Below are 72,089 nucleotides of genomic sequence, written 5' to 3'. Positions count from 1 at the left end.
TCCAGTCAGAGCTTTAGGAGGGACCCCATTCCAAACACCTTTGGCTAGGGTTCACCTTGACTAGGAGGGTGGAAAAGGAAGCCAGCAAGTAGGTGTGTTTTAGGATATCCCTGCAGATGTCCTGACATGGAATGATTTTGATAATGCAGCATTGTCTGTGCATGCAGTTACATGCAGTCAGGCTTGGAGACAAGCATGTGGGTCTGGTAGCCTGGGGGAGACCCAGACAGACTGCACACTTGCAGCCAGGACTGGTGAGGTGGTTACATCAGGGAGGGGGCTTCCCTGTAGCAGTGAGACTGAAGGTGAGCTACAGCTGCTTGTGGGTACTGATGTTCCCTTGGACAGAGTGACTGCAAGGGCAGAGGTGAGTAGTAGTACCCAGGCTGACAGTGAGGACCCCACAGTCAGAGAATACCAGACTTCTTGTGGAAGATGAGCTGAGGAGGGTTATTAAGAGAGAGTTGAGGCAGGCTCAGTTCTCAGACTCTACATTACAAGGCCTGAGGGAGGTAGCTAGTGAGGCACCTGATTCTCAAGTGAAGGGGGAATCTGGGTAAGACGGGCATACAATTCATAGAATGCTACAGAACCCCAAACATGTCCCTACACTCTCACTCCAAGTTCCTAAACACCCTATAATCTATCAAGGTCTAACCCAATACTCTCATACGGGTTGACTTTAACTACTCTTCCATCAACTGGGAACATTTTTCAAGTACCAATGCACAGGCCCAATGCTTTCTGGAATTTATCAATTCCAATGCACTGGACCAGCTCATTCTGACCCCCACTAGAGAAAGCAACATCCTCGACCTGGTGTTCACCAACATGGGAGACCATTGCTCCACACCTGTAGTCAATTCTTCCCTGGTTAAATCTGACCACAAACTGATCATCATGGAAATCTCTATCTCACCTACACCCCCCGCTAAGGTGATCACCCTGAAAAGCTTCTCTAAAGCCGACTTTGGGCTCCTAAAAGCAGAGGTGGCTAACTTCTTGGCACCTATGCCAAATGGAAAATAGCTGCATGACTGCCAATTCATAAACCAATGCACTGTATGACTATGTACACAAATGCATGGACCTTGCCATACCGAATAGAACTAAGACACTCTCCTCCAAAAAAAGGAAGCCAAACTGGTGGCCCCCAGCCATCAATAAACTCTACAACAGAAGGAAGAAACGGTTGCAGAAAAAAATGAAATCACAAGACTAGAAAACTTCCCTTATCAGTCTCATCAAAAAGCTGAGATCCCTTATCAAATCCTCTAAAGCCAGATATGAAGGCAGAATTGTGGCTGACACCAAAAACAACCACAAAGCCTTCTATAGCTATATCAAAAACCTCAAAGGCAGTACCCAGATTTGCTTTGAGTTATTGCACAGTGGCACCTCCTATACTGAGCCAACAGATAGAGCCGACATACTGGCCGACAGATTCAGTGCCAACTTTAGCCCCCCCCCCCCCCAAGGCCCTAATACAATACTAGAAGAAAGCCTGGAACCCACCATCTCTGTGACACAGGTAAAAGCTGCATTGTCTAAAGCCAAGAATACAGTGTCCACAGGACCTGATAATATCCTGGCTGCATCCTACATGAGCTACAAAATGAACTGGCACCACATCTGTGTGCCCTGTTCAATCACAGCCTTACCTCATGCTATGGCCCTAATGAATAGCACACTGCTACAGTCATCGAGCTCCATAAAGGGGGAGCAACTACAGACCCTGGGAACTACTGCCCCATTAGCCTGATGAGTCTGGTATGCAAAGCTATGGAGTGCATCATCATGGACCTGCTTAACAAAGATATAGGCAATCTCCAAACTCTTGACCCCACACAGTTTAGCTTTGTCAAGGGGAGATCCTGCCTGCTGAACCTGGTTGACTTCTTTGAGGCAGTCACCAAGGCTGTGGATGAGGGTAAGGCAGTGCATACGGCCTATCTTGATCTGGCCAAGGCCTTTGATACCATTCCCCAGTCAGGTATCAATGATAAACTCTCCAAACTAGGCACCAATCCTTACGTCACGAGGTGGGTTGCAAACTGGCTCACAGACAGGATCCACAGAGTGAAAGTTGTAGATTCCAAGTCAGATTGTCAGACAGTCATGAGTGGAGTCCCACAGGGCTCAGTCCTGGGCCCTCTCCTGTTTGGCATCTACATCTCCAAATTCCAGGCCAACACAGAAGGACTTTGGCTGACCAAGTTCACTGATGACTGCAAGCTAGGAGTCATTATCAATTCCCCAAGTGATGCAGACATCCCACAAAAGGTCCTCTCTGAGACCAATGACTGGTGTCAGAACAATGGCCTGAAGCTTAACGCCAAAAAATGCGTTATCATCCCCTTTGGAATAAACTCAATTTGCTTGAATTGCCATGTTGATGGGAGCCCACTGAACACTGTAGGGGCCATAAGAGATCTGGGCACACAGGTCGACAGCCACCTCACCTTCGACCACCTCATTACCACTACGGTCAGAAAGTCCTTCTATGTGGTACATCTTATAACCAAATGTTTTGCATCTAGGAAGAAAGAGGTCATCATCCCTCTCTACTCATCCTTCATTAGACAAATCATCGAATATAATGCCCTGTTTGGTATGTACCTGACCAGACACCTACAGCAGCTGGAGAGGCCACAAAAGTACCTCACAAAAAGGATCCTAGGCCTTAAACACATGTTCCACATGGACAGACTCAAGAAACTTCAGCTGTTCTCACTCTCTTATCATCTACTTAGAGGTGATCTCTGCTTGACTTATTAAGCCATGTCCAACCCAGCCGTACTTGAAATGCTACACCTAAAGAAATCCCAATCCTCCCGTGCCACATGCTCCAGAGATCACAACCTTATTACCACAATTAACAGAACATGCTGGAGGGACAAGTTTATCTCCCAAAGATTGCACATACTCTGGAATAAGCTTCCCATTCATGTCAGGCAGAGCACCTTGCTGACCCTCTTCAAGACAAATCTTGATGAGTCGATGGGTAGCAGAAAATTCACTCCAGGGATCATTCCAGTTGCCCTTTTGGATAAGGGCACTGTAAACTAACATTGGGTGGCACAACCCCTGGGCAATTTCTTTTGAGTTAGGTTTGTAAAGGCTCCAGGGCCATTAGCCTAGTACACACCTATGAGCCTATGAACCTATGGATACTGGAGCAAAGGGTTACTGTATAGAGAGTGGACCACTGGTGGAGGGCTAGAAGGTGACAGAATACAGCAGTTGGTAGTGCCCAGAGGCTACAGTCTGGCACTTCTAGCCATAGCCCATGATATTCCTTTTGCAGGTCATATGGGCATAAAATGTGCAAAGAACCATATTATGCAGAACTTTTATTGTTCTGGGATTTCCAGAGATGTAACAGGGTACTGCGGGACCTGTGAGCAGTGCCAAAAGGAAGGCAAGGCAGGAATCAAGGTGAAAGCTCCTTTGATGCCTTTGCCTGTGATTGAGAAGCCATTTCAGAGGGTAGCTATGGATATTGTGGTGCCTCTGAGTACCCAAGTTCCACAGGGAAAAGTATATCCTAGTGGTAGTAGATTATGCTACCAGATACCCTGAGGCAGTGGCTCTGTCCTCCATTGAGGCAGAAAAGGTGACAAATGCTTTCTTAGAAATTTTCACAGGGTAGATTTACAAAAGAAATACTGACTGACAGAGGTGCCAATTTCATGTCAGACCTGCTGGCTTCTCTGTGGAAACACTGTGGGGTGAAGCACCTAAAGACTACCCCCTACCATCTCCAGACTAATGGTCTTGTTGAGAGGTTAAACTCTACACTCAAGACAATGCTTCGGGCATTTGCAGACCAATTTAAGAGGTACTGGGATAAATATTTACCCCATCTATTGCTTGCTTACAGAGAGGTTCCCCAGGAATCCACAGGTTTTTCACCCTTTGAGTTGCTGTATGGGCATAGGGTGAGGGGACCTCTAGATTTGAATCGAGATGAGTGGGAGAGTGAGTGTAAATTCCACAAGGAGTCCGTTGTGGCATATGTCCTAAACCTCACGACAAGGCTCAGAGAGCTCATGGGCTTGGCCCAGGAGAACCTAGCATAAGCCCAACAGCAGAAAAAGGTTTGGTATGACATGAATGTTCAAGCTAGACAGTATGCTCTAGGGCAGCAGGTAACGGTTCTCATTCCTGTCAGACACAACAAGCTGCAGGCAGCTTGGGAGGGACTCTACAATATGGTAAGGAAGATCAGTGATGTTAACTACATGCTAGAACTGCTATGTAGGAGGCAGGGGCATAAATTGTACCATTTTAACACAATGAAACCTTACCATGATAGGAAGGCCATTGTGCTGAGTATTTGCAGTGGATGGCAGGAGGAGTCTGAGGGGGATCTGGTGAATGATCTCCTCAGTGAGGCTCAGACTGACAGCTCAGGAAGGGGTAGCAATATCTCAGCAGTTATCCTACCCAGGTTTGAGAAATCCAAGCAGTGTTACAGTTGTTTGGGGACATGTTCAATGGGAAACCAGGGTGCACCCACCTGGTGCAGCACCATGTGGATACAGGATGCCAAAGGCCTATTAAGAAGTCCCCTTATAGGGTGTCTGAGAGAGTCAAACAGACCCTGAGGGAGGAGATACAGGACACTAGGGGTAATTCAGGTGTCCAGCAGTCCTGGGCCTCCCCAGTGGTGCTGGTACCAAAGAAGGATGGCAGCACCGGGTTCTGTGTGGACTACAAGAAATTAAATAGTCCCACAGAGTCAGATGCTTACCCCCATGCCTAGGACAGATGAAGCCCTAGAGCAGCTGGTGAGGCTAAGTGTCTTATCACCATTGATCTTACCAAGGGTTTCTGACAGGTACCCTTGACTCCCAGTGCTAGAGAGAGGTCAGGTTTTGTGAGTCCTTTTGGCTTGTATGAGTTCACAAATATGCCCTTTGGGATGAAAAGTGCCCCAGCGACTTTCCAAAGGCTGGTAGATCATATCCTAGCAGGAGCAGGAGATTTTGTCCTTGCTTACCTAGATGATATTGCCATCTACAGCCATTCCTGACAAGAGCACCTTCAGCATGTCAGGGAGCTGCTGGGCAAACTACAGTGGCCAGGGTTGACCATTAAGCCCAGCAAATGGCAGGTGGGTATGGCAGAGGTCTCCTACCTGGGATATTGAGTGGGGAGTGGTAAGATCAGGCCAAAACCTGACAAAGTGGAAGCCATTCAGGCATGACCTGACCCTGTTATCAAAAAGCAGGTGAGGGCATTCTTAGGGACAGCAGGGTACTAGGAAAGTTTGTCCCCAGTTATAGTACCATAGCTGCTCCCCTCATAGACCTGACAAGGAAAAACAGGCCAGATAAGGTAGTGTGGACCTCATCATTTGAGCAGGAATTCCAGAAGCTTAAAGGAGCTTTGGGAGGACCGCCTGTGTTAGCCAGTCCAGATTCAGCAAAGAATGTGTTGTGCATTAGCCAGGTTTCTTCAGAGGGAGAAGAGCACCCAGTGGTATATCTCAGTCATAGGCTCCAACCCAGGGAGGAATGCTATGCAGCTGTAGAAATGAATGCCTAGCCATAGTGTGGGCACTGCAGAAACTTCAGCCTTATCTGGTATGGAAGGAAATTCACTGTAGTTACAGACCACAATCCTTTAACATGGCTATATCGAGCCAGCCAGCAAAATGTCAAGTTACTAAGGTGGAGCTTTTGGTTGCAAGCATATGATATGACAGTGCAGCACCACAGTGGGGTTAGCAATGCAACGCAGATGGGCTCTCAAGACAGGGAATGGGGTAAGGTATTCCCAGAGGGGATCAACCCTCTCAAAAGCAATGTTTCTCAAGGGGCACTTGAAAAACTAGCTTTAGTTTTCCGGAGGGGGGTATGAATTGTGATGCTGTCAGCCCAGCTGGAATTTTGTAAATAATTCTATGTCATCTGTGACTATTGCTATGATTTATACAGAACTGTATGTTATGCACTGAACTTCAAGAATGTAACCACAGTGTACCCTACGGGAAAAGAACAGAAATGTATATATAAACTATATACTTATGCAAATGTATGTTTTAATAGTAGAAGCTTGAGTTAAACTGCAAAACTTCAAAAAAATAAGTTGGAATCAAAATGTTTAATGATTGTGTTATCTCTCAGTTTCAGTGCAGAAAGCAGACACAATGTCTAAAGAAAGAACAGGCTATTAAGTACGGTTGGTGCACGGATAAACCAAACATGTACAAAAGAAAAGAAATCCAGCACTGAAGAAAGCTGATTGCTGAAACCGGTCTGGTTTAATAAAAGAACTTTAAGCTACTACTGCTCGGGGTGCTGGATTTCTTTTCTTTTGTACAATGTCTAAAGCTAGAAGCTTTTCTATTGTCTTGAAAGTAATTTTAATTACTAGGTTTAACATGTAAAGTGTTTTATTGCTTCCTAGCAGCTGCACATCTGAGAGATATGTACTTCTCACACAGAGATGATAAAATTCTGTTGGTATCTGTTAGCCTGAGAACTGAAGGCATGTGTTAAAGAGTGATATTATCCAAGTTGACTCAGCTGTAATGTTTGATAGTAATTTAAGAACTCTCTCAGAGACAGACTGAGCATTTTGTATCTTGTCTTGGACCAAGAAACATCCATCATCTGCATTTGCCTTGCTCTGTAAGTAAGTAAGTTATTTAGTTCATAATAATCGATATAGATAGGAATATAGTAAAGATTAGTTTAGATGTTTTCTGTATTTATTTGAGACTGTCCTTCAATGTTGTTTTAAAATATTTCATGTGATTTTGAACTCTGCAGTTTCTATGTTGATTGAGTATTGTCTTGTTTGTTTATTATTTATTATTAAATATATTTAAACCTATATTTGTGGCTGATATTTATGAGACATATTTAAGCTGTTAGAGTACTTGCATATGTATTTGGTGACACTGTACAGGCCACTCCAATAGACTTGCTCTTGGTCACACTTACCATTTGGATAATAGTAACATTACACAGTAGGATTGGTCACCCTTTGTAATGGCCTTTAAGTAGCTGATAAGTAGGGGTTGGTGGCAGTGATAACTGCCTTATAGTCAGGGCAGAAGGGGGCATAGCTAGTAAACCTGTGCCAGCCTTCCCCAAGAGTGTCTGTGTGTTTGTAAATAAATCAAATCTCAAAGTGAGTGTGTGTGTGTGTGTGTGTGTGTGTGTGTGTGTGTGTGTGTGTGTGTGTGTGTGTGTGTGTCAGATACTTGGGCAGGGACACAAAGCACTGGTTGGGCAGAGAGGGTGATGGAGGTTTTGGCTTGACCCTCAGCTGAGATCTTAACCTTACTGGAAGACTGAGTCAGTAAATGAATGAGGCATAAAGACAAGAAAAAAGTTGTTTTGGGGAGTGCAGTTCTGAGACTAACCTTCTGGATTTGTGGTTAATTCTGCATTATTCGTAAGAGAAGATGGATGCTGTATAGTAGTGGAAGACAGTGTGTTATTGGTATGAGCAAGACTATGTAGACTTCTAATTAGAGCTGTTGTGGCTTATACTGTGGATGTGATGCATCCAGGATTCCTTCAATAACAGCATGCGGAACTGGTAATGCTGTATTTTTTTTAAGCAGAAGAACTGGATGATTACAAGGAGGCAGATGTCCTTCCCTTTCACAAAAAGGAGGACAAAGCAGATGTTTAGAACTTTTGATCTATCAGTGTGACCTCAGATGTAGGGAAATGCTGGTTCAGAAAATAATGCAGGAACTGTGAGTCTTCCCCATCACTCCACAATTGCTCCATTTCTGAATTTAATAGTATTACTGTTTCTTCTTCTTTTTTTCATAAACTAGGAGGTTGCAGCCCAGCAGCTATTACCACAAGCTACCCCTGATTTGGTAAAGATGTAGGTGAGTATAAAATAAGTTGAATAACACAGCCGCTGTGTGACAAAGAGCTAAATCACAAATAGCTACATTGCAACGAAATAATATGCACAATTATAAGCTAAAAAAGTACTAGAAAAGTAAATCATAATAATACTGGATAAAGAACTACTGTAAAAAATGGAGAACGTATTTTTTGCAGCTAATAAGATACACAGAAAATTGTAAATGTATTTGTATAGATGGTACCAAACATTGAGCCGGGCTGTAAAACCCATGCAGAGAAGAAAAGTAAAGGTTCAGGTAGAAGGTAAGTTGTATAGGGGATGAATTTAAATGGTTTAGAGACAGCATTAGTGATGCTGTATTATGCAAACCATGGATGATGTAATGAAAATAAAAGAGGAACTTGGAGATTTCTAGGAAATTAAACCGATAAGTTGTAAAACTCTGTTGAAGGCCTTGCTGGTGTCTAAAGCAAAAAAAAAACAAAAATGAAAAAAAAAAATGTTTGTGAGTAGAGATTTGAATTTTTGTGATAAAATATAGATTTTCATATCAAGTTATCATCTAGAGTTTGCTAATCTTGTATAAAACCAACCTGAAAAGCTGAAAAAAATAAAATTTGCTACAGAGTAGCATTTTTAAATATGATTATAGTAATTAATTTTACAACAATACTAATTAATAAAATAGGTCTATAGTTAATAATTAAATATAGGTCTGAGTTGGGTTTCAATGTAAATATTGTTCTTGATAGGTTCAAATAAGGATTTATGATATGATAATCTTGGTTATGATTAAACAAGTCAAGCAATATTAGGGTGATTACCTAACTTGAATATTTTATAAAAGAGTAAATTATATCCACCTAGGCTTGGAACACTAGATAGTTTTAGGCTATCTGTGGTTTCATAAACTTGTTTTAAATTAAATTGTTGGTTTAGTATATCTCGATGAAGATGTTTTAAAAGATTATTGAAAAAATCTGCCATTATGACCTATATTCATTAGTAGAAAAATAGAATTTTAAAAGTTGCAACAAAAGAGGGAGTGGAAGGCTAGCAGGTGAAGTGGAAAGTTAGCACAGTGGTTAAGGTATTTGCCTTACAGACACAAGGTGCAGGGTTTGATTCTCACATGGGGTAATTGGCTAGACTTAAAATGGTCCACAAGGGCAGTTAGCCTAGCACTAATCTATGAACCTATGAATTATTTCAGAATGTTCTGTGACATAGTTAAAAGTAGTCCTTTTGAATTATTTTTTAAAATATTACTGCTTAGGATGCTTAGTTTTTTAAGATGAATGCTAGTAACTTTGAAGGGATACGTTCCTTTTCAGAATATCTTGCAAATTATTGGTCTCATTGTAACATTGATTGCCTGCACGAAAGATATTACATTTTCTCTGTAGTTCTGTTAAGTGCAGGAACTTTTCCTGCTAAAAATTATCTTGAAGCACTCTATCTGCTATACTTGTTTATCAAAAGGCACTGTAATCTGAACATGTTTCTTCTTAATATAAGAAGGTACACTGACTCAGAAATCTCTGACAACTGATTTTATCAAGGCCCCCCATCCAATATCATGAGAAATGTCATTATCATTTTGTGATTTTGTAAAATATTTTCATTTAGCGTTTACTTTACTTAGACCCTCCTCGTTTTTAAATAAATGAGGGGTCCATCTCCAGTTGAAAGGGCAAAACTGTGAATTTGAAGCAATAAATTCAAAGATATTAATAACTGGCCAGAGGACGTCCAGTTGGAAAAAAATGCTGAATGTAGCCAATATAGAATTCAAGAGAAAATCTAGTATTATCCATGATTCATATGAGTGTGAGTAAAACGAGAAATAACTTCCTTCAAGGTGATAGACCCATTGCTTTTCATTCACATCAAAAGTTGCCAGTATGTTTTCTATTACTCAGATCACACTTAAATTATGATTTATATTTCAACATTTTTATCTAAAATGTGACCTAAAGTTGCATTTCATTCTCTTGCCAGTATAATATTATAATTTAAATGTTTACCAAGAGTAAATGCTGAATAATGGAAGAAGTAGTATATATTATCACAAACTGCATGCCCTGAGGGAAAGAATATGGATTTAGAACCATTCTTTATGGATATAATTTATAAAAGTATATAATTTATAAAAGTATACCCTCCTTATACACATTTTCTCATTAAATGAACTTACAGACCTTAGTTTTCTTGAAATTTATAGTGATAAAAATCTATGGGAAAGTGCAAATAGAATACATTTAGGGAAGGAAGTGTTTACTGTCGGCAAATTTCACTCAACACCTATTAAACATGATACTGCTGATGGCAACTTTGGAATTCATGATACAAGTATTCATCAATATGAGGACTCAGGCATGTAGAAGAAAATAAAAAGAAAGGAAAGAAGAAATTAACAGCACATAACTAGGAAGAAAAATAAATTGATTAATGTATACAATGCAAAACGAATGTGTGTACTAAACAGGACAGGGTTTTATGTAACACACAGATTACAGGGAATGATAACATTGTTCAATCAGAAAATATTCGTTCTATAGAAAATGGTATCATTTTCCAACAGAAAAGTTAGGAAAAAAAGAGGCAAGGGGAAGTCTAAAAGTAAGAACTCAAAACTGAACTTGGAAGGACTAAAGAACATTACTGTAAGAAAAAGAGGAACAAGATGAAAGCTGACAATATGGCTCAAGCTGTGGATCTTCAAAAACTCCTGGATGATAATTATGTGCTTGCAAATGAAATAAACAATGAAAACAGTGAGACTATTAAAGCCAATAATGATGATCATTCCTTGATAACAAAGACATTTCCAAATTAGAAATCAAAGATTCCTCAGACCTGGTCAGAAATTATTTACTAGTAATTGGAGATTCAATTATCAGAGGAACTGATACATAACATTTGCAGAGAGGGCAACAAACATTGAATAGTGTTTGCTTGCCAGCAGCAACAATAGGAGATGTAAATACAATCTCAGAATGCCTTAATGTAAAGAAATATGGAGCTGTTTTTATTCATGTTGGTACAAATGATCACTTATCGCTAAAAACCTGAGCTTTGGCCAGCTAAGATCTAGCTGTATTCAACTGGACGTGTAAGAGAATTTAAGTTCCTTTTAGCTACACTTTTTTCAAATAATACAGCATTTTAATTTATTTATTTATGTTGCATTGAATATTAACTGAACTGGAAGTTTTGACTCTGTTTTTTTCAGTTAGTGTTTGCTAGATTTTATTGCCTATTAGAATTCCTGCATAGACAGTAATTGCAGTCGGGGGTAGTCTCATTCATTGATATCCTGTTACTGCCTATTTAAGTGGTACATTTTGGAATATATTTTCTGCTTAAAACCTGAGCTTTGGCTGGCTAAGATCAACTGGACGTATAAGAGAATTTAAGTACCTTTTATCTGTACGTTTTTTCAAATAATACAGCATTTTAATTGATTTATTTGTGTTGCATTGAATATTAACTGAAGTGAAAATTTTGACTCTGTTTTTTCATTTAGTTCCCCACCCACCGTCCCTGGTTTTGTTTTGGTGTTAATCTTGGTGGCTTTAAAACTGCCCGCCCTTCTTGTAAATTTGTGTTTGGATACTCCTTCTGAGCCCATCTCATTTTCTCACTCAACTGAGTGCAATGAGATCATATTCTGATTTCAGGCACTCCTACTATGTACAAAGTGAGCATCTGAGAAAGAAAAAAAAATTAAGTTTGTTTTCTGCCTTTCCTGTAAGTGGCCTAGACTGTTTGTAGGCTTCTTAGCCCCCAAGCCTTTCTGTGTTGGAGGGAAGCCTTCTACCTTAATTTTGTTTCTTAGAACGAGCCAGTTTTCTAGTTTCAGCACTCAAATCTGTTTCTTTGAAGTCAGCACTTGTTCAGAACTCGTTGTAAGCACTAAGTAAGCTGCAAATTACTACAGCACTCAACTTTCCTCACTTGTCTAGAGGAAAGCAGTTTTTAGTACTTAATAAATAAGCACCTATCCAGGCATGTATAAAGGTCAGCTCCCAGTGATTACTCCTATCTACCTGATGAATCTGGGCATCTTGGGGTAATGCAGCAATTGCCTCATGTACACAGACAACCCTCTCCTCCTACCACCCAACACTTCAACCTGTGAGAGATGCACTTATATAGTCAAACTGGAAGCAAAGCTCTCTTTACCCAAGACTGGACTAGACAGTCAAGAGGAGAAGGTAAACACTTGCACCACACCACACTCATCACATAGTCCCTCAAAACCTACACCACCAAAACACACACATATAAACATAAAACACACACCTACATTCACTGAGGCTCTCAATAAAAACTTGTCCAAGCATCAGGGACCTCCAAAGCAGAAATGCAAACAAACTCCACCCCCCCCAACACAATCCAAATGACACATAGCCCACATACTCAGTGTGCCACTCAACCCCCACCCATAAGGCATAACGTACCCAACACTCTAGTCATAGGTGACTCTATAGTCAGGCACACTGATGTTCCACTCACCAGGCTAAATAAGGAGAAAGTTACTGTCAGCTGCCTGTCAGGTGCCAGGATCTGCCACATAACGCATGCACTCAGGTCACTCCACAACAAATACAAATATGACACTGTCATTGTCCATGTTGGTGTGAATGACCTGAGACGTACCTCCCTGGACTACATGAAAAGAGACAAGGAGGAGCTGTCCGATCTTGTAGCCCAGGCAGGTATGACCCTAGCCCTGAGTAGCATCCTGCCATCACCCAGAATGATACCACAGTACAAGGACAAAATGATTGACTTCAACGATTGGCTAAGCTTCTGGTGTCATTCTAAGGGGATCCAGTATTTGTCTGCCTGGGACGACATGATCAACAGACCACCATGCTTTGCCAGAGATGGCCTGCACCTGTCACCTTTGAGATTCCAGATACTGGCTAAGGCTCTTGCCACCCCTATAGTGCCTTTTTTAGGCAAGGTTCAAATGACAAATTCACCACCGTAACAGGTACAAGCAAGCAAAATCTGAGGGTAATGCTATTCAATGCTAGAAGTCTAAACCTCAAAATGCACTCACTAGAGGCACTCCTTAAAATGGAGAACATCGACAACTGTGCAGTGACAGAGACCTGGTTCAAAGCTCCAGAGAGCACCCCTGTGTTACCAGACTATAATTCATACCACTCCTTTCGGCCACCTAACCCGGAATGAAGCACTAAAGGTGGAGGCATGTCCATATTCATTAAGGATATCCACACCTCCAGGCTAGTTGCACAGCATAATGCATCCGAGGTTATCCAAGTACAAATAACTCTGGGCAAGACCGCAATCCAAATTGTAGCTTGCTACAGATCCCCCACCATGCCCCAGGATTCCCACTCCTCATTTCTTGATACACTGTAAAGTATTAGGGTACAACCCAACACCCTAATAATTGGCAATTTCAACTACCCCACCATTAACTGGGAAAACTACTCATGTACCAACTCTTTTGCTCAATGTTTTCTGGAATTCATAAATTCCAACACCTTGGATCAACTTATTCACACACCCACCAGGGGCAGCAATATCCTAGACCTGGTCATTACCAACATGGGCAACAGGTGTTCCACACCAGAGGTCAGTTCCTTGTTGGTCAGGTCCAACCACAAGCTAATCACCCTAGACATCCACATCCATCCCCCACCCCCGATTAGGAAAACCACTGTAAAAAACTTCTCCAAAGCCAATTTCACACTTCTTAAGACAGAACTGGCAAACTTCATGACACCCATGCAGACAGATAATAGAGGTACAACTGCTGAATCCTACACAAATGCACTTTATAAGCACTTACACGAGTGCATGGATCATGCTATCCCTAACAGAACCAAGATGCTATCCTCCAAAAAAAGGAAGCCAATCTGGTGGTCCTCTGCCATAAACAAACTCTACAACAGAAGAAAGAAACTGTTGCAGAAAAGAGTAAAATCCCATGACTGAAGGAACTCCCTGGTCAACCTCAGCAAGAAGCTGAGATCCCTCGTAAAATCCTCCAAAGCTAGTTACGAAAACAAAATTGCCACTGACTCTAAAGACAACCACAAAGCATTCTATAGCTATGTCAATAATCTCAATGGCAACACTCAGATCTGCTCTGAGTTACAGCACAATGGCACTAAATATACAGAACCAACTGATATTGCCAACATCCTGGCAGACAGGTTTAGTGCTAACGTTACCCCCCTCTCATCCCCTAGAGAGCTTATCTCTATACTGGAAGAATGCAAAGTTCCTGTAATCACGGCTGCACAGGTAAAAACACACTCTCCAAAGCCAAGAACACAGCATCCATGGGACCTGACAATATCCCAGGCTGTGTTCTACATGAACTACAGAATAAACTGGCACCCTACCTAAGTACCATGTTCAATCATAGCCTCACCTCAGGCTTTGTGCCCACTGAATGGCGCACCACGACAGTTATCCCACTCCACAAAGGGGGAGCCACGACAGACCCTGGGACCTACCATCCCATTAGCCTGATGAGCCTGGTCTGAAAGGCCATGGAATGTATCATCATGGAACTCATAAACAAAGACATTGGTAGACTCCAAACTCTGGACCCTACCCAGTTTGGGTTTGTAAAAGGCAGATCATGTCTCCTAACCCTGATTGACTTTTTTGAAGCAGTCACCAAAGCCATAGATGAGGGTAAGGTGGTTCACACAGCTTATCTAGATCTCGCCAAGGCTTTCGACACCATCCCTCACTCTGGAATTATAGATAAGCTCACTAAACTAGATATAAATCCCTATGTCACAAGATGGGTTGCCAACTGGCTCACGGACATAACCCACACTGTGAAAGTAGCAGATTCCAAATCCAACTTCAGACCAGTGACAAGTGGAGTACCACAGGGTTCAGTCCTGGTCCTCTCCTGTTTGGTATCTACTTCTCTGAATTACAGGCTAACACAGAAGGTCTTTGTCTAACAAAGTTTGCAGATGACTGCAAACTAGGAGTCATAATCGAAACTCCTAACGATGTGAACATACTACAAAATGGCAGTAGTCTCTCCTTTGATAATCACATTGCCACAGTGGTCAGGAAATCCTTCTATGTGGCTCACCTCATCACAAAAGGTTTTTCATCCAGAAAAAAAGACGTCATTGTTCCCCTCTACTCATCACTCATTAGACCCATTATAGAGTACAACGCCCCTTTTGGTATGTACCTCACAAGACATCTACAACAACTGGAAAGGCCACAGAAATACCTCACAAGAGGATTACTGACCTCAAACAGATGCCCTACGCAGACCGTCTCAAAAAACTCCAGCTTTACTCCGTCGCATATCGCCTACTCAGAGGTGATCTCTGCCTAACATACAAAGCTATGTCAAACCCAGAGCTGTTGGACATGCTCCACTTAAAGAAATCCCAATCCCATGAGCTACACACTCTAGGGACCTAAAACCTTGTTACCACAATAAACAGAACATGCTGGAGGGATAGATTCCTGTCCCAGTGACTTCCCATACTCTGGAATAAACTACCTATCTATATCAAACAAACCTCCTCATTAGCACTCTTCAAGAAAAATCTTGATGATTGGATGGGAAATAGGAAATTCACCCCGGGGATCACTTCTGTGGCTCTGCTCGACAGGGGCACAGGAAAATTATTTTCTTGGGTGGTGAAAGCCAGGGTACCTTTTTGGCTAGGCTTATATAGGCCCTAGGGCTAATAGCCTAGTACCTACCTATGAACCTATGAACTTCTTCAAAGACTCTCTGACTGTTAGTAGGGAACTTACAGCCCTCTTAGCATAGCTTATGCAGGTTTTAGGACATATTTTTCACAAATCCCAAACAGAAAGCAGAGTCTGGTCAGTGTGAATGAAAACATTTTTTTTTTGTTAGTAAATACCTGCATGAAAGCATGGCCCATTTAAAAAAAAGTAGAAATGTGTAGAGCAAGCCTAATTTGGAGCACATGTGTATTTAGACAGGATGGAGTGCACTTTTTCCAGATAAGGGATGATAATTTTTACACCAGATATATTGCAATATTTGACTAACACAGGATTTTTGCTAGGTCAGAAATTTAACAGTTCAAGGATAACAACATGTGATGTATATGTGCTGGTTGTAAATGCTAGAAGCCTTAATAATGTATTTTTTTTTTTTTTACTGGTAATTTGCTACACTTTCACAAGACTAATGTTGCTATTATAAGTGAAACATTGTTAAAGAACAGTGACTAGAAATCAGTTCTGCCAAGAGTATAAATGTAACAGACAGTCTAACAAAAAATTAGGTTGAGATGTTATGCTAGGGATTAAAGAGTTTGATGAGCTCTGTGATTATTACATGCTCAATAATAACACCAATACTGTAGATTGTGTAACTCTGACAGTAAAGATAATCCTTGACCATATAACACTTGGAGTGTATTGGCCACCAAAATCAAGTGTTGATGACTTAGTGGAATTCTTACATGTCTTTCAGGAAATATTGAAGGAAAAATAATAGTGTCTGGAGACTTACACTTATAGAAAAAGATTGGAATAATATTGATTCAACAACATTAGTAAGGAAATTATTTACAACATATGTTCAGGAGCAACAATTGCTTCAGATTGTTAAAAAAAAACAAGCATATTAGGGAGTGGAACATACTGTGTATCATTTGTGTGCCTAAGGGAATGACATTTACTTCATGGCAGGTTTTATTTAGGGAGTGGAACATACTGTGTGCCATTTGTGTGCCTCAGGGAATGATGGTTATTTCATGGCAGGCTTTATTTAGGGACTGGCACATACTGCGCATCAATCGTGTGCTTAAGGGAATGATGGTGACTTCATGGCAGGTTTTATTTAGGGAGTGGAACATACTGTGTGGCATTTGTGTGCCTAAGGGAATGATGGTTATTTCATGGCAGGCTTTATTTAGGGACTGGCACATATTGCGCATCAATCGTGTGCTTAAGGGAATGACAGTTACTTCATGGCAAGTTTTATTTAGGGAGTGGAACATACTGTGTGGCATTTGTGTGCCTAAGGGAATGATGGTTATTTCATGGCAGGCTTTACTTAGGGACTGGCACATACTGCGCATCAATCGTGTGCTTAAGGTAATGACGGTTACTTCATGGCAGGTTTTATTTAGGGATGGAACATACTGCAAGTTGTTTGTCTGCCTAAGGGAATGACGGTTACTTCATGGCAGGTTTTATTTAGGGGAGTGGAACATATTGTGTGTCATTTGTGTGCCTAAGGGAATGACAGTTACTTCATGGCAGGTTTTATGTAGGGATGGAACATACTGCAACTCGTTTGTGTGCCTAAGGGAATGACGGTTACTTCATGGCAGGTTTTATTTATGGAATGGAACATACTTCACGTTATTTGTGTGCCTAAGGGAATGACGGTTACTTCATGGCAGGTTTTATTTAGGGAGTGGAACATACTGCAAGTCGTTTGTGTGCCTAAGGGAATGACAGTTACATCATGGCAGGCTTTATTTAGGGAGTGGAACATATTGCGCATCGTTTGTGTGGCTAAGGGAATGATGGTTACTTCATGGCAGGTTTTATTTAGGGAGTGAAACATACTGCTCATGTATGCCTAAGGAAATGACAGTTGCTTCATGACTATTTTTGTCCCTCAACCCCTTTGTGCAAGAAATCTGGATGAAGCTTAAAATAGCGGAGACAAAGATCCAAAAATACTAACAGATTGCAAATATTGCTGTTTAATAGAATAACAGGATTTTTGTAAGCATGCAGTTTCTGAAGGATATGAAATGTGAATCTCAAATATGTGTCATTATTTATTGACTTAAGCCTCATTAATTTGACAGAAAAAAATCAAATTTTATGAGGAACAGACTATAAATATGAGGCAAAAATCTGGACATTTGAGCAATATGCCACCACTGAGATCATGGCGTTATTCAGGATAAAGTATTGCTATTTAATTCTGCCAAACTGAAATCTAAGCCAATATACAGAATATTGATAACAGACTATATGGAAGTAAAACCGACACCATGTAAACCAGGGAAAGAATTGCAGTGTGCACTTGTTAAACCAAGACTCAAGTCACAAAAGTGGACAGATGGTTGAAAATCCAATCGAAGAACACAGGAAGACTCAAACCAAATGATGTCTTGTGAACAAAATTTATTCCAACAATTGACCACAAAATTATGATTAATATATAAAAATACACTCTTTTGTCCTACAAACATCCAACTAGGACTTCATCATGACTAAGTTAATTAAGCTTCACATCCCTATTCTAAGTTACATGATCACATAATGTTAGGCAATTTACCATATAAGGGTATAATTATGTACCACTGAATGCATAGAATTTGAATAGTTAAAATTAATTATCAGAAGACATGTATACTTTATTTATCCTTTGTTGACCAGATTAGTCCCACTAGGCTAGTAGCCTCTTTTCAGGGGAGACCTGAGGTGGTATTTATACTATTAAGGGAAATTTGGCCAGGGCATCAGGGAACTTCCCCTATTAATCATCATTATGAGTGGGACCCATTTTGCAGGAGGACTTCCTGTTTCCATTCCAGCTGCTGAGTAGGCCCAGGGAAGCAGGAAGGCAGATGGAGAAAAAAGGAGATAGTGGAAAGGTGAGAGAAATGGAGGAGAAATCAGATATCAAGACAGGAGAATATGTACAGGATTCTGAGGAGATGTTTCAAAGAAATATGTTTGATGGAGATGATTCGGCAAATTATGGATCTATAACTACAGCTCACTAGTCAGGAGGGATGTGGGATGGTTTACTTAATGAAATGGTGATGCAGAGTGAGCCAGAAAAAGTGAAGTAGACATTTCCTGGTTGGGGGGAGGGATTATGGAGAAAATAGAAAAGGAGGATGGAGAGACAGTCCTGAAGAACAGTGATGAGATGGAAAAGAAAATGTGTAGAGAAAGTAAAAGAAGGCAAAGGGGGAGCAGAAGAAAAGAAGACAGAAGAAAATGAAAAACATAAATGTGTGTTAAAGATTCAAAGTAAAAAAGACAAACAAATGGACAGGTATGAAGTGTGGGACAATTTAATAGCTCCATTGGGTGCAAAAGCATATGAGGTAAGTGCATTTAATCTTATTAGAAAAGAATAATTTTGTGACATTATATTTGAGACTTTTTCAAATGGAAATTTTTCTTGGAGAATATGAAAAAAGAAAAACTGTAACCCATGGAATATTTATGCGATAAAATCATTTAAGAAGGAAACAAAAAAGAAAATTAATGTACAGTTTTGAACAGAGGTGGAAAGAGAGACCCTGAAAGGACATTTGAAAACTTTATGTAAAGAAGTACTGGACATTGCAAAGGTTTATGACAAAATAGATTTGTGGTCTGGTGAATATTGTGTTAAAAATGAAAAGAGAAAAAATATACATATACCAAGCATGGGAAATGTGGTGGGGAATAGGGGTGTTGTAAAATACTTGGGACAACCCAAAACATGTTTTTTTTTATGGTAAAGAAGGACATTTGATAAGTATCTGTGATAAAATAAAATGTTATATTTGTGGGTAAATGGGACATGATGCAAAAATGTGAATTGAAATGTTATAAATGTAACAACGTTGGATATTTATGGGTGCACTGCAAAAATGAAAATAATAGTAAGGAAAAAAGAAAGAGAAGAAATGAACAAGCAGAAGACATTCAGAAGTAGAAAAAGAAGAAAAAATAGATGAGGAATAAATAATAAAGAGGACATAGAAGAAGGTTCTGAAATGAGTGATGAAGAAGACATAAATTGGGAAGTAGTAAAAGAAAAAAAGAATTTGATTGGAAAAAAAGGATGAAATACAGAAAAATAAAATTCAGAGTGATAAGTATAAAAAAACATAAAGGAATGGATGAAACAGAATATGTACAGCTAATGATTGATATTGGTAGAATGGCTAAGTTGTTTGACTGGCATACACAGGGTACACTATTTAATTCTTACTTTTGGAAAGGGCATTTATTTTAAAATAGCCTATGAAGAAAGTTAGCCTAGTAATTAACTATAAGCTTATAAATCCACGAATCTAAGGAAAAGGGAACATGAAAAATGTTGAGTGCTTTCTGTAAATGTGGATAGTATTAAGAATATTGTAAGAAGAATAGGAATTTTGGAGTGGTGTAATACATGTGATATAGATGTAATTATATTAGTAGACAAGATTTTTAGCAAATGAAAAAGATTTCAAACAGACAAACTATGGAGAGGAAAGATAATCTGGAATTTAGGAAATGAGAGATGTTCTTTAATAGCAGTATTGTGTAGAAATACAGTAAAGATATTAGATGCAACTTTAGCAATATTAGGAAGATAAACCATTGTAGTTTTAAAATGGAAAGAACAAGTATATAGAATTATAACATTATATGGTTATACTCAATGTAAAGAAAGAGAAAGCTTGTTTTATCGGATTTTATACTATGTACTAATAAATATGGATATCCTAATAACAGGAGACTTTAATTGTGATTTAAGAGGCAAGCGCAAAAAGAAAGGAAATTTTATTAGAAAAATGGTAGAAGTTATAAGGTGTAAGTTAAAATTTTTTGACAAAAAACCATGAACTCATAAAAGGGGTATATATAGAACTGAAATAGATTATTTTATAATATCAGAAGGTTTAGTTATAGGAGAAGGACGGGTAGTTGAAACATGATTTTCTGATAATCTTACAATATGGCTACAGATAAAGGAAACAAAGAATATATAAAAATAGGCAAATGAATAAAAAGGATAAATGAGAAAACATGGAAAGAAGAAGGAAAGAGAGAAGTAATATAGTTATGAAGGCTCATATTACTATGAGACCATTTTATAAAATTAGTTTGAATGGTGGATGATATTTAAGGAAAAATATAAAAAAATGTTTTTCACTGGCAATATTATGTGAGGAAAGGTAGAGAAAGAAAAATTTAAAAAGACATATAACAATGCATTTGAAGATTTAGAACATAATGATAGAAAGTACTTTGACAAGGAAAAAGAATTATATGAAGGAAATCAAGAAAAAATGCAATACTTGTTATATAAGCAAATATGTTTTTTACAAGGAAAAAATGAGGTATCAAGTTACTTAAGCAGATTAGTAAAAAGTAGTGTAATGAGAAAAATAAAAAATGTCAAACAAGAAATAGAAACAATTCAGGAAAATATTATAAATAGTGCAGTACAATATGTATAAGAAATGTTTACAGAAATCAAGAAGGTAGTGAAAAAAATGTGGAAAGTAAAAAGTTTACAGAAAAAGAGAGTAAAGAGTTGGAAAAGGAGATTCCTTTAAATGAGCTAGATAAATTATTAGGACAAGTAAATATAGATTCAGCTGCTGGACCTAATTGAATAAGGTATGAAATGTATAAAAATGTAAGACATTGGTAAAAAATGTTTTTAAAGATTTTGAAAGAATGGTTAAATGAAGGTTTTATGCATGAAGAATTAGATAATGGAACATTTAATTTCATATGGAAGAAGGAACATAGAAGAGAGACCAATAGTTCTGAATACTAATAAGATCTTTATATAAAATAGATTTGAAGCTAAAATGGATATCATGGAAGACGGCATATATATATATATATATATATATATATATATATATATATATATATATATACACATACATACATACATACATACAAATGTTTCAAGAATGGGCATTAAAGCCCTTCTAGCTTACCAATATGCCAAAACACTTGTTCCCATAATAAATGTCCAGGCTGTTCTTAAAAATATTTAAACTAGTACTTGCTTTAATGTAATTTGGTAGTCTGTTCCAAGCATCAGCTACTTTGTCAGAGAACCAATTAGTACACTTCTCATGCCTATAGAATCTTCTACATAGGTTATCTGACGATTCTCTAGTACTTTTTGATAACCCCAAACATTCCCAGATGTAGTTGTCCCTAAATGCCCTATATACCTGAATAAGATCTCCTCTTAAATATCTGTAAGAGACACTGTACAAGTTTGGATATTTTAGTCTTTCATAATAACTTAGATTTTCACATCCATGGATGCCCTTAGTATATTTGTGCTGTACTCTTTTCAGTTTATTCATGCTTGTTTTCCTATAGGGTTTCCATATTGTTGTTCCATACTCAAGTTTGGGTCTAATGTAACTAACAAACAATGACTTCATTATGTTTGATTTCCTAGACTTTATAAATCTTTTTATACAACCTATAGTTCTATAACTATCACTAGCCAATTGGTTGATATGATTAGAAAAACTCATAGCTGAACCTACCCATATACCCAGATCCTTAAATGAGTCTACAGTTTCAATCACTGTGTGCTGTATTAAATATTCATCTTTCAGTTTATGTCTTCCAAATCTCATATGGTTAGTTTTTGATGTATTTATCAACATATTATTCTCCTGTGCCCAAATGGTCAATTTAGTCAAATTATTTTGTAGACTGTAACACTTGTAATCAGTTTACCCAATTTCAGGTTGTCAGCATATAGACTGTAGAACACCTCAGATGAAAAAGTAAGGTCTGAAAGATATAATCTAAACAAGTAAGGGCCTAGTACAGAGCCCTGTGGGACACCTTGACTGTAACCAAGGATTTCACCTGTACAGTTAGTGTGTGATATTTGCCATGTTCTATTTGTAAGCCATGCAGCTATCCATCTTATCAACAGTACATCAATACCTAGTTGTACAAATTTATTGATCAGTGTTTTGTGCATGACCCTGTCAAATGCTGAAGTTAAATCTATATAAATCACATCACAGCACAATTTTTCATTCATAGCTGTTATTGTATTGTTATAGAACATCATATTACAGGTGGTAATAGATCTGTTGTCAACATATGCATGCTGATATATGGTTTCAAGTCCCAACCTATCCAGTTCTGACAATAACTTATCCGGTATTACCTTCTCCATTATTTTTCCACAACATGAAAGTAGACTTAAGGGTCTATATGATTCTGGGTTTGTCCTACTCCCCTTTCCCTTAAAGACAGGTTTAATACGTGCATGTCTCCAGTCTTGAGGAACCTCCCCATATTTATATGACCTAGTGAATGATAGATGTAATGGCAGTGTAAGTTCTTGCTTAAGTGTTCTCAGGTCATTGTTACTTATTCCGTCTCCTTCCTGCACTTTGTTTGAATCCAGTTTGCACAGTTCTTTTTCGATATAATCTAATTTGATTCCAGTGTCTGGGGTTACCTGGATGTCACTAGGACAACTTATCACCCCTTTTGTGGAGCCAAACTGTTTTGCATAAGATTTTGTAAATATATCTATAATCTGTTGTGTCTGAGAATAAATTTTAGAATCTGCACACAGCTTATCAGTTTGTGTATCTTTATTCCTTCCACATCTTATGTATCTATAAAAGGTTTCCTATTATGCTCAATATCTTTATATAAATTTTCTTCAAATTTTTCTTGATCTTGTCTAACACTATGATTAATCTGTTTGTCCAGCTCATTTATTTCAGTTTTCAAAGTTGTAGTTTGACCTCTCTTCCATTTCTTATATTTTTTGTCTCGCACCTTAATCAGGTATCTTATTCTTATGGAGATATACCCCCCTTATGTTGCGTGCCTAGATCCTGATGTTAAACATTTTTTGAGTTTTTGCACTCAAACAATTTCTCTTTCAAAACTTTCCACATTCCATCTGCAGTTTTTCCGCTGAACACCTCACTCCAGTTAGTTTTATATAGTAACTTTTGATTCCCTATAATCTGTAATTAACCTTCTGTGCATTTGCTTAGATTTCAGTTTCACAGAATTATCTAGCAACAAATTAACCTTTATGACCCCATGATCACTGCACATCAGTGGTGGTAAAACTTGACTTGAAGGTACAAAAATTTATTTGGGAACACAAACAATATCTAGTACATTCTGTCCCCTGGTAGTTTTTTTTTACAATCTGAAGAATTTGTTGTTCCTGAATATACTCTGTGAATAATTTCTTTACTAATGTTGTTGAATCAATATTATTCCAGTCTGTTTCTGGTAAATTTAAGTCCCCAGCTAATATTTTTCTTCCCTCCTGTGTTTCATATAAGAAATGTATGAATTCCTCTAGGTCATCTGCACTTGACTTTGGTGGTCTGTACACTCCAACAATTGTTATATGCTCCAGGATTGTCTTTATTGTCACAGTTGCACAGTCTATAGTATTGGTGTTATCATTGAACATGTAATAATCACAAGTCTCATAGCTATCTTTAATCCTATCATAACACCTCCACCTGATTTTTTGTTAGCATGTCTGTTACAGTAAAAACATTTATATCCTGACAGAACTGGTTTCCAGTCATTATTCTTTAACCATGTTTCACAAACTATAACAACATCAATCTTGTGGGAATATAGCAAATTTTGTAATAAAAAAAACTTTATTATTAATGCTCCTAGCATTAACAACCATCAGAGATGCATCAAATATTGCTATCTGTGAACTGTTACATTTTTGACCTGGCAAAAATCCTGGGTAGTGATTATCAAATATTGCAAAATATCTGCTGCAAAAATTCTCTTCCCTGATCTAGACAAATGCACACCATCCTGTCTGAACACGTGTGCCCAAAAGAAGGCTTGTATGCTCTACACATTTCCATTTTTTTAAAAACAGGTAATTTTTTCCATGTAGGTGTTTATCCAAAAAATCTTTTCATTCACCGTGACCTGACTATCCTTTCTATAGGTGATTTGTGAAAAATATGTCCTAACACCAGTACAAGCTATACTATCTAGGAGGGCTGTCAGTTCCCATCTAACAGTCTGAGAATATTTGTTGGTGACATCATTTGTACCTACATGAATAAAAACAGATCCATACTTCCTTACATTAAGGTGTTCCAAGGCTTGTTTCACATCTTTTATTTTTGCTCCTGGCAAGCATAACACTACTCGATGTTCATTATCATCTCTGCAAATATAAGTATCAGTTCCTCTAATAACTGAATATCCAATTACAAGAATATCTTTGGTGACATATATATAAAGGAGAAGGTTTGTCAAGAATTATTAACAATAGAGAAATTGTTGATGATATTATGAATAGAAAGGAAGAAGAGAAAGCATGATAGGACACTTCAATAAGGCATTTGATACAAGTGCATATGAAGTCATATGGATAAGAATGAAAGAATAATATGAGTGAAAAAATTATGTATGCCAGCGTATATTGATAATAAAATAAAATACTTGTAAATGGCTGGTTAAGCCAAGAGGCATATATGAAGAGTTGTGTGAGACAGGGGAGTCCATCATACTCTTTGCTTTAGTTATGAATGTGAGAGTATGTAAAATAAATTACAAAATGAAGGACTTGGGGTATATAACACCTGAAGGGTTAAGGATTCCAGTTCTGTTAACATATGCTGATGACGTTATAATAATTGCAAAAAATGGATAAAAGAAGTAATAATTTGTACAAATGTGTGTCTAGGGGTGATAGGGATGGTGTTAAATAAAGAGAAAAGTAAAGGTTTAGGTGACATAGTAAAGATAGGGGGTATATGTTTTACAGTGAATTCAATTTCTGTGTTAGGTATAAAATTTGGGAATAAAAATGTAAGTAAAATTCAATGGGATAAAACAATAGAAGGAATAAAACAAACATCTTTTCTGGAGAACATATACATTATCATTCAGAAAAAAGGCATTTTTGATATATTCAGTGCTGATGGGAAACATAGTATACTTAGCAAGTGTATTCATATCACCAACATATTTGAAAATGAATTATTGCAAATATTTTTTTTCATTTACATGGGGTTCTAGATTAAACCCCGTAAAAGGAAGAGTTTTATATGTATATAAAGACAAAGGAATTTTAGGCTTATTAACCCAATGGTATATGCTGTTTCATTAAATTTATACAAATTGCAAAAATGGATAAATGAAAAAGATGAGAGATTAGTAGTAAAATTGTATAAATGTAAGTATGATAAATTTTGGGGTATGGTAAAAAGGAGTGAAAACAAAAAGTGTGTATAGATGATGAAATAAATTGTTACCAAGAAAAAAATAATTTTGTGAAAATAAAAATTGATTATATAGAACAAGAAAAGTATGCTATAACAATGTAATGGTATAACATTGCTATGTAAAATTGTGGGTAAATCTAACAGATCAAAAAATGAAATCTTTAAAAATAAAAATAATGAAGCCATTAGTATTAAACCTGAGTTAAGATATAGGGCTAACAAAATGAAATAAAACAAAAACAAAATATTTTTTGTATATTAATTCAGAACTTCTTCTCAAGCTTTTTAATACATAATACCTGATTAATGTTTTTTGACTTGTGGCAATACATTTTAGTGATTTTGTAATTTTGTGTTTTTTAAATGTCTAGCACTTTAAATATTCAGCATGTGTTTCTTAATTGTGATCAATTAAGGGTATATAAGTTATGGTTTGATTATCTTAAACTGTTCTGATGAAGTCATTTTGATGAAAGCGCTTGGCGACTGTTTTTTGAGTGGATTTTAATAAAGTGTGGATACCGGCCGTATTTGTGGATTTTTTACACTGCATTTCCCTTGTCCATTGGACTTTTGGGGGCTAGTTATTGGCTTGGAAGCAGTCTTTTATTCATTCTAGGTGTTTTACTGCTTCTCCACCTTGTTTTTTCTTACTAGTGACTTCGGTGGTTTTCTGGTGCCAACTAGACCTGTATACATTGTGACGGAAGACAACGGACTATCCCCAGTGTTCGAGGAGGACTCGGAGTCCCCTTCTTTTCCTTGTGGACAGCCAACGAGAGGTACTAACAACAGTTTATTCCAGTTAATTTTGGAATTAACTGAAAAAGTTTCCGATCTTCAAAAAAATGTTAGAACTATGCAAAATTCCCACTCTAACGGTAACAATACCATAGAAACTGTTTGTAGTGGGAACGAGAGAGACATTACACCACCGGTAGTCAGCAGGTCATTTCCTGTGGTGTCTCGGAGTACGGTGAATGTCAACAAGGGAGCGTGTTGTTCTGAAGGTGGCGAAATTAGGTTGGAACATGAAGGAATACATCCAGAACATGACCGTCTGAAGGATTGATGGAGTAAGGAACACGTCTTTTTCGGAGGTAACCATAATGGTCACAAGAGTAGTACGGATAACCAGTTAGCAATTTTAGAGACTAAAATGCATAAGGTTTGGGCGTTACAGTGCGACAACTGCTATTTGAAGGAGAGTATAGAAAGGAGACGTGTTCCGAAAGGTTTACGGACTTATAAATATCCAAACGGTATAAAAAAGGGGGAACCTGAATGTGATGAACTGGTTAAAATGTTTGACAGACATGGTATTGAGTTAATGGAATTTATTATTGGAATCAATAACAAAAGGATTAACGAATTGTTTAAGGACATTGAAAGTATTAACAATGTTATATTAAGTGATAGTTGTTTTAACCAATATTCCCACCGATACAATGTAATTTTTGAAAGAGTGGAAAATTAAATTAATATTAATGTCAATAGAAAAAAGAAAAAATTAAATAGAGATGAATTTGAATACAATAAAGGCCTAGCATACCCTTTCCTAAAGGGTACATAGACGGGGGTTCACCTGGGTACAATACACAAACTCCATATGTAGATCCTAAAGGGAGTACGCAAGCCCAATATATGAACAAGGGCGAAAGTGATTATGAAAAGGAGTACCCTCCTTTGAGGAGATCCGAAAGGATTTACAACAGAAATCAACCTAGGCAGGAGAATGATTTTTTAGAATCCCGGGTAGAGGGAGGAAGACAGAGATAGAGGAACACCTCCTTCAGGGGGAGGAAAAACAGTTACAATTAAACACAGTTAGAATAGTTGGGAACCCTGAAGATAACAACATCATCAATCACGATGGTTTTGTGTACTCTTACAAAGGGTTTAAAATTTATAATTACGCACAATTTCCACTTAGTAAGGAAGTTTTTAATTTGTTTACGAAGGGTATGAAATTTGTCCCCTCTGTCAAAGAAGATGTCAGTCAAACCTTACTAGATTTCAATATTTTCACAAGGAAACTAAATTTAAAATTTTTACATTAGGAAAAATCTAGTCAGGTGTACAATAAAAAACCTCTCATTTACAAGAGAAGTTGTGTTAACCCCCCTCTTATACCTATTCTGAACTCTTTTGAAAACGTGTGTTGTCAGGAGATTTATAAACTCCTACAGACTCACAAGAACATTAAACACAACCTCACATGCACGGAGAGAAAATTAATGTACGAACTACGGGACAACAACAATTTTCGGTTCATGAAACCAGATAAGGGTGGGGGTATGGTCATTACCAATGTGGTAGACTACAACAACAAAATAACCAACCTGTTGAATGACAGTTCTAAATACAAAATAGCTTCTAGAAATGAAATTAATTTAAGTTTTAGAAAAATAAAATTACTGCTGGAAGATTCCCTACTGCAAGGGGTAATTAATGAAGAAGAGTACAATTTTCTTCATAGTGAACACCCTGTTATACCTGTAGTGTTCAGAATTCCCAAAACGCATAAGGACATCCAAGATCCCCCTTATAGGCTTATTATATCAGCCCACAATAGTATCACCTACACTATTGGTATCTATATTGATCGTATAGTCCGACAGGCCTTGTCACCCATCTCACATTTACTTATTGACTCCTGGGACTTCCTTAAGAAAGTGAAGAATGATTTTTTTAGTCAAGAGGCTTACTTTTCTACTATTGACGTAGTTGACCTTTTTACTTCCATTCCGCATGACACAGGTTTGGAATTTTTTAATGATATATTAGTGGCACAGTCTAGTTTAAAAGGAAGTTCAATCAATTTTTTAGTAGAACTCATGGAGGTTGTACTAAAGAACAATTTTTTCACATTCCAAGGGGAGTTCTACAGACAAACTAAAGGAGTAGCCATGGGTAGCAGTTGTGCTCCCATGTTTGCCAATTTAGTTATGTATCAGTGGGAACAACTATATATTTTTAATTCCATTTACGAAAAACATTGGCAACTGTACTTCAGGTACCTGGATGATTTATTTATTTTATGGGAAGATGGAAATTCATTCGAACACTTCTTAAAGTACATTAATCAAGTATGTGATTATTTTAAATTTACAGGGAAAGGTAACCCTAGTGAAATTAACTACTTGGATGTCAAACTTATCAAAGATCATCAAAACAACATGTTCCACTCTAGGATTTATAGAAAGTCCACTTTTTCCAACGATTATTTAGTATATTCCAGTAACCACCCTTTATATATCAAACGTAATATAGTTAAAGGGCAGATGGTCAGGGTGGTAAGGATGTGCTCTAAGAAAGAATATGTGGAAGTGGAAACTAAACTAGTGATGGACATGTTTCTTGATAGGGGATACCCTTTAGAGTTTTTGGAGGGTATCCGTAACCAAGTGAAGGTTGAGTAGAATCGTAGATACAAACCCTTGTTAGGATTCAGTGAGGAGGTAACAAATATAGTTAACAGTGGAGAGCAAGATTACACCCAGGCTATGGTTTTGACCTATGGAGAAACATCGGAAGATATCAAGAAAATAATTAGAAATAACTGGGTCATGTTTAAAGGGAACCAAGAAGTTCTGGCAGTCCTAGGTCCAGAACCACTTTTTACTTACAGAGTTAACCAAAATTTGAAGAATATTTTGGAAAATGGTACTACAGGTAGAAGAAGGAAAGAGGGTACACACAAATGTAGGGCCTGTGAATACTGTCATTACATCTTGGAGAACCCCAAGGTGAAATTAGGTCCCTATGGGTTAGAGGTTTCTATGGTCACAGGTTCTTGTGTTACTACTGGCATTGTTTACTTAGCCCTTTGTGTGGAATGCCAATCTTTCTATATTGGAAAAACAGAGAGGAGGTTAAATCGTAGAATTTACGAGCATCATTACAGCATTTCCAGGAGGGATGAAAAAAATGCCTTATGCAAACACATCAAGAGTAACCCCACCCACAGTTTCAAATTTGGTATCCTGGAAGTTGTAAATAAGGATTTCAGAGGGGGGGACTGGACAAACAAATTGCTCAGGGCAGAAACTCGATGGCAACTTAAGTTAAACACCTGTGAGTTTCCTGGCATAAATTAAGCCATTAGTATTAAACCTGAGTTAAGATATAGGGCTATCAAAATGAAATAAAACAAAAACAAAATATTTTTTGTATATTAATTCAGAACTTCTTCTCAAGCTTTTTAATACATAATACCTGATTAATGTTTTTTTACTTGTGGCAATACATTTTAGTGATTTTGTAATTTTGTGTTTTTTAAATGTCTAGCACTTTAAATATTCAGCATGTGTGTCTTAATTGTGATCAATTAAGGGTATATAAGTTATGGTTTGATTATCTTAAACTATTGTGATGAAGTCATTTTGACGAAAGCGCTTGACGACTGTTTTTTTAGTGGATTTTAATAAAGTGTGGATACCGGCTGTATTTGTGGATTTCTTACACTGCATTTCCCTTGTCCATTGGACTTTTGGGGGCTAGTTATTGGCTTGGAAGCTGTCTTTTATTCATTCTAGGTGTTTTACTGCTTCTCCACCTTGTTTTTTCTTACCTTTAAAAATAAGAAGCAAATGGTGTAATCAGAAAGTAGAAAGTATATTTTTCATATAAAAAGAAAAGTGATACAATATGCTTACATTGTGAAGAAGAAAAAACTACGGAACATGTGTTTTTGAAATGTAAAAGAGTAAAAAAGTTACTGGAAAAACTATGCAAAGATTTTTTGAAGATATAAAGCAAGTGAATAAAGTAAACATGGATATGATTAAATATGGGTATTATAAAACAGAAGTAAATAATGGTATACATTCATTTGTGCGAAGGCACATTTCCGAATGGTCATATACGTGAAACGTTTGGCCTATGCCGACGTCCAAAATGTCATACGAATATTGAACTTCAACATTCCCAATCACTCCACCACCGAAATGAGTGCTACCATGGGTCAAAAAGGGGGTGAGGTTTTGTAAATCGTTGCTTCGGTTTTTGTGGTTTTTGAATTGTGCAGTTCACAGTTCGCGGAAGCAGCATTGAAGATGTGGCCGTCGAACTTATGAAGCTAAACCGTAAAGAATATGTTAAAAGAATAGATAAAAACTTGTTTTATGTCATATGGGTTACATGGAATGAAAGAATAAATTAAATTATGTTTAATGATAAATGGATTTTAGCAACAATATTAAATAAAATTAGCTATTGATTATGGAAAAAGGAGTTGGGGTTTAATAGGGACACAAATGTATGTATAAATAGATTTGTATAAATGTATATATGTTGTAAATAAGAGTTTTTTTGTATATAAATAAAGGACCCCTACTCTTTTTGATAGGTGCCATGCGAGCTTTTATATCCACCCGAGCTACAACCAGCTCAAGCAGATGAGGCCTCAGTTTAACATCTCATCTAAAGTATGAAACACTCAAAAGTGCAACACCCACCTGAGGCTGCATTAGTAATTGACTTACCTGGTGTGGGAATAGAACCTGCAGTCCACTGCCCCAAAGGTGAGTGTGCTACCATTTGCACCACTGACACTGATATTCATAAATCAAATAAGCTTTTTCACATAAAAATATTACTACGTAACAAGTTTTAAAATTAATGCATGGTAATAATATAATAGATAAACAACAAGCCCTAGTACATGTCTCACTGTGGATCTACTTTGAAACATTGAGTCCCAGGTAACCGAACAACATTTTCCTGAAATAAAAATCGCGAAAGCTGACATACCCAAATGGCAAAGTATTTTATACATGTAGGGGATACAGGTTAAGTACTAGAGCCTTGGCTCCTGACACCAGTGAGAAACCCACACAACCCCACTAAACAAGGTTACAATAATTCACATACTTAAACTAGAATTATAAAGCACATATTTGACTTGCTCAAATTACAATTACAATATCTAGGTACACCTGGAGGTACCCTGCAGTATGATCCAGCCACCTCATTAAAAATAATGTCAGTCTGTGCCTTGTTACATAATATAATTGTTAGGAAACAGTTGCAACAGGGACTACAAGGCCAAGGACTGCAGTTCCCAGCACCACAGGCAGGACCAGCAGGGCCATCAGAAACAAATGAGGAGTCTGAAGAAGGACCAGCAGCTATGAATGATCCTGGGAGAGGTGGGCATGCAAAATATGGAATGGTCCTGGCTAACAGGCAGAGAATACTGCACATACTCACTACCTAAGTCAAAACTTAAGAAGCTAAGCACATGCAAACATTAACAGTAGTGATGCTTGCAAAATTATCAGTCATTACTTACCCATGTAATAGTTGTGTTCTGTGAGCATCAGACATATTAATCCCCAGAAGAAACAGCTTGTAGTAGCATCATTAAGGAAGGTAAGTGACAAACCTATAAAGAGATAAAAATGATTACCTTTATATGCAAGTATTGTATGTCAATAATAAAAAAAATGTCTGAAAAATGCAAGAATGTCAGCAGTAACTCATGAGTGATATACGCAACATAAATAATAATCTACCCAGTCCTGTGCATCGTGCATTAAAGTTGCCCAACTTGGGCACCTCCAACAGTGACCAGGGAAAGCTTAGCATCATTGGCATAAGGTGCTGAACAAGCAATAAATCTTAGCTATTAGGACAGCATTGCTAAGAATGCTACTACAGATACAACGAGAGTCGCACAATCTACATAAAATTGTTTCAACTTGAGCAGAAAAAGAAAATAAGTGCAAATCAGTACACTACGTTTGACTAAAGTAACCATCTGACTAAGCAAGCATTAACATCTACTCTGTGTATCAGACATGGGCAAGGCAACCTTAAGTCACAAAGAAATGTGCAAAGGGTAGGGCACAGTCACCATCATTTGCATATGGTGGGGGTTTTACACAAGGATATGTCTGACACTAAAGAAACATGTGTGAGTGAGAAGTCAGGTTAACAGCAAGTAAGCATTATCAAGACAGGTTGCGACAGATGTAAATTATTCAATATTATAGAAATAACTGATGACATGGATGTGGCATATTGAAGATTTACCCATGGTTAGTGTGGTTTAATCATGAGGGCAAAGCCCAAGGGATTAAACAAAGCCAACTGTGGGTAAATCTTCAATATATCACACCCAGGAGTCAGTTATTGCTATTATACAATGATATCATTTAAGAAAAACATTACTTTTCTTAAATAATGTCTTTGTATAATGGCAGCGTGGTGTTTTTCCATGTTATTTCCTGATTCTGCTGCTTTGTTTATGTACTGCGCATGCATATGGGACTTCTGTTCCCATGTTTACGCAGTACATCAGTGCTTTGGAAAGCAAGCAATGGAGATAGGAAGATCTCTGTTGCTTATTTTTTTTTGGAAAGTAAAAGAAAGCTGTAACCTCCGGACAGTTTAGAGGTATGAGAGATGGGGAAAATACAAGGAAAATCAGGTATGTTTCTTTAGTTTTGCAGAATGTACCTGCTTTTTCTTGTATTTTCTCTGAGCTTGTAAATACCTCTCCAAACTCTTATTTTTTGAGAAAGGTTTTACAGTATAAATCTTGGCTCTAGATGATTGTCATTGTTGTAGTGACACTCCGACCCCATATTCAAAAATGGGAAAAGGGGATGAGGATGGATGGATTTGCATTGTCTGAAGGAAAGAAAATCTGAAACTGAAATGCATGTCATTATTTAGTGACTTTGTTCTTCAGTGATTTGTCTGAAAACCACAAATTTTATGAGGGAAGAAGTCACTAAATAGTGGCATACATTCCAGTTTTAGACTTTCTTTCCTTCAGACTAATGCACTTCTACACAAACCAATAGATAAAAGTCTGGCCACTCAATGTTAGTTTAGCAGCTGGACTTTTATCATCGGTATATTCTTGATATGCAATGGGCACGCTGGTTGGACTGACTGATCAGCGAACTTGTTTCTGAATGTTAATGGCCAGTCATTGCATAATAATGATTTATATGTGTGTGTGCGTGCGTGTGTGTGTGTGTGTGTGTGTGTGTGTGTGTGTGTGTGTGTGTGTGTGTGTGTGTGTGTGTGTGTGTGTGTGTGTGTGTGTGTGTGTGTGTGTGTGTGTGTGTGAGATGGTATGGTCACGGTGAGAACACCCCTTGGGTGGGTCTGCAGGAACACAATTGAAGTACTTTACCTAGTGATACGCAATCCTGGACAGGTGTGGCCAGTGCATGGGAGGGGATTCAGGTCACAGTTACTTTTCCTGGTTACATGATCTACTTCTGCCAGGAGTTGCACTGTTAATTCTATGACCCTGGATTGAAGTTGGGGTTCTACCTGAATGTGAACAATGGCTGCTGGATGAGCTCTCATCACGCCTCCTTACACAACCATGACCATGTGATCTACCACATTTGGATGTGGGCACCTCAGTCACTAATGGAGCAGCAGTGGAAGTAGTGCCACTACATGAGCATGGTCTGTCATGGTGACACTGGCTAACATCTGATGATGTAGCAAGACTCTGGCCACATGGATGCTGCCCCTCCCTCAGCAGACATTGCATTACAGACACTTTGTGATTCAGTGTGCGATTCATCCAGTGCAATGAGTCACCCACACAGTTTAGGCAGTCTCAAACGTCAGAAGGCACAACATGCTTTATTCTGACTATCTATTTTGAGGACCTGGTTAAACTTGTCTGTGCCTCCATGATGGCCTTACACATAAGTTGTGTGGCACCTACTGGCACAACAACATCACTGGGGAGGATACAAAGCATGCATACTCTGAGCACCTTTACTGACACCCCTGTGTGGTGCTTCATCCTCAAAATGGCTTGGAGGAGACTGTCAGCTCTGCAACTGGAGTAAGTGTACTAACCTGATCAACTATGTCACCCTTAGCCTGTCCTGTCACAGATGGCTCTGTGTCATGGGTATGTTTTGGCATACTGATTGTGCCTAAATTCTGGGTAGGGGGTAGAGGAGCCACAGTCTCAGTGTCAGACTAGCATTCTCCACTCCCAGACTGCACCTGTTCATCACTGCCACCATCAGCAGAGGCTACCAATAATCCAACATCTGACAGTAGGTGCTCCACAGTGCCAGTGGCAGGCCATCTTGTGATTATAGCATTTAAACACAACAAAAAGAGAAATACACAAAAACCTGATCAGATGTATGCTATGTAATCCTGAGTTAAGCAATAACAACGGCAGGTGCAATTAAACATGTAATTAAGGAAGATTTCAATATACAATCATATAAAGTAATACAAATAAAAAGGTATGTGCATACCATTTGCAGGTGGTCATAGAACCTCAGTACAAACAGAAGGACAAAATTGAGATGGATACAGGTGTGATATGCATTAAACAGAAAATGACACATGAAGAACAACCTTATTATTACTCTAAATAAGATTTTATACAAGATATATTTCTATTGTCTTTTTTCTGCCAAAAAAAATTATATGTGTGTGTGTGTGTGTGTGTGTGTGTGTGTGTACAAGTATGCGATGTGTATCTATCTCTATATATATATATATATATATATATATATATATATATATATATATATAATATATATATATATATATATATATATATATATATGGTCTACTATCGTTAGTGCAAAAGGAAAAACACATTCTGTTCGCACTATCAAAAGAAACCACTGAACCCGGAATTCTGACGGCTTTACAATGTCGACCCAAATGATTGACTCATTTGGGTCGACATTGTCATCGAAATAATAACATGATATCCATATAGGAGCTGATGTACATCAAGCATGCATGCCGTCAGATTGTCTTTCACACTAACAATAGTAAATATATATATATATATATATATATATATATATATATATATATATATATACACACACACACACACACACACACACACACACACACACACACACACACACACAAAAGGCATAATACCTGGAGCATCAGCAGTAGACTCCCTTTAGTCATCTTCCGCTTCCACACCCATGTCCAGTATGACACTAGGAAACCCCAGTACCCCAGTGAGTTGCTTGGATCCCTTGCAGTGGAATGGTACTCCTCTGTCTCATTGAATGGTGGTTCTGTAGCTGAACTGCCACCAGTAGCCCTCTGTTCTCATGCTATAGCACTGGCTCTTTTTCGCCCTTGGTGATCATGTCATTGGCTCGATATCTGATGGCGCCATAGTCATGGTCATGATTAATCACAGAATTCACATCATCAATAACCAGCCAGCAGATGTGGTCACAAAGGGGCTTATCAGTTATGGTTTTCTGTAAAAGATATGGTCTATGTTGATGGAGGGCCTGCAGCATAATCTCATTCTCGGCATCTGAGAATGCTGATTTATGTGACCCAGATTTCATATCTCTGTTTGGGAATAAAAAACTATGTATCAGAAAAAGAAGCAGGGATTGGGAAAAAAATATTAATTTATGCAGACACTGTTAAATATGTGCAGATGGCTGATCTATTTGAATACGCACATCGAATAGATAAGTGTATCTCTGCCCTCCTCCCCAACTGACAGACCTGAATAAGGATGAAGAAATGTGTTACTCCAGTATATATACAGCAGTATTAACAATGAATCAAGTTTAATGAAATGACAATTTCAACAAATCATTTGTTTTCTTTATTCAGACTTTTGTTAATTTACTAAGGAGATGAGGGCAGAACAAAAATTGTGTATGTAATAGATGTCACTGAACCTTTTCTTATAGAAACCATTAAAACCCCCTGTCATAGGTTCGTAGGTTCATAGGTGTGCACTAGGCTAATGGCCCTGGAGCCTTTACAAGCCTAGCCCATAAGATTACCCTGGCATCGTGCCACTCGACCTTAGTTCGTAAAGCCACTGGTGTGATTCCTGGGATGAATTTTCTATTTCCCATCCACTCATCAAGATTACTCTTGAAGAAGGCCAGTGAGGTGCTGTGCTTGACATGTATGGGAAGTCTATTCCATAGCATGGACAGTCTGTGGATTATCAACCAGTCCCTCCAGCATGTTCTGTTGATTGTGGTGTGGAGGGATTGGGTTTTCTTTAGATTTAGAATTTCTTACACAGGTCATTCAGACATGGCTTTGTAAGTCAAGCAGAGATTGCCTCTTAAGTAGGCGATATGAGACAGAGAATAGTTGGAGTTTTTTTAGTCTGTCCATATAGGACAAATGTTTAAGGCCTAGGATCCTCTTTGTGAGGTACTTTTGCAGCCTCTCCAGTTGTTTCAGGTGTTTAGTGAGGTATATGCCAAATGGGGCATTGTACTCAATGATTGGCCTAATGAGGGAAGACTAGAAGGAGACAATGAACTCATTCTTCCTGTATGCAAAACTCTTAGTAATGAGATGTGCCACATAGAAGGACTTTCTGACCACAGTGGTAATGTGGTGGTCAAAACTGCTGTCAACCTGTGTTCCCAGATCTCTTATAACACCTTCTGTGTTCAGTGGACTACCATCGATGTGGTAATTCAAGGAACCTGGTTTTTCCCAAAGTGGATGATGACACATTTTTTGGCATTGAGCTTAAGGCCATGGGTCTGACACCAGTTGTTGGTCTAAATGAGGCCTTTCTGTAGGATGTCAACATCACTCGGGGAGTTAATAATAGCTCCAAACTTGCAATTGTATGTGAACTTTGTCAGCCAGAGTCCCTTCATGTTGGCCTGGACTTCAGAGAAGTAGATACCAAACAGTAGAGGACCCAGGACCAAACCCTGTGGGGCTCCACTCATGACTGGTTGGCAGTCTGACTTAGAGCCAGCTACTTTCACACTGTCGGTTCTACCTGTGAGCCAGTTTGCAACCCATCTAGTGATATAGGGGTTGATGCCTAGCTTAGTGAGTTTTTCTATGATTTCTGAGTGGGGAATGGTATCAAAAGCCTTGGCCAGATCAAGGTAGGCTGTATGAACCACCTTGCCTTCATTCACAGCTCTGGTGACTGACTCAAAGAAGTTGACCAAGTTGAGCAAGCATGATCTACCCTTCACAAAACCAAACTGTGTGGGATCAAGAGTTTGGAGATTCCCTATTTCCTTGTTTATTAGGTCCAGTATGATGCATTCCATAGCTTTGCATATCAGACTCGTTAGGCTAATGGGGTGATAGTTCCCAGGGTCTGTAGTCACTCCTCCTTTATGGAGAGGGATGACTGTAGCATTGCGCCATTTGGTAGGGACAAAGCCTGACTTGGGCTGTGAATGAACAGGGCACACAGGTGAGGTGTCAGTTCACTCTGTAGTTCATGTAGAACACAGCCAGGGATATTGTCAGGTCCCATAGAAGCTGCATTCTTGGCCTTGGACAGTGCTGTTTTAACCTGTGCAGCAGTAATACTGGGTGCCTGGCAATCTACTGGTACTCTGACTGGTCCCTTGGTGGGGAGAGAGGGGTAAAGTTGGCACTGAATCTGTCAGCCAGTATATTGACAATATCTGTTGGCTTGGTATAGGAGGTACTATTGTGCAGTAGCTCAGAACAAATCTGGGTATTGCCATGGAGATTCTTTACATAACTACAGAAGGCCTTGTGGTTGTCTTTACTATCTGTTGCAATTCTGTTTTCATAGCTAGCGTTAGAGGATTTGATGAGGGATCTCAACTTTTTGTTGAGGCTGATAAGGGAGTTTTTCCAGTCTTGGGACTTCGCCTCATTCCACACCAGTTTCCTCCTTCTGCTTCAAAAAGGAATTTGCAAACTGTAAACAGCACTCATTTAAGAGATGAAAATAAAAGGTCACCTGTGAAACAACTATTCCCTCAAACCTACAACAGCAAACACATATGTAAAGGACACAACCTTCTAGTGGGATAATACCTGTTTATGTCAGACATATATAATAGGCTTAACTCAGATTTTTGTCTAAAATGTAAATTTCACATTACTACTTCTAACGTAATTTCTAAAATATGTTCACATCTGCAGGCAAATGTTGCTGCAAAGGTATATAACATTAAATGAGGATCATTCCAATAACAACTGTTATATCTTTTATAACAGCACAAATTGGCAAAGTGCAGACATCACTCAATTTTATTTGAAAAAATAATAACATCATAATTGTGTAACTATTACTTGTAAAGACATATTACAGACCTTGGTGCATTGTTTAGTAAGGTTCACCAAAAGTAATATAACAGCAGCAGTCAAAGAACAGTATCCATAGCTGATGAATCTAAGCAGTCTTCCTTACTATGATACAACTATCTTAGCCCCAGATTGTACTTATATAGTGCAAATTAACCCCTCTGGACATGGTGAATATGTAAATTAGGTGTCCACTCATTATCATTCATGAATCACTCAGTCTGCTTGAAGTGCTAGGCAGGTAAACATGTTGTGAGGACCTGCACAATGCAGTGCACATGGTGCGAAGACCTTCACAGTGCTGTGTACTTACCTTAGCAGTACAAGAATAAGCATTGAGTAATGGGTCTTGCTATGGGCTTATAAATGTGACTCATTAACAGTAGTGCATAATTAAGTGTTTAACACTCCTGCCACTTTGATGTACACTTACAGAGGGTATGTCAGGGAGAATAAACTTACAAAAGAAGTTTGAGATTACATTGGCTTACTTAGGAGATAACCTTTATACCACATTTATGAATATTTGCTTAAGAGATAAATGTGCCTTTAAGTACAAAGGGTGTGTATGTTATATCAAGGCCATAACACTTAAACATGCAAACACTACATTTCTAAATAAATGCAAATTACAATGCAATCATTTTACAAACACATCAGAAGGGATTACTGCTCAGAAAAGAAAGGAAATAACTTACTCTTGTATTGCATACATTCTTTAACTGTGACAAGAATTCTTAGGTTAAGTGGTGCATGTATCACATACATCCATGCATTTACTGTAACAAGTGTGATATACAAAAGGTCAATGTTGAGAAAATGTTTATATTGCTTATAAATGTAACATGTTACAATGTCAAAGCTTGATTATATGTAGTCAACTTTGTCTCATAAATACCTCTTGTGTGTGTGGCACATACTGTTAATCTTCTCAGAGTTTTATGTTAATGACATATTTTCAACATTCAAATCTAGACAGGGTGATGTCTGTGTGACAACAGGAATCCACAATGTCCAGAATTTCATGATAGAAGACCACAGAGTTGAGAAATCATCACACTCAGACATTTTATCCTTTTGTTGGCTTCATTTTGGATACATTGCACATCAGCAACCACCAGCAGTCAGCAGTAATGAACAACAGTTCAGTTTGCAAGGTAAAACTTCAGAAATTAAATTTAGAATGCCATCAGCAGCACACATGAGACTGACACTGTTGCACTTCCATCAGAAATATTAACAGTACTGAGTATAGAAGATGCACTTGTTATGAAACTTTTTCTGTGGCTCAATGTGTTAATGCATAGACTTGTGAACAGCAGCAGAGATCTGAATTGGGCAGCAGTTCACTGCCATATTTCTAGGTATATTTTGGAAGACATAACAGGTAAGGATGAGGGTGCTGCAGATTCAGCAGCCGTGACATTTCTTGTTTGGTTCCATGGACTTTTTCCTTGGTCATTGTTTTTTCTGTTTGTCGGTATCAAGAGGAGTCCAGAATCTTTGTGGCACTCCTCATACATTACTGCAGTTGTATGCTTCTGTAGGAGGGCTCTGCCAGGTCTCATTACAAGACTGGGGCTTGGAATAGCTGTGTGAAGGCTGTAACAAGTGCAACTGGTATGCCATGCTGTGGTGAGCAGTGCAACATGAAGAGGTGCAAGCAGGACCCCCTGAGCCAATGGGAGGCAGAATTTGCAATTGCAAACAGCACTGTATTCTGTGAGTATAGGGACCCATTACCAGCAAATACAATACCATAAACTGGCTAGTCAATGCACTTCTTCATTATGCTTCTTATGGCTCAAGTGTAAATATAAGCAACATCATACTACATCTGAAATTTCATTAAATTTACCAAATGTCATTTCATCAGTCCATATGATCTTAAGACACACAGCTGAGTAGGCATACCTAACCTATACGTCAAGCATACATGCCTGCTCCAAAAGCTCTTGATCATTGCATTAGGCAATATGTAAATCAACTTAGATGTGTGTGTGTGTGTGTTTAATTCCAAGGAACAAAAGGTAGCTTTGAGAGCTCAGTAGTTTATAAAATCTATTTTCTGCAATCATTAAATAATGTTAATCTTTCCAGTTATGTAAATGGATATCTTTACTTGGAATGCATATATCACATATGCTATAGTCACCTGACTGTTTGCCTAATGTGTACATTAGCACTGAGACTGATGTATTTTATGACACATGTAGGGTTTCACATCATATCTGGATGTGCCAAAGTTTGCCATATGCATAGATCAATTTGGTTATGTATTGAAATATTAAAATGACATGGAATTGATGTTATTTTATATGTTTTCTCTCTGCAACCCTATCTCTTTCTCTCTCTTTTTGTATTTTTTTTCTTTTTTTTTCTTTGTAGAAACATTGCTCCTTTAAAACAAATGACCATCAGCATGTGAAGCTAGAATGACTACTGGATATCAGACCAGCATACCTGTACAGGAGGCTGTGTCAGCATCACCAGAGGCAACACAGACACCTAGCACATCTGGGTCACAACCTCTCTGAGTTACCTCCAAAACTCCAAAACTCCTGCCCTACCTGCTCCACATGTTTTAGGTAGTACTAGTGAATGTGGTGGTTTTGTCAGCAATCAGGAACTGATAGGACTGGTATAGGGTATTATGGATGGGGGTCTTGGTGCCTGAATTGGAAAAGTAGAGAAAGTCCTACTTAAAACTGCAAAGTTGATGTCCTTTCCAGCACTGACCCAGGGATATGCGATAGGAGACAGAGATGAGAGTTCCCAGGATGAAGACTAGATATTCACTCTTCTCATGCTGGATCTTGATGCACCTCTGTTGTCTCCTACTTAAGCCAAATTATGTTCTCAAGCCTATCTGTACCTCAACATGGCTGCTAACAGATGTTCTGGTTATGAACAGCTGCTGCTTAATGTGTAGGGGGTGCTTAGTGGCTTGAATATTCATTGACCACTACTGCAGGTCATGTTAACATGAATGAAACATATAGGCTTAGCTCAAGGCTTGCATACTTGTTGAATCCCTGGGTATATCTATTATTCTCTAGATCATATATGTATGGGGGAGATTCCTCAAGACTGGAGACATGCACTTGTTAAACCTATATTTAAGGGAAAGGGGAATAGGACAAACCCACAGTCATGCAGACCCATAAGATTACTTTCTTATTGTGGAAAAAATAATGGAGCAGTTATTGTAAAAAAAATTTTTTCAGAATTATAAAAGTTGGGACTTGTAACCATATGTCAGCATGCATATGTTGAAAAAAGATCTATAACAACTGCAGCATGCTATAACTATAAATGAAAACATTATATTGTGATGTAATTTATATAGACAACTTCAGACTTTGATAGGGTCATACTCAAAACATTGATCAGTGAATCAAAAAACTAGGCATTGATGTAATCTTGATAAGAAGGATAGCTGCATGGCTTAGAAATCGGACATGGCAAGTATCATACAGCAATTGGACATGTGAAATTCTAAGTTACAGTCAGGAAGTCCCATAGGTGTCTGTTCTAGGTCCATACTTGTTTATGTCTGTATGCAGATGACCTGAACATGGGTAAACTGATTACATATGTTACAGATAGGGTATGTATACAAAGGAACTTGACTAAATTGACCATTTGGGGCACAGGAGAATAATATGCTGATAAATACATCAAAAACTAACCACGCAAGATTTGGGAGACATAGATTGAAGGATGAATATTTAATATAACACATGATGATTGAAACTGTAGATTTATTTAAGGACCTGGCTATATGAGTATTTATTTTACTTTGTTTACTGGGGCAGTACAGTGATCACTATAGACCATTTGTAGACACAGCCCAGGTAGCTCCAGCTTTGAATTTTTCTAATCATATAATCCAATTGGTTAATGATAGTTATAGAACTATAGGTATATAAAATATTTATAAAGTTTAGGAAAACAGAAATTATGAAATCATTATCTGAAAGTAAATTAGACCCAAAGTAGACTATGGAAACCTTATAAGAAAACAAGCATGAGTAAATTGGAAAGAGTACAGTGGGGATATACCAAGAGCATCCATAGATGTGAAAATTTAAGCTACTGTGAAAGACTAAAATATCTAAACATGTACAGTGTCCCACACAGATATTTAAGAGGAGACCTTATGCAGGTATATAGGGCATTTAGAGACAACTACCTCTGGGAATGTTTAAGGTTATCTAAAATACTAGACAATCATCAGACAATCTAAGACTGTATAGGACTGAGAGATGTATTGATTGGCTCTCCAAGAAAGGAGCTGATGTATGCCATAGAGTACCAAATAATATTTAAGAAAGCACTAGCTTGGATATTTTTAAGAACAACTTGGACACTTATTATGGGAAAGATTTATTTGGTGTATTGGCAGGCTAGAAGGCCATTATTACTTGTGCCTGAAATATATGTACGTAGGTATATATGTATGTATATGCCTGTATTGTTACTTGAATCCCCTAATACAAGTAGATATAGAGTCCAATTCATTTTGGTGGATTCCAACTTAATTGCTAACATATGCATTTTCTGTATACAACTTATGTTTACTTTAATTATATATCTTTTAGAGCTGCCACTGACCTGATGTTGTTGTGAGACTACTTTGGAATTCTACATTTAAGGTTTGCAATTTTGCATTGTATTTATTCTAGTAGTCTTATATATTGTAATCTGTTTTAGCCTAAACTTGTTTTGTTTTACATTTGTTATTTGTATTTTTTATCATGGAGTTTTAAAATGAAGCATTTAGGGCACGTTAGGAAATATTTATTTTCTGTTTCTGCTCTGAATGCAAAGAGATCAGGGCTATGAGATGTGTGAGTGGAGCTGAGAAGTAGCATGTATTATTTAAGACTAGCTGAAAAGGAAACAGTTTTATTCTTTTGCAGCTGCCATTGTCCTGACGTTGTTATGAGATTATGTTTCCCACTACTATCCTTTCTCTGTTGTGCAATAAAATTCAATGTCTCTTGAGTGGCCCCATCCATTTATTATGTTTGACTTATGAAGCTCCTTGCAGTCTTGTCTGCTCATAATAGTGAGTACTAAAGGTTCAAATTAGGAAGGCCATCTTCACAGACAGCTAAACTTAGTTACTCTCTATTTCTTATATTTCCACTGTTCAGTGCACACTGCAATGTGAAAAGTATTGAACCATTTTCTTGCATACTACTTTCGAAATCACAAACAATGGGGCAAGACTAACAATCACTGAAACCCTACAAATCACATCTCAGGAATCAGCTTGGGATAAGTGCTTCTGTTTTGCTGTTGGTGAGAGAAGGGACATTATTTTCTAGCTTTCCTACAGACAACCAATCACTGGAATGCCTGAAAACTGTGTTTTAGGAGCCAGCTTGGAACTAATGATTCTTTTTAGCTCCTGGTGGAAGAAGGAGCACAAAGAGTGATTCCTGACTTTCACTGATTGGGCTACTGTGATTGGTCTAGTTTTGGACTGTTATGCAGCTTAGCTCTCTTGCACTGAGGTGCTCTGTGTGCTGTCCAAGGTATCTACCAGGAGAAAGCAGCAACAAGTCCACAGGGCCATAGAGCATTTTGTACAATACTGCTGATCTCCAAAGAGTCTGTCACCTGCTTCTTAAGAACCAGCTTTGCATTAGTGCTTTTGTTTTGCTTCTGGTGAGAGAAGAAACAAAGGGAAATTGATTTCTAGCAGAATGTAGCTGTGGTGCAACCAGCACTAGTAGTAACTGGGTAGTAACCAATAGGAAAATCACAACTATGTATTATTCTTGTAACGTAGTGAATAGCTAACTCAGTGTGTTTTTGCTGAAATTAGTTAACTAGTTCCTTCTGCTTGCATAAGGTTCCCACGTTAGTTGTGAGCATTATTTACTGCTGATTCAAGTGGCTTGCTACTGGCTGGTATGCTCTGTTGAGCATTTTGTTGCTTATTTTCTGTGTTATAAATAGGGTGATTTAGAATGATGCTGCCTATCCTGCAATAGTCTGGCACTCTGTACTTTAAACGTGCAAGCATTTAGAGCCTTATGTTTCTCTATATAGCCTATTCCTCCAATTCCTGTTGTACTTTAAATAGTGAGTAGTTGTATAAAGAAACTCTGGTTTGTAATAGGGGTACATTGCTTGTGTGTAAACTTATATTGTTTGTTTCACACACCACATCCAGTAAATGAACTCCAGATCTCATAGGGGCAACTGTTCCCACAGCCCATAGTAGCTAGAACCATAGATTTGTACTTTTGAGCATTTCTGTGGCCAGCATAGTTAAACGGCCATCCTGAGGCAATGTAGCAATTGTCTCATGTTTATTGATAACTACTACTTAAACCAGCAGACACAGTCCCCCGGATTCTCTATGCCTTGCATGGCATGCAGGATTAGTGCAGGAGCTCCAGCAGGCAAGATGTCTGCCGTGCGATCCAGGAACAGCCTGCAGGGGCGTGCACAAGCGCTCCTGCACTAGTCCTGCATGGACTAAGCCCCTGTATGCAAATCACCCCATTTGCAGGAGAAATCCATGCAAATGAGGTGAATTTGTGATCCAGGAAGCTTGCAACTGGCCATGCAGGACTAGTGCAATCTGCAGAAATGTACTCAGTTAGTAACCAACTACATGTCTTCAAAATCCAAAACGGAGATGTGACAGCTCCAAATAAAGGCTGCATATCAGTTAGGAAGCTTGCCAATGACCAAGTATTAGGCCACTGGCATTGCAAACAGCCAAAAAAAATAAAGAAATCAACTTTTAAATTTTTTTAGCCGATCTTGGCTGTTTAAGCGTAGGGCAGTGGCGTGCAAACGAGATTGAGGGGAAAATAACAAAATAAACCTAAATTAAGCATTCTAACTAAAATCACTATTCTGCCATGCAAGTCAATGAAAGGCAGAAGACAACATGGCCAGTGAGTAGTGGTTGCTAAGGGTGGAGGCTCAGTGTGAGACATGTAACTATGCATTACCAGGCAATCCTATGCAAATGAGGGGAATGATAGTGAATCCCAGTTTTCCCCAGCATGCTAGTCAGGTCCCAACAGTGTAAGAGTAGGAATAGCTTGGTGCAAGCCTTGGAGTTAGGTGACATCATGAGGGGTGTGTCAGGCATACTGTAAGTGGATTGGAGCCATGTGGCTCGGGTTTGCTCCTAGCTTAGCACAATCTGAATCTGCCAACCACACTTTACATTGACTAAGTGGGTGTGTGCCTCTCGCATGGGTTTTAAAGGAAGAAAAAAAAAGTTAAACCAGGAAATAGCAGCACTGTGCACATTTGAGCACTCTGTTTGTGCGGTGCACCCCTGGGCTTAAACAGGAAGGCAATGGGAAGGGAAAATAGCAGTAGGAAGGTAATCAAGGAGAACTAGCATAGCTGTCAGGTGAAATGTATCAGAATCAGCCAATTACACAGGCAGCAGATCAGCCCATCCCAGAACACTACTATAAACTAAGCAAACACCGTCCCCTCTGGTTTTTCCCCTACTCAACACCACCGGTGTATACAAGTGGGGAACTTTTAACAAACAAACCTACAAAATGAGAGGGTCTGCAGCAGACAACATAGAACAACATGTGCAAGAGGCTGAGGGTGGTGATGATGTGAATGCTGCCGATCAATCCACAGTGAGGAGATAGAGATGAGTGTACAGATCCAGGGTAACCTACCAGGAGCTAACATGAGCTGGAGATAGTGGAGCACTATAGGGTGGACAGGGACCTCCTACAGCAAATTGTTGAGCTGTGTCGGCCATGCCTGACACACCAAAGTGACCGAGAGGAACTCATCCCAGTGGATACCAAGGTATGTGTAGGAGTAGGAATAGTAGCCACAGGTACCTCCCAAAGCTCAACTGGGGATATCATGGGGATCTCACAGGCATCAGCATCCAGAGCATTCCACCAGTTCCTGGATGACATGTCAGCACATGCCAGTGAGCACGTATATTTCCTCAACACCTGTGAGATTTTGGCCAGCAATATGCATCTCTTCCACCAAATAGCAGAATACCTTGAGGTAGTGGGTGCTATAGACTGCACACACATATGCATCAAAGAACCACCCGGTAATCAGGGTAGGGCCTACATCAACTGCATGGGCATTCCCTCTATCAACTGCCAGGTCATCTGCAATGCCCAGGGCATTATAATGAATGTGTGTACTGGCTGCCCTGGAAGCTATCATGATTTCCACATTTGGCATCTGACGCAGCTATACCAGAGATTTGCCAATGGGGACATCCCCTACCGTCACCTAGTGGGGGATGCTGGTTACATACTCGAGCCGTGGCTGATGATACCCATCAGAAATGCACACACACCTGAACAAGAATGCCATAATGAGGCACAGACCAGACTTATAACAGAGCATGTGTTTGGGAAGCTCAAGTCATGGTTCTGGTATCTGGACACATCCGGTTGAGCCTTGCAGTACTCACCAGCTACATGTATCCAAATTGTTATGGTATGTGCCATGCTGCACAATATAATCCTGTGGAAACAGCTGCAACAGGAACAGCATGGGGCAGGGCCACACAGCCCCCCACCAATGCCAAGGCCTGCACAGGCACAGAGTGACTCGGAGGAGGAACAAACTGAGCTTGCCCCAGTAGGCAGATGGAGGCATGCCCAATATGCCAAGGCAGCGGCGAAGAGGCAATGCATATCACATACATTGACACAGTAGTGACTCAGGGAATGACACATCTCTCTGACTCACACATACAGTAAAAGGGATGCCAAACATGACATTACCTGTGCTCAACCATGTATAGGGAGTGTACTATGTGCATCCAACACAGGTAGCCTTCCAGCACCATCCTCAATCCTGGTACACCCACAAGGTAAGTCAATCAACCTACCAATTGCCAGATGGAGTAGAATGTGTCATTACCTGTATCTATGGTATGGTTGTGAGCATGCAAGGGAATTGGGTGGCTGAATGTTGTGGCAGCAGATAGTAGACACCCATAGTGGCACCATGACATTAGTAACACATAATGGAGTCACCATAGCAGTCAGTACTACACAGGGTGACAAAACTCACTGCAGGAAATGTGCTGGGCGACATGTGTGTCCATATGACTCACACATGCCAGTCAGGGAGGTTCACATACCCAACAACAGTCTCAGCCAGCAGGACAGGTGTAGACAAACCCAAACAGAGCCTGTGCTACGCCTCTGAATGATGCCTATGGGTAACTTCCCCCCGGGCCTACACAGACAGACTACAGCTGGTCAGGCAGTGGGATGTTAGTTCTGAAGGGGAGGAAGTCAGACAATAATATGTAGGGCAACCAAAGCTAAGACCTGTAGAACACTGATATCCCACTAGTCAGTATGATAGCAAATGTGTGCATGTGCCAGGTGTGCCCCCCCCATCCTATGTAGATATGTAGAAACAGTAAGGTGTGCCCCCCACTCCCATGTAGAAACAGTCAGGTGTGCCCCCCAATCCTGTGTAGAAATGTAAAAACAGTCAGGTGTGACCCCCCACACCCTATGTAGAAATGTAGTAATAGTCAGGTGTGTCCCCCCACTCCCATGTAGACATGTAAAACAGGTGTGTCCCTCCCCCCATTCCTGTGTAGAAATGTAGTAACAGTCAGGTCTGCTCCCCCCAATCATGTGTAGAAATGTAGTAACATGTATGAGTAGGTATAATACGAGTGGAGCACAGATGGTCAGAGATCGCCAAGGTAGCAGGATAGGTTGTAGCATTTGTACAATATGCAAGTCTGAGTGTGTTAGCATGGTGTGTGTTTCATAATGTGTGAGACTGGTCAGTATGTATGCATGTTGAGGTAAGACCAGGTGGCCGTTGCCCACTATTGCTGATAACAGGGACAAGCCCTCACGACTGCAGTGCCAAAGACAATCCCCACCAGTATAACACATGCAAGCAGTAAGCCATTGTAAATGTATGGTGGTAATATGTGTCACCATCTGAAAGACTGACATGGCATGGCTGTTGGGCTAGATATACAAGCAGTACACAGGGGAAAGTACCCCAGATATACAGTATATATTGTGTCACTGTGAAATGGTGACACCCTTGGATTTGTACATATAGGTATGCATCACAGTAACAGGTCCTGTAGTAGGGGATACTGGTGAGGTCTGTCTGAACACCTGCAGATCACAAAGGAGGTAGGACTGATGTATTAAGAATGAGCTGATGTACCCACACATGCCAGCATAAGTGTAATGCCCCATGCATATCTGTGTGTCAGATGCAAGTAGTGTGCATAGCAAATGCCAGATATGTCTGGCCCACTGTTGTTTGCAGACATGGCCTTCATTTGTTTGTGTGTGTGAGCATGCCCAGTATGACCTTTTGGTATGTTGTTGGCTGACATTGCCCTCATTTCTCTAAGTGTGTGAGCATGCCCAGTATGCCCTTTTGTATTGAATATGTGGATCAATTCTGGGAAAACATCACTGTGTCTAACAATACACATGTCTGAATATCTCTGCTAACAGCAGTAACATGCAGCTGAAGCAGCACCGACACAATCATCTACAGTACACACTATCCCTTGGACAGTTTGTCCCCATATTGCCAAATGATTGACAGATACCCTGCAGAAACAGTATGCTACCTGTAGGTGTACAACACAAATGTCTGCACTGCAGTACAAACTACCCAGAATCGATCCACACATTCAATACAGAAGGGCATACTGGGCATGCTCACACACTTAAACAAATGAAGGCCATGTCTGCAAGCAACAGTGGGCCAGACATATCTGGCATTTGCATTTGTTAGTGCAGACACTCCTCAGTATGCAACACTCATGCTTTGCACACACACACACTGGATAGGAACACAGGCATATATCCAAGGACAACACACTGTAATAAGCCAAAAGTAGACATACACAGATGTGTGGAATAGAGTGACTGTCACGAGGGGTCATACATTATCAGGCCTGTCCCACCCAGCACACAGCCAAATGGCTACAACCACATGAGGTTTGGATGTCACTCACGTTTGAGCTTAGCTACTGGTATCTGTCAGCATGATGGACTATGTGGTGCACGTGCAAGCTGTGCAACATCACTGTACAAGGAAGTAGTCATCTAGCAGCTGTATGAATGTACCTGTGGAATATACCCTGTGTGTGCCCGCATGTGGTGTGTCAACCTCTAGATGAATGGTTTATGGCCCATGCACTCACACTGCCCCCCCCCATAGCTGTACTATGAGAAGCCTGCTGAGGTCATCCACTTTGAAATACACCCTTGTGAAAGGTGTAGGCCAGTAATCTCCATGGCATGTCCTATACATGTGTACTGCTGTAATAAACTAGTTAGGTAGGAGTTCTTATCCCAGACATGGCAAGTGTGTGTGGTGGTGGTGGTCGTGGTGGTGGTGGTGGTGGTGTGTGTGTGTGTGTGTGTGTGTGTGTGTGTGTGTGTGTGTGTGTGTGTGTGTGTGTGTGTGTGTGTATGTGTTTGTGTGGAGAGCAATGCTTTTTAGGCTAGTCACACTCACTACAATTCAAATGTCCTACTTTGTCAAGGCTGCTGATGTCATACACTGTGAAATACACCTTTTGGAAAGCTGCAGCCCAGTAATCTCTGAGGTGTGTCTTATACCTGTGTACTGCTGTAGTGTAATAAACTAGTTAGGTAGGAGTTCTAATCCCAGACATGGCATCTGTGTGTGTGTGTGTGTGTGTGTGTGTGTGTGTGTGTGTGTGTGTGTGTGTGTGTGTGTCACTGTTTGTGTAGAGAGCAATGCTTTTTTAGGCTAGTCATACTCACTACAATCCAATTGCCCTACTGTGTCAAGGCTGCTGATGTCATACACTGTGAAATATACCTTTCGGAAAGGTCTAGCCCAGTAATCTCCATGGTGTGTCCTATAACTGTGTACTGCTGCAGTGTGATCAACTAGTTAGGTAGGAGTTCTAATCCCAGACATGGCAAGTGTGTGTGTGTGTGTGTGTGTGTGTGTGTGTGTGTGTGTGTGTGTGTGTGTGTGTGTATGTGTCTGTGTAGGGAACAATGCATTTTAGCCTAGCCACACTCACTACCATTCAAATACCCTACTTTGGCAATACTGCTGATGTCATTCATTGTGAAATACACCTTTGGGGAAGGAGTTCTCCAGTAATCCCCATGGTGCGTCCTATAACATCTTCATGCTGTAGTGTGATATAGGACTCTGGTAGGGGTTCTATTCCCACACATGTCAGTTGTGGATGTTTTGTGTGAGTTTCAATGTTTGTGTAGGGAGCAATGCATTTTAGCCTAGCCACACTCACTACAATTCAAATGCCCTATTTTGGCAATCCTGCTGATGTCATTCATTGTGAAATACACCTTTGGGGAAGGAGTACTCCAGTAATCCCCATGGTGTGTCCTATAACAGCTTCATTCTGTAGTGTGATATAGAACTCTGAAAGGGGTTTTATTCCCACACATGTCGATTGTGGGTGTTTTGCGTGTGTTTCAATGTCTGTGTAGGGAGCAATGCATGTTAGCCTAGCCACACTCACTACAATTCAAAGGCCCTACTTTGGCAATCCTGCTGATGTCATCCCATGTGAAATACACCTTTGCGGAAGGAGTACTCCAGTAATCTCTGTGGCATGTGCTATAACTGCGTAGTGCTGTAGTATAATAAACTAGTTAAGTAGGAGTTCAAATCCCAGACATGACAGGTGTGTGTGTGTCTGTGTTTGTAACTCATATCTTGTGTGGTGGTGGTTGTGAGTGTGTAACAACTGGGCCTAATGTGGAGTGGGTTTTGCAAATTTCTTATATGGTGGCCCTAGCGTATATCACAATGTACACTGTTCAGGGATAACAGATGTGAAATAGCCGAGAGGCTGGGGTGCAAATCCATACCCATACATGTGACATCAAGGCCAGGCAAACAAAGTTAGCAACCCTAGTATTACCCAGAGAACACACTCAACCCATACCTCATACACAGACACACTTGCCTAGGCAACAGCCACTATGTTTGTAGTACACTGCATATTGCCCACTGATATGGAGTGATTGCAGTGGGCTACAGAGGGCAAGGCACCCTGTCCATCTGTCCAATAGGCACATACATGTAGACAGTGCACCTTCCCCATGTTCCCCACTGGACACCTGCAACACCTGTGGTGCCATCAAATGTGACCCAAAAAGAACATACCATGCCTGAAAACATGCCCTGTTTGGACAGATGCCACTGACACCAGGGAATGCCGTTAGCATGCTATCAATGTAGGTGCAGGGTAAACCTGCTGTCCATTACCAGTTCCCGCCACATGAGGCCAGGACTGGCACATCTGATAATAATCTGTGTACACAACATTGGCCAGATGCCCCAGGTACAGCTCCACATGTCACTGTACATGCATATAGGAGGTGTGCACATCCCAGACACTGTCCATGTCATGGACTAAGGAACGCATAAATGGCAAGCAATGCACAAGCACTGGCTGCATGCAATAGTAACCCAGGTGACTGGATGATGAATACAATACCCACCTGTTTGGGCAAATCCAGAAACTACACCCCTGAGCCACAGTGCAGACCATTGTCATGTGGCCTGATGCCAAGGTATACCCATCACCTAGCCTTGTATAGCTGTCTGGCACAGTCCACCACTACACACTCGTGAAGCAATGCACCCATGCATGTCAGTACTGGCACCATGTGTGTGTGTGTGTGTGTGTGTGTGTGTGTGTGTGTGTGTGTTGTATGATGCGTATGATCACATTCACACTCACTACAACACCCACTGGCATACTGAAGCATGCTGTCTGAGGTCAGACACCTCCCCATGCCCTTTGCCCATATAACCTTCGTATGACCCCTGTGGTGCACGTGATACCTGCACAGTAATGTGTTGTGGCAATCTCACTAGTGATGAGTTGTATTCCTGGCCCTGCCAAGTGTGTCAATGTGTGTGCATCTCTGTGTGGCGGTGTTGACGCTGGCACCTGTTCATGCGGACAGGCACGTGAATTACACCTACCATATGGCTACCATATCCCTGTTGCAGATGTCACTCACCATCACATATACATTCTGAGGGCTCCTCAACATGTAACCTATGTGGCACATCCAATAACTGCATAGAAATGTGATAGCACTACATAGTCGTCAGGGATTTGATACCCTGTGCTGGTAGGTGTGTGACACAAACATGCTTAAGTTTTACTCTCCCACCCCTCCCTGACTTGTCTTTGCCTCTGTCTGCCTCTTTCACCCCCTCTCTGGTGGATGTGGAGACCTACACCTGCTTTGCTTAGGCAGCTGATGGCCTCTGCATGAATTGTAGCCCTCCTCTAGCTGATTGCATGTGGAGCAGCTGTGGTAACATTCCCATAGCCAATTGCATGGAAACACACTCCAATATCTAGGAGCATCATGTTGGTGTTGGGCCTTTTCATTTACTGTGCGCAGGAACTCGATCTGTTGTTTGGCAAACAGCATCTCAGATGGATTGGGGATTTACCTCTAACAGCATACACTGTGGAAACAGGGCAACACACATGAGGGGGATGTGCCTGACCTGACTACAGTCTGTAAGTGCTGCTATACTGCATTTGGAGTAATGTTGGTTTAACAGGGTGTGTGTGGATATGGCTGTCCTACATGTTTTAATACCTGCCATGTCAGTGCTATGTTTATGAGGAATCCCCACCTGTAGGGTCATCTGCAGACTGGGCAGTGTGTGGTGCCTTTGGTTTCATGTGTTACCCACAGACCATCTATCTGTAAACTGCAGAAGGTAGTGTGGGGATTGCAGTCTGTAGATGGTGAAAGCCGTGACAGTTACTGACTTCATATCCCTCATAGGATGTTGCAACAAACCCTGTTACAACAGTAAAAGTATGAGGTTATCACATCAACATGTCAATATTGGCCCTGTGTATGTGCTTCCAGCCACAACTCTCTCAACCTTTGTACATATGTCATGCATTAAGAGGTGCATATGTGCTGTACACCATAATTAGTGACATCATATCTGATAACAAGCCAGTGAGATATCAGACTGCTACATATGTTATGTACAGTAGGGGTTATATTTGATGACATAACCTGGACATTCTGTGGTTGTGTGTACAGTACTGAGGTCTGTGTACTTATGGTGAATGTCGACAGTGTGTGTACTGTTAATATGTAATTTGGCCTGTGTACAGACTGTGGTAGATGTCATTGTTCTTGGTCCCATCCTATCTGATGTTACATGCTGCTCCACTGGATGTTACCATATCGGCTTACATGTCTATAGGGCCATACACACACACATGTCCCATACCACAGAAAGGCATCGGACCACACTGTTTAGGGGCGCAATGTATGTAGGGTTAGTGTGTGAGTGGCACATATGAGAATGATGTTGAACAGATAGTCCATATACTGTAATATTATGCTAGCTTACCATATGTGGCTGGGGCTGCTTTCACATTGGTTGTGGTTATGCACTTTCACACAGGTGTATCTTACCCTGTACTGTGACATGCCTGCAGAGCCTGCTATATATGCAGGTGCATGTGCATTCCCCTATAGGAAATGTAAGCCAGTGTTCAGCCAGTCTGCCTGTAGCCTGCAACGTGCTTTGTTACATGCCTAGCAGCTTAGTGTACTTACCCAGTGAGATGTCATGTCCAGATACTTGCCAGATGTACTGCTGCTGGGCCTCCCTTAACAGTCATGTATGTCAGACAGAGCAGTGGGATGCTGTACAGATGTATGCCAATATCAAGTGGGTAGTATGTAGCCATGGCATCTCTGTACCAGTGGGTATTATGTGTCAAGACAGACAGGGGTGTGTGAATGCATAACCTATCGGGGCAAATGTATACCCGTCATTACGTGTTATACCTATCTACATGGCTGTTAGCATCCACATTGTCAGGCTTGGTCCACACATTTTGCACTAAGGGGTTCTGTGTATACCTCTGGACTGTCCAGAGTGTGTCAGAATCTCCACATGTATTGGCCAATATCTCTGCTGTAGTCCACAGGAGCATTACATGCTAGCAGCAGTACTGTACTATGATGTCCTTAGGATGTCTGTCAGTAGCCAATGGCGTACATGTGAAAAGCAGATGTGACCTCCCACACATACCATGTCTGTGAAGACAATCCCTATAACAGTAGCAATAGTCTACTAATATACCTGCTATACATACCTGACATCCCCTTGCACTACAAAGTTGGGACTATAGGGGCTGAGGTAGGGCTGCACTCAATGTTCAGGACATATGGTGAAAATATATGTATAGATAATTATCCAGATATCTATATAGATATATAAATATATACATAGCGACATATATAGATGGGTATGTATATATACATAGATATAAATATTCACACCCAGATATAAACATATACAGAGCAATATATGTCTACACATATACAGATAGTGATACATATGCACATATAAGTATGGATATCTACATATGTATTGACAATAGTAGGTATATCAGAATAGATATGTATGCACATATAGTTATAGATATCTACATATATACCAACATAACTAGGCATATCTGTACACATAGGATGTGCATACATATATAGCTATATAGACATATATGTATATACACACACACACACACACATATATATATATATATATATATATATATATATATATATATATATATATATATATATATATATATATATATATATTATATATATATATATATATATATATATATATATATATATATATATATATATATGTACATACGAAGAGATGTACACATGGCCATATATATGTTGCACTATACAAATGTGTATACAGACATATGTATGAGTATACATGGGTATGTACATGTAAACATATATAGACCTATTATATGTATACAACCATATTCCTGTCATGGGTAAACGTCACAGTTGTGTATACATTCCCACATGTATCTCACCTTATGTATCTGCTATGTGCACCCTATGATAAAACAACATATGTGATGCAACAGTCATATTAATAAAAAGGACTGCACAATTTAGGAACTACAGGCAAATGTTAAATACTACTCAATATGTGTATTGACAACAATATTGGTAAAACAACAGCAGTCTTCACAGTGGTCATGGAGTAGTAATTAAGTGTTGTGACTTCAGTGTGAATGGTCTTGGGTTCAAGACCTGGAAGGGCTGTTCATTTTGTTGCTGGGCAGAACAAGGGCTATTGGATACAGAGTGGTTAAGGCAGTTTTGAACAGCTTTAAGCATGTTTGCATGGGTTTGAATGGAGGTAAGCACTGCTAACTTCCGGTTACAGTTTCTTATACTCAGTTAACTTCTAAATTGCTTAACCTGTGTAGGCATTGCTTACTCCAGTGCAAACAGGCTTAAACCCACTTACTGCTGCTTAAAAGTGCTTACTCCCACTTACCCCTTGCTAATTTCTTTAAAAGAAAAGAAAAAGGGGTTGAGAGGAAAGTGGTGAAAAAGGGACACAAAGAGGGAAAGACAGTAGGGAAAATAGCCAGGGATGTGCAGGAAGGGTGTAGGGAAGTCTATAGCTGCCCATTTCATTTACAGCAACAGTTGTGCGCATACACTGAATTTGGTGGTTAATTTGGACACTCAAACCCCTGGGAGGGAGGTGAGGACAACAATAATATGTTGTGATGCCAATTAGACCAGATTACATGTGTCCAGTGGGTACATGTGCAAAATGGACAGCTATGTATGGGGCAAGATTTTTTTGTGGGAACAGATTGCCCTTTTTTTTTTTCAGGTGAGACTGGGATGTTGGGGAGGGGTAGTAGGTATATTTGGGGAGGTAGGTAGGGTAGGTTAACAGACAAGACAAACAAGACACATACAGGGGCGGTATATGACTCATGTGGGGGGGTAAACACCTTGATGGGGAGAGGTGTTATGAAATTGGAAGCCCACAAGCCCCCTATTGGTAACAGTGAGACTGAGGTCCCCACCCAAGGTGGCAGTGCTGGGGGCTGAGTCACAGAGCCAGGCTGACTCTCTAATCGCAACACACGACCCTCGAGCTGGCATAGAAGCTCACCAAACTGCTGGTTGATCTCTCTACGCACCACAACTATAACCTGGCGATGGATGACAGGTGCCTGTCCATGCCCACTCCCAGGGGTGACGAGCCGCATCCCCTGAGGTGGTTCCACCCAAAGGTGGTGCAGGACCAACAGACAGGGAGGTCCCAGGTTAGGCCCAAGACATGCTGGTGCCCGGTGCAATGGCCAGCTGAGGTGGGACAGGTGGGTCCGCTAGGACCGGCCTTCCCAAGCATGCTATAGTGTTTAGATTTCATCATCATATGTGGGTTAGTAATAGTCAACACATCCCAGGGTTAGGTATAACAGCATGCATAGATATTCCCATTAACCCAGACACCAGATACGGAACAGTTGCATAGCAAACAGAACACATGCATATATGGGACCACAGTGGTAATAAGAACAGCATGCAGGTACATTGATGGCACCATGCCACCAATGTTGGAATAATTCAATATAGCACATGCACGGGAATCATTAAAATATTTATCAAACAATTGGACATTATCAGAACATAGGTGTCATTACATATCAGTTGGGGTGGGTATGTTGATTATTGTTAGAGATATGGTGGCGGGGAGAGAAATATGCAAATTAACAACTAGTATATTCCTGCAGTCCACATTACTTTCCTAGTCAGTGTTGTTATCTGTACCTTACAAGTCTTACCAAACTACCCTATAGCCTTAGTTTGGACAGTGATGAGGCTGTCATCATCGTTACACATGAACCGGTTTTACCTGCAGTGCACACCTCTTACCTGGTATACCTGTGGAAGGAATGTTTGTTAACACTAACTCTTTCTACACATATTCCCAGATTCCAAGTTGATGTTGTGCACATAGCTATCCAGCTCTTTCTGCACAGACTCTGGCCATGTCTTGACCACATGCTGGTGTGCCGGGACATATCTAGAATATTGCCCTCTTCCACCTTTTGTGACCTGACACATACATATACATGCTTTCCTACACAGTTATATTATGTAGCACAGTGTGGGTGACAGTGACCAGTGATACTTTATTATTCAGAGAAAGTGCAAAACTCACAATTCCCTACAATACCAGAGTGAACAGTACCAGTACAGGTTATAATGGTCTGTATTTCTCAGCACATTGTTCGTATCCGACTTACCTGTGGGAGCAATGTTTGTTAGCACTACCTCACTTTTGCCACACAGCATTCCGGATTGCACATTAGTATTATGCACATACATCTCACTTTGTTATTGTACACACTGTGGTCACAGCTTAACAACATGAGAGTGTAGATAGGACATACTTGACATATTACTCTCCTAATGGGTTTGGGGGGATGCTACAGTGACAGGTGTGTTCGCATAGATGTTTGACAATCACTTGTATTCCCTGTTTGCTGGCTAAACATCTGGGATCATACCACAGACTTACCAGGGGGACAGGGGGACAGGCAGCAGATATGGCTCCATATACTGGACATTCTGGCCTCATCTGTACAGTTGTGGGGTATGATTCTGTATGCAGCCTATTTCCACTCCCAGGATTCAGACCCTAGCTGTGTCTGCTACAACTTAAACACTGTCCATCACAGTTGTGTCTGCTATATAGATATTGCTGTATATTTCCTATCTGCTTTCTGTCTTATTAATCCCCTGTGCGTTTGCATTCTGACCTTGTATTACAACACTCTTATACAGATTTCCTAGACAGTTATATGTTGTAGGACAGTGTGGGCGATAGTGATGTGTAACACCTCATTATTCAGAGCAACTTCATCAGTCGCAATGCCATACAATACCAGTGTGAACAGTACCAGTACTGGGTATCATTCTTGTATTTCTGGGCACAGTGTTGGTATCTGACAGACCTGTGGGAGGAATGTTTATTAGCACCACCTGAATGTTCCCGCACACAGTACCAGATTCCACATTACTATTATGCACATACATCTCACTCTGTTACTGTACACACTCTGACCACAGCTTGACAAGTTGGGGTGTAAATGGGACATATGCGGCTTCCTAGTCACATAAGGTATTGGGGAATTGCTAGTGTGCTAGCTTTGTTCTCATAGATGTGTGTCAATCAGTTGTATATCCTGTTTGCTGCCTATACATCTAGGATCATCCCACTGATTTCCCAGGGGGACAGGTTGATAGGCAACAGATTTGTGCCACTTTATTAGACATTCTGGACATATCTGTACAGTTGTGGGGTATGATTCTGTATGCAGACTACTACCACTGGCAGGATTCGAACCGTGGCTGTGTGTGCTAAAAAACAACAGCTTACATCTCAGTTGCATGTGCTATTCATGTTTTGTTGTCTGCATTTTCCCTGTTTACTGTCTATGTGTCTCTCAGTTGTAGTAAATGGCCTCTGGGCATTACACCTGTCATATCTTGAACACACTTATGCTATAAGCACAAGTAAAAGTGACAATGCACTTGCTAGGCATAGTATGGTACATTTAGGACATAGATTTACTTTTAAAGCAATAGACCAAATTCAACACAACATTCGAGGTGGCCCTTCAAACCTACTACTTGAAGAATGTGAACTGTCATGGCAAATTAGATTGAACGCCTTTGTTGAACCTGGGTTAAATGACCATTGTAACATAACATGTCTTTTAAAACTTAGAAGTTTAGAGAGATAATGAACAATCAGTTACGTCTTTGTTGAACTTGTGTTAAATGATCACTGTAACATAACATGTTTTTTTAAAACTTAGAAGTTTAGAGAGAGAGTGAACAATTAGTTACACATAAATATTTTCCTTATTAATTTTATTATGGTTATAAAGATGGTATAAGTGTACATAGTTTTATATTTGTTGATTTTTTATTTTATGTATGTTGATTATGACTGGAAGTAATGTTATTTATGCTAACAGTGGTGCTGTATATGTTGATTACAAGCAGCAACTTAAAACGCAGATTTTAAAAAGTTTCAACAAAAGTACTACTTTTCCGCATATCAATGCATCTTTCAGGCATGATCATGTGATTTGTTGTTACACTATTTATTTGGCCTTGTTTTTTAAGAATGTAATCTGAGGAAGTTGCCTTATTGAAGGTGACGAAAAGCGCTTAATTAAACCAGTAAATTTTCAAGGTGTTTGATTTTCTTCCACGGAGCCTTTTTGTCAAAGTATTGCAGTGTTTAAATTTGTTTCAAGTAGTTTTTTGGTTTGTCGTTCATGACTTCTGGAAATGCTAGTGGTTCTAACAGTCCTGTACTGTTTAACCCGACTCAAACACAAACTGAACTTTTAAACCTAACGGCTCTTATTAATGCCTTGCCTCAACGTGTAAATGATCTATTTGTGCATTTGGACTCACAACAGTCGAGGCCAGTTACTTCATGCACTGTCAATAGCAGCTATCCATCGATTCCACCGGGTCAACAACAAGCCGGAAATGGTAATGCATTAACGGGCAATGACAGTATCCAACCAACAACCGGAGATTTGGACAATCATCCGGTTAACAATTTTAGAGATTCAAGTAGGGTTATAGAACTGCTGAACAGACCACCTGTAAGGCGTGACAACCCTATTGGTGATGTAGACGGAAGACAGAATGGCTTTGCGGAGCTCATTGGTACCCCACAGTTCCAGGAGTGGATTAATGACATGCGGAAATTTTGCTTTAACCATGACAACATTGAGGGGCAACCGACTGACAATGCTAATAACCAACAGGTTGGTTTTGCTTTTATAACTGAGCAGTTGAAACTTCTAGACATAAAACTAGTTAAATTAAAGAAGCTACAGCTCAAAACTATTTTCATGACTGTATAAAGGAACACATTGTCTCAAAAGGTTTGTGACATCATTTATACCCCACCGGCCTTGTAGCCGATTCCTTGTTCCACCTTGAATTAAACTCATTATTTGACCAACAGGGGTTTGCCTTAATGAATTTAATGCTTAAACACTACAACGTGCAGATATTGCAACTATCAAAAGAAGTTTCTGAGTTAAATTCTTCTATCACTTCTCATGTTGACTTTTGTAGGTACAAATATGAATATGAGAGATGCTTTGTCAGCATCGACCAGCTCCTAGACAGGCTAAAATTTAACAAAATTAAAAAAATGAATAGGGACCGTGCAGCTTATGAAAATGGTCTAGCATATCCAAAACCGTCTATGGCTCAAGCTGGTTTAGTGATTTCAAGCATTGATGCTGGGAACACTACAAGAAATGACTCTAGCAAGGGAAGAAATGACACTAACATTCTGAACCCTACTAATATGGGTGGTGAGTTTCTTCCTAGCCCTGAACAAAATCAAGTTAGACAAAGCGAGCGTCTTCGTTCTAACAATAAAGAAGGGAATAATAACCAACAAGGAACAAGTTTTTCCAATAACAACTCTAATAACTCGAACAACTTAAATTTTCGCAAAGATGTTCACCCTGGTGCTAGCCCAAAGAAATTCAACAACTATACTCAAAAAAACAAACAACATGGGAACAACAAGCGCAGGAGATAACACATGATTTGCAACATCGGGTTGCTATTGTGAAAAACAAGGCTGGTGACTTTCATATTTTCAATTATTCATCTATTGAAATCGATCCAATTCTAGTTGAATTACTAGCAAAAGGGAACACATTTGTTCCCAGTCGTCAATTTGACATTGTTTGAACAGTGAAAGACCTTAAGCTGTTTGTAAGAAGGCTTAATTTGAAAGTCGTTTGGTAATTTTGGAGAAACAAACTCTTCTTTTCGAGTATCTAGTGCTTACAATCCCCCACTTCACCCTACGTTAAACACGTTTGAAATTATGACTGAATTAGACTTGAGACATTTTTCAAACAACTATAAAAGTTTATTTAACAAAAATCTGTGAGTAGAAAATACTACACGCGAAGAAGTTTCAGCAGTAAACATGTTTAAATCTTTACATGTGAGAGCTATCAAACCTGACAAGGGTGGTGGGTTAGCTTTGTTTGATTCAATAGATTATGTTGCTAGAGTACAGGCTTTATTGGACAGTGATTCTTACAGTAAAGCTTCAATTAATGAAGTCAATGTTGCCTACAAACGAATAAATGGTTACATCAATGACTTATTTATAGAAGCCAAAACTGACATCAACCAATATAACTACATGAATACAATATGGCCTAAAATTCCTATCTTATTCGCAATTCCAAAAATTCACAAAGATCTGAACAACCCACCCTTTAGACTATTGATTGATGGTCGTGGCTCTATTACATACCCGTGTGCCAAAGTGGTGGACAGTATACTAAAAAAGTATTTGTCAACTGAAACCCAAGTTTGTAAAGATTCTTGGGCATTCTTACATAACATCAATGACCTGCAGTTTGACAAACATAACAACCTTTTGACTATAGACGTGAAAGAACTTTATACGTCAATTCCACACTTAGAAGGTATGGAATGAGCCAGTTTATTTCTTCACAGTAAAAATGCTTCTAGTCAAGAAATTTATTTAGTGGAAGTATTGTTAGACATTATTCTTACCAACAACTATTTCTCTTTCCAAAATGACCTTTACCTGCAAAAGCAGGGTGTAGCCATGGGCTCACCCTGCGGTGCAAGTTTTGCCAATATTGTTATGGCATATTGGGAGAAAAATTATATCTTTAACAATGCTACTTATATGTCTAATATTATGTACTATACATGTTTTCTTGACAATATTTTTATTGTACTCAGAGGTAACAAACTTAGCGATTAATTTACTTGAGTACTTCAACAGTACAACTAGTTTTCTTAAATTTACATTTAATTTTCAAGTGTCCATTATTGAATATTTGGATGTTTGTTTAGTTAAAGATGAGGTCAACAACAGGTATACCTCAAAGATTAACAGGAAGGACATGTATTGCAATGCATTTTTGCATTTTTCAAGCTCACATCCTTTACCACAAAAGTGGTCTATCATTAAAGGTCAAATGATTAGATCCACCAGGATGGTGTCCTGTGATAACGACATTTTTGATGAATGCGATTTACTTGGGAGAATGTTCCAACAAAGAGGGTACCCTTGGTCATTAATTGAAACAATAATTAATGAAGTACATTTGAAAAGGTCCAACAGGTCTATTACACCCATCCTAAGTAGAAGTGAATGCTTAGACACACACGAAATTGGACCTATAGACCCCAGGGGTAATATGGATAACCAGGACAGTAATGGGATAATAAGTGAAAAAACAGTTAATGGTTTTGAATACAGCTTTATCACTACATTTAGTACAGATAGTATGCTTATTAGATCTATATTACACAAAAACTGGGAACTTATTAAACAGGACAAAACCTTATTAGAAAAACTTAATGAGGTTTCTAGAATCATTTTTAGGAGAGGAATGCGCTTGAAATGTATACTAGAATCATCAAATCATAGGAGTGTTCATAAACTTATAGGTATGTCTACCTGTGGGTGTTGCAGCATGTGTAAACTCATCACTACAGTACATTTATCATTAACGAAAGGAAATACCAAATAAAATATAATTTGAACTGCAATTCAAAAATAGTTGTCTACGCTGCTTCGTGTTCCTCATGTAAAGCTTTTTACATTGGAAAAATGGAGCGTAGACTTAGAGATAGAATCTATGAACACACTTATGCTATAAGCACAAGTAAAAGTGACAATGCACTTGCTAGGCATATTATGGTACATTTAGGACATAGATTTACTTTTAAAGCAATAGACCAAATTCAACACAACATTCAAGGTGGCCCTTCAAACCTACTACTTGAAGAATGTGAACTGTTATGGCAAATTAGATTAAACGCCTTTGTTGAACCTGGGTTAAATGACCATTGTAACATAACATGTCTTTTAAAACTTAGAAGTTTAGAGAGATAATGAACAATCAGTTATGTCTTTGTTGAACTTGTGTTAAATGATCACTGTAACATAACATGTTTTTTTAAAACTTAGAAGTTTAGAGAGAGAGTGAACAATTAGTTACACATAAATATTTCCTTATTAATTTTATTATGGTTATAAAGATGGTATAACTGTACATAGTTTTATATTTGTTGATTTTTTATTTTATGTATGTTGATTATGGCTGGAAGTGATGTTATTTATGCTAACAGTGGTGCTGTATATGTTGATTACAAGCAGCAACTTAAAACGCAGATTTTAAAAAGTTTCAACAAAAGTACTACTTTTCCGCATATCAATGCATCTTTCAGGCATGATCATGTGATTTGTTGTTACACTATTTATTTGGCCTCGTTTTTTAAGAATGTAATCTGAGGAAGTTGCCTTATTGAAGGTGACGAAAAGCGTTTAATTAAGCCAATAAATTTTCAAGGTGTTTGATTTTCTTCCACGGAGCCTTTTTGTCAAAATATACAGGCATTCCTACACATTCAATTTATGGTGCACAGTGTGGGTAACAGTGCTTAATACAACAGTACTATTACATGATTGCAAATCTACATTACCATATGATACCAGAATATACACATGCAGTCCAGCAGTTAGACCTGTTTTGTCAGGCTATTACACTTTTATTGACATACAAACAATATGAGACTCTTCCTGCCATATTCTCTGGTGTATGCAGTACTTGCCTTGAACAATATAGGTTTTATACAGGCAATTAATTTACTACTACTTTTAGTTTTATTTCCTATGGCAGTAAATGCATGAGTATTACTGACCTGTCTCGCATCACAACCTCGCCAGGTGACTGATGTGGGCCTCCTGGTTTGCAACCCACTCCACTGCAGCTGTGCGGGACATAAGAGGAATATTTAGCCATACCTATCCATGATATACCTGAGCTGGCAATTATTACACACATACTGGTGTGATACTTACACACGACTGGAACATCCCCTGCCACTCTAGCCTCTTGGAGCCACTCCTCCAAGAGGTCCTTCTTACGCTGCTTCAGGTCGGCATAGTGGTGCCTGACCTGCTCATCAGTTCGGGGTATGCCAGTGGCATTGGTGAGGTCACGAGCAAGATGGTCCCAGGCCTCTGCCTTATATTGGGAGCCCTGGTACTGGCCCTGCAGCAGTCTCTGATTATGGTCTTTAACTAGGAGTCCTGCCATGACCTTGGACTCCTGGATGCACCAGCGCTGCACCCAGAAGTGCACACCTTCTCATCGTACTGCCATAGTGCCTGCAAGGGGAAGCTACAACCAGTTATGAGATGTATTCCTATCTATTGGGTTTAAATAGGGCCGATTTCCCACACATTTCTGTGACTGGCCAGTTTTGAAAAGACTAAGCTATGAGCAAACCTGCTTACCTAAGGCTGGCATTGTTTAAAGGGGTATACCACTGGGCACAATGAGTTAGCTGGTCTCCACATTGCTTACACCTCCTATGGTGACCTGTGCAATGCTTAGCATTGCTTACATTAGACTTTGCATTATATTTCCTTTTTGGCATTGATTTCTTATTCATTTCATCTTATATATCTGCCTGGTATCCATGATTAATGTGTATGAACACTCTATGAGGTCCTTGTGTTTTATTGGGGACTTCAACACTCTATTACAATTACACCTCACTTCTGGGCTTACTGCTGTACTCCATTTCACATATTTATGTTATGTAGTGGGTTATGGAACATATGACTGTATACTGATTCCTTTCACAGGTTCAGTTTGGTTTTACTATGGTGAAGACTTGTTTGCTGATGTCTCATTCTTCTGTACTTCTTTGATGGCTTGGTGGTTAACTACTGTGACTATGGTGCATAGGATCCTGGGATGGAGACCTGCATGGCTGTTTATTTTGTTGGTGAGCAGAACAAGGGCCATTCGATACAGAGTGATTAAGGCACTTTTGACCATTTGTAAGTGGGTTTGCACGGGTTTGCGTGACGTTAAGCAATGCTAACCTGCCGTTACATCTGCTTACAGAGACTTAGCTTTAGAACTGCTTAACCAGAGTAGGCATTGCTTACCACTGCTCAAACGGGCTTAAGCCCACTTACTAGTGTATAAATATGCTTACTACTGCTTATTTGTGCTTAAACCTGCTTACTAGTGCCTTATTCATTATGACACTGACACCTCACATGTGCATTTACTGCAGTACTCCAGTTTATAAAAATATGTTATTTAGTGGATTATGCAACATAAATATTACTTATAATGTGCTTTGCCATGGAAAATGGAGTCTGCTGCAGTGGGACTTGAACCGGGAATGCCTGCTCGTAAGGTGAATGCTCTGCCAACTACATTATTGCTATGCTGCTTCATTTGCATAGATCTTTGAATGAAAATGCAGAAAAAACAAACTAGGAAAAAACGAACCAGCAACCCGAGATGTCTACAAATTCCACGGATACTTTATTCACAGTCCTCACTTTAAGTGCGATAGTTAACATACACTTTTCGTTGCGAAAATATCGCTAACGTCTTCAGAAGAAAAACAAACAAGTGTAGTTCATACAAGCTTCTTATAGAAATAGAAATAGAAATAGATTAGTACTAGGCTAACTGCCCTTATGGGTCATTTTAAGCCTAGCCAATTATTCCTTGTGAGACTCAAACCCTGCACCTTGTGTTTGTAAGGCAAACACCTTAACCATTAGGCCACCCTCCCAACCATATAGTGGTAATCAATTAAAACGTAAATTGTCAATCAATCAATTCATTAACAAATAGTTAAATTAATCCACCTCCCACAGTTATAGAACAAAGTATTAAAACAAACCAAGAACATATGTAATTTACATTCTTTCTGAAAGAATCCATTAAAACAAAAATGTGTTTGTATATTTAATAGCAGAAACAAAAATGTACCGTAGTATTAAATCAGAACACACAACCTGACTTGGTAAAATGTGTTATTAATCAATAATCTGGTAATAATAAAATATTTAATTTAATCTCGCTTAGGTCCTATTGCCTTTACTTCTATACAGGAATGACACCGACACTTTATATCTAAATGTTGTATTACTAATTCATGTATTAATTTTAAGATCTAAAAATAACCTAAAATTGGGGGTCTTCTTTAAAAATATAAAACCTAACACCATCACTCGAGAATACGTATATGTGTATTCATTCATTCAATTTATTACTCATAAGTTAAATCTAAGTGTAAAAGTGTACTAATAATAAATATAAACTTATAATAAATATTAAATAATTCATTAATATTCAATATTTAAGAACCTAATAAGAATAATGTTTTAAATTAGATTTTAAATTACAAATTTTAAAATACTATTTAATTATAATAGTATATAATGTAGTAAACAAGTCCATAACAATACAACTGTAAGTATATAGTTATAAATATATATAAATATAAATACATAAATATATAAATATAAATATAAATATATAAGTATAAATATATAAATATGAATATAACTATAAAAAAATTAATAAAAAATAAATATCTACAAAGGGCTTATTACCACCATATCAGTATAAAACCTATATTTCACAATTATCTCTCCAAATTTTTAAGCCTTAAAATACATTTGATGGAAGACATTTCATTGATCCCTGGAAACTGATTGGCATTGGTATTCAATTGCCATATGAGCTCCTTTCTTTCCAACTTCAGGGGTTCATAGCTTCCTCTAGGGTCCTCTGGTACTTGATCAATAGCTTTAAATTTAAAACGATTCATATTTATATATATTCATATTTATATATTTATACTTATATATTTATATTTATATTTTTTTATATATTTATGTATTTATATTTATATATATTTATAACTATATACTTATAGTTGTATTGTTATGGACTTGTTTACTACATTATATACTATTATAATTAAATAGTATTTTAAAATTTGTAATTTAAAATCTAATTTAAAACATTATTCTTATTAGGTTCTTAAATATTGAATATTAATGAATTAATTAATATTTATTATAAGTTTATATTTATTATTAGTACACTTTTACACTTAGATTTAACTTATGAGTAATAAATTGAATGAATGAATACACATATACGTATTCTCGAGTGATGGTGTTAGGTTTTATATTTTTAAAGAAGACCCCCAATTTTAGGTTATTTTTAGATCTTAAAATTAATACATGAATTAGTAATACAACATTTAGATATAAAGTGTCGGTGTCGTTCCTGTATAGAAATAAAGGCAATAGGACCTAAGCGAGATTAAATTAAATATTTTATTATTACCAGATTATTGATTAATAACACATTTTACCAAGTCAGGTTGTGTGTTCTGATTTAATACTACGGTACATTTTTGTTTCTGCTATTAAATATACAAACACATTTTTTGTTTTAATGGATTCTTTCAGAAAGAATGTAAATTACATATGTTCTTGGTTTGTTTTAATACTTTGTTCTATAACTGTGGGAGGTGGATTAATTTAACTATTTGTTAATGAATTGATTGATTGACAATTTACGTTTTAATTGATTGCCACTATATAAGAAGCTTGTATGAACTACACTTGTTTGTTTTTCTTCTGAAGAAGTTAGCGATATTTTCGCAACGAAAAGTGTATGTTAACTATCGCACTTAAAGTGAGGACTGTGAATAAAGTATCCGTGGAATTTGTAGACATCTCGGGTTGCTGGTTCCTCATTTGCATAGATCTTCCTTGTTATCCTCTTCAGCCATTTAAGCTGCATTAACCATAGCTAAGCGATGGGCACACCTGAGCACCTACGGTTAGCTTTCACGGGATTAAAAAAAAAATAAAGGGTTTGTTCACTTAATTTATGTATACTGTTGCTGTTGTACACAAGGGGGACTGTTGGTGGGGATATGCGGACACCTATGAGCGGTCTCGCTCATTTCTTACCCCTTTCTGCTGTTCTTCATTGCTGGGGTGTGTATATTCTGAGAGCTCTGCGCTCAGACATGCCCCCTGCACTCTTACGTGCTCTGTGTAAGCCTAGGAGCTCAGGCAGCACACCTCATTATTATGCATGGCACGCTGCCTTCCTTCTCCTAGACAGCCGTCTCTATGCAGGACTAAGCTAGTCCTGCACAGAGGAATAGTAAATCCGGGGGAGTGTGTGAGAGGCATAGATATACAATGTTTTTAAAGGCTAAGCTCTCACATGAAGCCACAACAACAGGGATGTTGTCGATACCACACAATACCACACTAAACAAATCAGACACAGCTCAAACTAAACACACAGACTTTCATATGCTGTGGCTGTTATAAGTACCTTACCTAAACTGCAAAGACCTCCTAAAAGTAACCTAAGAAACAGTTACAATCAACAACTTCACAAAAGCATAATATGGGCAGCACCATCAATAAAACCTGCATTTAGGAGTCACAGTGATTCATTTCAAATGCTGATCAGACATATCCCTGCACAATCCAATATCTTAGTCATAAGTGACTCCATAATGATGGGAAGAGATAGTAGATAGCCCTAACTGCTTTTCCAGAGATGGCCAACACCTCTCCCTTCAAGGGTTTTGTAATTGGCTAAATCCTTCTTCATCCCATAATATTTTTTTTGGGGCAATGTCAGTCTATGTATGAAACTAAACACCATTCTCCTAGGAGACTTCAGCTACCCTTCCAACAATCATGCATACCCAGACATTTCTGGACTTCATCAATGCAAAATATCTCTGGACCAGTTAGTCTGCACCCCAGCTTGGGGCAACAAAATCATGGATTTCTTCCTTTACCAGTATGGGGCAGGCTTGTTCTCCATCAATTGTAACTTTCTCCCTGGTCAAATCAGACCACAGACCAGTCACATTCACCATAAGACTAAACCCTGAAGCAACTTCAAATATCTCAGTATTCAGAGTTTATGCAAAGGCTAATCTACTAAAAATTACTGATTACTATGTGAAATTCAAAAGCCCCTTTTATCTTGACCCCAGTATTTATGCGGAATCATTTACTGTCAAATTCTATGCACATGTAATTAACTGCAAAGATGCATCTTACCCCTCAGAAATTAATTTAATGTTAAATTTAAACATAACCCCCTATGGTGGAACCCTAATATAAACAGGCTGCATAATAAAAGAAACAATCGTGCATGAAAATGAAGCTAACTCTCAAGACGGCAAAAACACTCTTGCTAAACAAAACAAGAAAGTCTGTACCCTGATCAAATCTACCAAAGCCAGATATGATATAAAAACAGCCACCTGGGTGATGGATAGCCACAAAATCTTTTTTAGCTCTGTCAGAAACCTCAGAAACAAAGCTTAGCCATGTGCAGAGCTAACAGTAAATTATATCACATACTCAGACCATGAGGAAATTGCCAGTCTACTATCAGAAACATTTAGCTCAAATGTCATCCCCTCTCCCCCCAGTATTCTCATTTTATATATCTGAATTTATAGCCCCCACCCAAATCTCCCATGTACAAGTCCTTAAGGTGCCATCTAAGGTCAATAACACTACCTCTTTGGAGCCTGACAACATACTAATCTGCCTTTGGGTCAGCCTGAAATATGACTTGTCTGACCCCCTGCAGAGGGCATTCAATATCATCTTCAAAACAGGCTTTGTGCCAGATGAGTAGAGGACAGTAAAAATTATTCCCTTGCACAAAGGTGGGGCTTCAATGGACCCAGGTAATTAGAGGCCTGACCAGCCTCATCTGTAAAGCTATGGGTCATTCTGGAATTAATAAAGAAGGATGTGGGTAACCTACAAACTCTGAATTCAACATAAACTTCTTTATCTAAATGTAAATCCTTATGGAACTCATTGGATACCATACTGGCTCACAAATAAAACTCAGAAAATAAAGGTGGATGGCTCTACCTCCTCCAAAAGACCTGACACTAACAATGTACCCCAGGGTTCAGTTCTTGGGCCACTCCTCTTTGGCATTTACTTCTTGAAAGTCAAACTTAATGTTAAGGATGTATGAATGATCAAGTTTGCAGATGACATCACACTTGGTAGCATCATAAACTCCCAAGAGGAAATCATGATCCTACACAATGGCCCTGTAACAAACACATAGCTAGTGTCAAAACCATGGACTAAAACTAAATGCCGAGAATTATATAATAGTATCCTTCAAGCATGACTCCCCTTGTAACTATCACATTGACAACACACTCCTGAAAATTGATCCATTGTCAGGGATCTGGGAACCAGTGTTGACAATGAGCTGCCCCTTGATCACCATGATGTATCCACTACTTTAAGTAAGTCTTTTTCATTGCCCAGCTTATATCTAAAGGTATGGTGTCTGGGTTCAGGGAAGTAATCATTCTACTCTACGCAGTACTCATTATGCAAATTGTTGAACATAATGCCCTTTTCTTTATGTAACTGCCCCAAAACATGTCACAATTGGATTGACCACAGTACTTCCTCACCTACAAAATTAAGGACCTAAATCATAAAAATTATGCAGACTTTCTCAAAAGCCTTGTTCCTCTTCTCGGTGTCATACAGACTACTGAGATGAGACCTCTGCCTCATGTATGGAGCCTCAGGAGACTCTATCCTGTCAATTTTGTTACATATTTTCAATTCCAGTGGTGGCATAAACACCAACTCAAGGGATCACAATCTGCAACATAAATAGAACATGTTGGAGGGACAGGTAGGTATCACAGGGAATTCCACTTCTGTGGAACCATCTTCCAGTCCACATAAAGCAGCAAGGTACTTCTCTTAAAGCCCCCCCCCCCGTTTAGCACCCCTAACCTTCATGGATAGGGTTAACATGTAAATGCACACAGTATGTCCCTGTTCTGTCCATCTATCCATCTCTGGGTTATTTGTATTTTATTTATTATTTATTTATTTACATTTGTTTACTAGGAAACTCTGGCTGGGTTCAAAAGCTCATTTTCAGTAGAAGTCCAGGGAGAAAAGCTCCAAAATTACTTAGAAATTACTTATAATAATCATATAAAAGACAATATGAAATGCACTATGAAATTCGGTATTGTACATTGGACTGTTTCTCCCTGGGCGTCCACTAAAAAAAGGGTCTGTCCTAGTTATACTTTCCTGGTCAACAAATGTTAAATAAATAAAAAACATTTATAAGAATTGTTATATTATATATATAGGAAAAAGAGAAAAAACATTAATAGAGAGTAAAGTATTGGAACAAGCTTGGTACAAAATTTAATCATATGTAGATGCTTGGATAATAGTAGAAGTAATGTTTAATTGTCATAGTAAGGGTCATTATGTGAGAAGATAATATATGGAAAGGGTAGTGAAGTTGAGTAA

At 39.0% G+C, this 72,089-nt stretch overlaps 1 protein-coding gene across 1 annotated transcript; it reads left to right on the top strand.

Moving 5' to 3' along the window:
* Nucleotides 1-60,839: 60,839 nt before the first annotated feature.
* Nucleotides 60,840-61,418, top strand: LOC122810793 (GATA zinc finger domain-containing protein 14-like). Its single transcript, XM_044082353.1, has one exon. It carries the CDS (start codon nt 60,840-60,842, stop codon nt 61,416-61,418), a length of 579 nt encoding a protein of 192 aa, XP_043938288.1.
* The last annotated feature ends 10,671 nt before the right edge of the window (nt 61,419-72,089 follow it).

Source organism: Protopterus annectens, chromosome 9.part0, assembly GCF_019279795.1.
Source record: "Protopterus annectens isolate FY-2018-M chromosome 9.part0, PAN1.0, whole genome shotgun sequence".
Taxonomy (NCBI): Eukaryota; Metazoa; Chordata; order Ceratodontiformes; family Protopteridae; genus Protopterus; species Protopterus annectens.
The sequence above is the reverse complement of the archived record's forward strand: the minus strand, read 5'-3'. Positions and strand labels throughout refer to the sequence as shown.

Bases quoted from the DNA above. Each gene is read 5' to 3' on its own strand.
- LOC122810793 (XM_044082353.1), top strand. From the start codon at position 60,840: ATGAATTTAATGCTTAAACACTACAACGTGCAGATATTGCAACTATCA.